General features: G+C 55.5%; 1 protein-coding gene across 1 annotated transcript; it reads right to left on the bottom strand.

Moving 5' to 3' along the window:
- Window positions 1-38,127: 38,127 nt before the first annotated feature.
- Window positions 38,128-69,080, bottom strand: FGF18 (fibroblast growth factor 18). Its single transcript, XM_090289798.1, has 5 exons — window positions 68,543-69,080; window positions 68,346-68,382; window positions 56,028-56,208; window positions 45,141-45,247; window positions 38,128-38,766 (listed from the first exon to the last, which is right to left on the bottom strand). The coding sequence occupies exons 1-5, from the start codon at window positions 68,572-68,574 to the stop codon at window positions 38,500-38,502; spliced, it is 624 nt and encodes a 207-aa protein (XP_090145924.1). The 5' UTR covers window positions 68,575-69,080; the 3' UTR covers window positions 38,128-38,499.
- Window positions 69,081-70,276: the final 1,196 nt, after the last annotated feature.

Genomic DNA, 70,276 nt, shown 5'->3' with positions numbered 1-70,276 from the left:
AGCCTGCCTGGGCTGCTCACCTGCCTCATCTCCGCACCTCACGGCCTCTCTTGTTTACTGAGCCGAGGTGAACTGAGTTCCCTCCCCGCCGGAGGAGAAGCAGAGCTCCTAGAATTCAACCACCCTCCTCCTGCTCTCAGAACTGTAGCCAGAGCTCCCACTTGCCAAGAACGAAAGAAATATGTAAGGGAGCGGTTAAAAGCTTAATCTGGAGGCAGACATTCCTGGTTTGAATGCCAGCATTTCACTTCCCAGCTGAGACCATGCCCGAGCAAGTCATTTATTTCACATCTCAATTTTCTCATCTTTAAAATGGGAGCCAGGAACAGAAGAAAAGTGAGATAATCCTTCCCAGGCACCTAACACAGCAGCAGCTACAAAGCTGACGAGCAACAAGTATGTATTGAGAACCTAGTACGTGCTAGGCCCTGAGCTGGATGCTGGCATACAGATCGAAAAACAGAGCCTGGGCCAGGGAGGAACACTGACCATCGTGGATGTAGGAAAACCAATCCCTACGAGATCTGATTTCTTTGATATCTGAGTTGTGGAGCTGTGGCTAAAACCAGCTTGTGTCTGGGGTGAAAGGGAAGCAGCTTGCTCAGTCGCTCTCACCTCTAGGCCTTTGCACAGGCATCTCTGCTAGGGCTGTCTTTCCCTCATCCTTGTCCAACTGGAAAACTATCAAGCTATAATGCCCAGCTCCAGCTTCACCTCTCCTGTCAGGTTGCCTGGGATTCCTACTAAATCAGTCTTTCTTTTCGCTGGCGGTGCCTAGCACCTTATATACACTCTTACCATCATAACTAATTTATTTACTCACAAATTTAGTAGATAGATAGGTAGTTTGACAGACAGATGATAGATGGATGGATGGATTGGTGGATGGATGGATGGATAGGAAGATAAACATTTGTCGAGAAACTAGGTACCTACTTTGGGCACTCAGGTTACAAATAATAGCTCAATATTAGCAACCATTGCATTCTTATTATGAGCCAGGCAGTTTGAAATGTTTTGCGTACAATGTTTGCAAGAATCCCGTAAGACAGGGGCTATGATTACAGTGATCCCTCACCTACCGCAGGTATTACGTTCTAGACCCTCCACGATAGGTGAGAACCCGCGAAATAGGAACCTTACATTTATTTTAGTATTTACTGTACAGTACCGCAAAATCCCACAATATAGCAAAAATTTTAAGTAATTAAATATAATATTTTTAAAAATCCCGCGATACAGTGAGACCGTAATAAGTGAACCGCTTTATAGAGAGGGACTCCTGTATTCCCATTTTACAGATGGATACACTGAGGCACAGAGCAGTGAAGCTACTTAGCCAGGTCCCAGAGCTAGTGAGTGCTGACGGCAGGGATGGGGCCTGGGCCGTTCCCCCCTCTACCACACCACCTCTCACCGGGCGGGCAGGTCGGTCACTGCCCTTGAGTTTCAGGCACATCCACTGCTTGTTTCTAGGCTGACCCATCCACCTGGTTTGCTCAGGAGTGGGCGCTTTCAGTGCTAAAGTTGGAAGTCCCAGCAAACCAGGGCAGATTGGTCACCCTCGTCTTCCTTCAAAAATGTCGTGGAACCAGATTCATGCCCATATGGGTCAGGCTCCACACCCACCCACCGAAGCAGCCTCCTAAGGAAATAAAGAAGCTGGGTCTTAGTGGGGTCTCATCCAAAGGCAAGGAAGCCCCTCGTGGCTGCTCGTCCTGGCCATCCAGTCCCTGAGGCCTGCAGGTTGGCAGAAATGGGCATGAGGAGAGGCTGTCCCAAAGCCTGCGGGCCAGGGAGGGGACCTGAGAGCAGGTGCTGGGCTCCCCTGCGGGGCACACTTCTTGCCTTGCCCACTCCCCTTGCACGGCCTCCCTCCACGGGGAATAAACTAATGAAGAAATACATGAGTGGTAAGGAAAAGGTGATATACCGTGGACTACAAGAAATAAATGGCTGATACGTGCCACAGCACAGATGAATTCCCCGAAGCATTAACCAGAGGGAAAGGAGTCAGACACAAAAGAGCCCGTACTGTTTGATTCCAGTTACAGGAAATTCTGACAAAAGCAAACTAACCCACTGCGGCTGCCTGCAGACGGAACGGGAGGGAGAGGCGGGTACAAAGGGCACCGCCCTCTCTCGGGGGTGACGAGAGGGCCTTGTGTCTAGACGGTGGTGGTTGCCTCCCCGGTGCACAGCCCTGCGGAAGGGCGTCAAACTGGCCGCTTGAAGCTGATGCAGCTAATGGCACATAAATCACACCTCAGTTACACTGAATTTTAAGAGATATTAGAGAATGAATGAATGAATGAGTGAGTGAGTGAGTGAGTGAATAAGCCCACACGCTCACCACGCTTCCTTCACCAACCGCCCCAGCGCCTCCAAACACGCAGGCGTAACCAAAACCAACGTGCTTTAGGTCTTTCTCCCCCGCCAGACATTTTCCAAGAAGGATAGGAATTGGTGTTTATTGAGTGCCTACTATGTTCCAGGTACTTTGTCTATAATTATTTCAGTTCTTCCTCATAGAAGCCTTGTGAATATGCAATGTTACTTTCATTTTAGGGATGAGGGCACTGCATCCCAGAAAACAAAGCGACACCCCCCAAAATAATACAGCACCGAAATGACAGAGCCAGGATGTGGACCCAGGCTTCTCAGACTGCTAAGCTGCCTCCCAGGCTTCCTCCCACTGAGGGCCCCTATGGAACATGCAAATATTTGTGGAACCTTCCAGGAGGAAGTGTGGCCACCACCAAGGGGACCGAATGTGTTTCTCATCCTCTCTGAGTCCCATGGGAAGATTCAAGGAGAAGCAGTAGCCAGGCCCAGATGTTATCTCTGGTCCATAGAGAATGAAGAACACCACCCCAGCTGGAGCCAGGGGCTCAGCCCGTGGTGGTCCCTTTGGGATGTGAGAGGTTGAGGCGAAGGAGGGGCTGCTCTAAGCCTGAGTGCAGTGCTCAGGGGGCCGAATCATATCAGCCATGTGTTTAGATTAAATCTGGGTGAGGGTTCGGGGGGACACCTCAGTATGACTTTGTCCTGTAAATCATAACCTACCACCACGTGTCAGGAGGAAGAAGGGGGAGAGGCAGAGGAATGCAGAACCCTGACGTGTTTGAGAACTTTAACAACATTCAGGGCTCTGCGCCAGACGCGCGCACATGTATCTCTTGAACCTACAGCACTCGGCCTGGTGGACAGGATTTTATTTCCCCTTTTCTCTGATGAAGAAGCAGAGGCTCAGAGATGTGAAGGAGCTTGTCTAAAGCACATAAATGGTTCATGATATATTCCTTTCCTTCTCCTAACTCTCTCCTTTATAATAAAGACCTTGTTATCTATAGCCTATTCCCAATTGAGCATTTTCCCAAAGAAATCCACTGCCAATACATCTGTCCACACACCCATCCACTCACTGACCCGCCCTTCTTATCTGAATCTAATCTATACACTTAATCCTTCAATTACCCCTCGGTGCACGCAGCCATCCATACAAGCAATGACAGCTGTCCACTAGTGTGTGTATGAGGCCCGTCCAGAAGGTATCCAGCCATGCCCTATGAAAAATAGAGAATTTATTGAAGAAGATACAAGATACAAGAAACATTGTACTCATGACAATGACGCCTCAGTCCCCTTCAAAGCAGGCACCCTGGGACCTCACACAGTTTTCCCAGTCTCTATCATCTGCCCCATCGTATTTTCCTGAATCTCCTCGACGGTCTGAAATCTCTCCCCTTTCAAAGGTGATTTTAGTTTTGGGAAAAGCCAGAAGTCGCAGGACATCAAATCTGGGCTCTCAAGCAGCTGAGTTGCCTGGGTGATTTGATGTTTTGCCAAAAAACTCTGCACGAGACGTGATGCAGGAGTGGGCATGTTGTCTATCACCAGTTGCCCACAGCTGCAGCCTTCTGAATCATCTGAGTAGTTTCCACAGAGAAATGTTCAAGCTTAACGCAAAATTTGGTACAGATTCACTGCTCTACACACTCAGTCATTTTTAATGCCATGGCCACACAGGACACATGCTCCCTCAGCGGCATCTACCGCCCCCATTGACTGGTACAGTGAAGTCGTCATTGTTCACGCATGCGCATTTCAGTCCACTCTCCTTGGCTGCCAGGTTACATCCATGTCACACAAACCATTCTTGTTATATTAACAATGGCTGGACGTTTTCTGGACAGACCTCACATATATGATCCCACCAAACAATATCCCAACCAACCACTCAAAACCCTTATTGGTCCACCGACCCACAAAGTTACCACTCAACTAATCACCACTCACAAATAGATCCATCTGTTTATCTAGTATCCCCTACCTGCTCATTCAAAAAATAAAAAATCATTCCATGATCTATCTACCTATCCGTCCATCCATTCATTCCTGCTTTCATCCAAACACATAACCAGCCACAGACTGCCCACCATCCCGTCCACGTGGCCTGTCACTCGCTCGTGACTCGTGGATTTGTTCAGCCATCCAGTCATCCACATTCCACACATACACAAACACACACAGACTGCAACGGTTAATTTCAGGTGTCAAGCGGGCTAAGCCATGGCACACAGATATCAGGCAGATGTTCCTAGGAAGGAATTGTTTAGATGAGATTAACTTTTACCTCAGTGGACTTTGAGTAAAGCAGATTACCCTCCACAGTGTGGGTGGGCCTCGTCCAATCAGTCAAAGTGCTGAGGTCCCCCAAAGTAGAAGGAAGTCTGAGGTCTATATATTTGGGATGTATTTTTAAAGCAGCTTTGGCAGACCTGGTGACTGAAAAAGAGGATGGCATCGAGGAGGACCCCATGTGTCACCCTGAGAGATAAGTGGAGGTGTCACTGCTGAGAACGAGGAGACAGGAGAGGAAGGGAAGGCAGTGGGCAGCTCAGGTTTGGCCACCTTGGATTGGTAGTCTCTGGGGAACCTCCGGGGGGACATTTAGCAGATGGAGAAAGATGAGCAACTGGAGCTTAAGGAACAGAGAACTGAGGGGAGAGGCTTGAGTCAGAAGGAAGGGGTAGGTGACAATCTTATTTGCGCAGAGGGTCCCTGAGGCCATAAACAGACTTCTCTGGCAGCAAGGGGACCCCAGAAGATCTGCTGCTCCCCTGGGGTGGGAGGTCCTGACCTCCCTTTGCTCTGAGCTCCTGGAAGGAATTTGGTCCCTACCAGGGGGCCCTCCAAGCCGCTCCCTCCTTCTCCGGGGTTCATGGAGGGTTCACGGGAGCAGCCGGACCCTGTGGGGCTCCGGCACACATGGGGCCATCTCGGGCTCCGGCCAAGAGGAGGGCCCCAGAGCTCCAGCTGGAAACCCCATTTGGGAGCTCCCTGGGTGGCTCAGGCCAGTGCAGCCCAGAGACAAACTGTTGTCTCTGCCATAAATCCCCTCGGCCATAAAGTCCTTCCCCCCCCCGGCCCCTCGGTTGGTGTGACAAACTGAGGGCAGGGCAGGGCAGGGTGATGACCTCCTGGCTCCAGGGCCACTGGCCTCCCAGCCCAGCATGTCGGTCCTTTCAAGGCCTCCTGAGCCCACTCGGGGCCCCAACATTGAGGAACCCAGGCCCAGCCTGGGAAGTCAGAAGCCTGAGTTCAAGACCCAGCCGTGCCTTGGTTTCCCCTTAGGGCACTTCCCCCACATCTCAGTTTCTTACCAGCAAATTATCTTTGTGAATCCCCATCTTGCCCCTGCAGGGGTCAAAGAAAAGGGGCAGTTTGGTGTCAGGGGCAGGAAGAACACTAGCATGTCCCACCTGCATTTAACCTCTCTGGGCTTCAGCTTCCTCACCCACAGAATCAAGGCACCTATAAGGGCTCTGGGTTGTGTGGATAAAGAGATACTGAATAAGGTACAACAGGTAAAGTACAGAACCCAATGCTTTCGAGCAGAGCCTTTTGAAAGGAAAGCCTATGCATTTTCCTTTATTAAATGTTTAAAGGATGCTAAAACGCTGACACAGCGCTTTGATGGCTCGGGAACATGTGATTAATACGATGCTGCAAATTGCCTGGGAAACGACATGATATTTTTCAGCTGCGCTTCATCTTCCCAGGGATTTTATTAATTTCTTTTACAAACGTGCATCTGTCTATAAAAATGAACGCACATGGTACAAAACTAAAAATGTGTAAGTCGAAAGCAAGCCCTCTTCACGCTCATCCCTTCCAGCTGCCTCACCCCAGCCATGAGTAAGTTTCTGCGTGTTCCAGAAAACTCTGTGTGCTTGCACACATGCACACATACATGGAGGGGGAGTGGCGGAATGATGCGTCGTTGAGGTCGCTGATTGGCCAACAGGGACCGAGAAGCATGGCCATGGGGGATGGGCAGGGATGCCCAGAGGGCCCGTAGAGATCGCCCCCTGCAGGGCCCAGGCCTTTGTACCCACAGCACGCCCTTCACCTTCTCCCCCTCCCTGGGCCAGCTTTCCTCGCCCCTCAGGGGACACCCCTGCCATGGTATAGGGGTGTAACTCTACAAACTGCCCCCAGGGTGCAATACCGTGGCCACGGTAACAGTCCTGGGAGCAGATGTCCAGTGCCATCAGTACGTTGGAGAAAGGCAGGAAGAAGCTGAGGGTTCTTAGTTACCTGCTACAGGTGAAATGTGCAAGTCACGCGTTCTCCTTGGAAAGAAAGGGGTGATGGCATCTCCCACGGGAGTGCTCGGAGGATCCAGCCCAGAGTTCACTAAGCGTGGACCGTCAGAGAAGGTTGAATCTCTCGCAAGTCTGCTCTGCCAGTCACAGTTCCGTTTGGAAAGAGTGGGACCCTGAGGGCTGATGTGGGGACCTGTGCACTACTTCCCCCTCTGCTCCCCTCTGTGTCCCCTCGGCTGCGCTGTGATTGCTGAGCCATCCATTGCGGCCCGTGCCTGGGCTCCTCTCTCTTTCCTTGGCTTTAATGACATGCGGTCCCACCTCTTGGGTGAGGCAACGGAAAAAACCTTCAGCTCAAACCTGGGTTTTAATCGGTGCTCTGCCATTTATAGCCATTTAATGAGCATCTATTATGTGCCAGGTACTGTTCTATGTGCTTTAGATGTATCACCTCCCCGCAGCCTCCAGGGAGGCACCTGACTATCCCCACCAAGGTCACAGGGCTGTAAGTGACGGGAACCAGGACTCACGCCCTGTCGGCCTGGCTCAGAGCGCAGGACTGTCACCAGCCCCTCTCTTCCTTGGTCACCTCCCATGCAGAGCCCAGCTTCCATGTCATTTGGCACATGGGTCTGAACAGGATTTCCAAGTGTGAGGCGTACAACCTGTAGGCGCCCAGAGTCCCATCAGGGACTGCGTCTCCTTCTGCACGGTGAGAGCTGTGTGAAGCAGTGAACTGTTCTTAGCCGGGGTTCGTTCCACCTGCCCCAGGACTGCTGGGCCCCTGAAAACATTGCTGACAGGAGCGTCCCCAAATCTTCACATGGTTTTTCTCCTGCTCTCTGTAAAGCAGTTTTCTTACCAAAGTCTCCAACATACTTGCTACTTCATTTCATCTGGTCTGACCTGCTGTGATATTTTAGGGAACGTCAGGTTTGCTGGGAAACTGATGGCTCTGGGATTGGAGGTTTGGGTGGTAGATGGGTGGGCAGATGGAGAAAGCAGAGAAAGAACAGTCCTTGGGTGTTGAGGCAGGAGAGGCAACACACAGTCTCTCCAAGTCTGGGGAAGGGAGGCAGGCCTACAGCAGGCAACCGTTGAGTTCTCAGGTGCTGCTGCCTGCCCCACCGCGTCTCCTACGTCCGGTGCGCACACTGACCCTCTCCAAGGAGGGCCACGATTAAACGCAGCTGAACATGGACCGAGCCCCAAGGATGGGAACTCCAGACAGCCTGCACCCCAATGACAGGCAGATGGGGTTGTCGAGCAGAGAGAGGGAGGGCTGCCCAGCATCCGCGCACAGACCTCCCCCCAGGCTGAAGACTTTAATCAAGGGATTAAGCACGTGACTGTTTTTAGCCAGGTGAAATCTGCAGAAAGCAGACGGGGCTGAAATTGCAGCAGAAACCTGCTTTGAATTTACAGAGCAGACCTCCATGGGAGAGGGCGGGGAGGTGAGAGGAGGCTCTGTTTCCTAGAGAAGGTGGAAGAAATTTGAGAAAAGGTGGGGGAGGGCTCGTCCCCACTGGACACCCACCACGGGCCAGGTAGGAAGCTGAGAGGCTTAGAAAAGAGTTCTCAGTGTGGCCCAAACGCCGGTCACCCCTCCCCCACCTCCCCACGCCAGGACTCCCTGTAGTCCACCCCTGCAATGAATGCAAGTTCTGATCAATAGAAATCACAGTGGCAATGGACTGAACGCTGGAGGGGCGGGCAAACTTCCTGTAAAGGGCCAGAGAGTAAACATTTGGGGTTTGCAGGCCATGTATGGCCTCTGCCATGACAGCTCCATTCTGCCACTGTAGTGTGACAAAGGCCATAGACAATGGGCGAACGCATGGGTGTGGCCGTGTTCCAATAAAACTTTATTTGTATAAATAAAAGATATTTTATTTTGAAGTGGATTTGTCTCCCTGGCCACGGGGCACCCAAATGTCAACGTCAGATTACAAAACACGGCAGCCTGTTTTAGATATGGGCAATGAACAAATTAAGGATTTTTAAACCCCCACAAAATGTGAGATGTTCCAAGATAATTTCAGAATTTTTAAAAACTATCAATCCACAGAGCACCACGGACAGGACAGTGTAGTGAGCTGTCTAGTGAAACATGTCTTCTCTGAGTCCCATCAGGGTGCTCTGCAGGGGCGTGTAGGGTGGCCAGATAAAAGATAGGATGCCCAGAAAAATTCAAGTTTCGGATAAATGACAAATAATGTTTTAATATAGGTATATCCATGCTTTAGCATTTGAAGGAACTAGATAGTCTTTGGAACATACTCACACCAAAAAAGTATTTGTTGTGTATCTGAAAACATTTTTATTTGCTAACTACGGCAATCCTAACAAGTATGTATAATGTCATTTGAGGAGACTGTTGAACACTTGTCTATATCGATAGTCCTTTGTGATTGAAAGGCCAAGGGCAGATGGAGCTGGTGTCCCCAAACTCCCACCACCACCCACAAAGGCCCTGGGGCCTAAGTAGAAAGGTCATGTGGAAGCAAGCAGATCTAGGGTCATACGCCGATTGCCCGCCACCGAGTGGGTCCTCTATGAATTGTAGTTGTGGTTTTAATTCATTGGCAGTGTCTTTAAGGGTTTTATTCTCCCTTTGTAAACTCTATCACCAGTTGTGTGGTCTTGGCCAAGCTCCTTAATTTTTCCTGAGCCCTAGTTGCCCCATCTGTCACACAGGGATAAGGAGGCATCTCCTCCTGGGGGCTGTGGTTTGAATTAAGTGACCCAGTGCTCAGCATAGTACCTGGCAACTGATAGACTCTCTAGAGAATTTTTAGTAAAGCACAAAAACTCATTCCAGCTTCACACTGATTCTTCCATTAAATATTCAAAAGAAGCAGACAGGTGGTTCACAGACCAGATAAACAGAGGCTCTGAGAGGTCTACAGCACCCCCAGGAAATAAGCAGCAGAGAGGGGATTTGAACCAGCAGCCCACCCTAACTACCGTCAACTCAACAACAGACAGCGCTAGGCCTGCTCCGCCCAGCCAGACCCTCAAAGGCAGACTAGGTTGCAGTTTGGCCTCCACAACTTCAGACACGGGTCATCCCACCTGCTGAGCAAGCTCCCATCGGCCGGGTAGGTCACCTTGCCTGTAGCACTCACACATTTCTGCCTGGGTCGGGGTGAACCGCTGTAATCAGACCACCCAGGAGACAGGGGAGAACCTCTGTATCCCTCAAATATCCTCTTTCCTCGAGGCCGAGGACCCCTCCCACCGCCCTAGACAGGGGCCCACCCTTATGCCATGGCACACAGGGGCTTCCTGGCCTAATTGTCCCCCACGCAAGTACTTAGCCATTTCTGGCCTTTGTCAGGGCCCCGTCCTTCTCTCTGGCAGCACGGGGCACATTTGAAATCATTCCACCAATTACGTGCAATGATTTACTCGGCTGGTCTTCACCACTGTTCTGTGAGCTCTGTGGGGTGAGACTTCGCCACGGTCCCTGATGGGCTCCCGTCACCCAGCCCCGGGCCTGGCACCAGTAGGAGCCCCTAAACACTTGCAGAATGGCTGACAACGCTAAGGCAATGAACGGTTCTCAGGCACCAGTACGTCCTGAGCACTCGACCTTCATTGCCTCATTGCATCGTCCCATGAGTTCTGTGGGGTTGGAATAGCAGTCCCATTTACAAAGGAGGACACTGAGGTTCAGAACCAGAGTCACAGAAAACAATGTGACATGCAGTTAAGAGGGTGGCCTCTGCCACTTGCCAGCTGAGGCAGTCACAGGCAGATTCCACACCTGGAAGACGGGCACAAAGACCTTACCCGCTTCGAAGGGCTGTTGGGAGGACTCAAGCAGAGGATGGGCCAGTCCCTGGCTTCTGCTCATTAATGCCCCATAACATCAGAGCTGGGACTTTCACTAACACACAGCAGATAAGGGCTGCAGTCCAATTCTACATCAGTTCTGCTACATCAGAGAGAAGCGACACCAGAAAAGGGCGGAGGTAGGAGCTTGGAGGTCACGGGCCTCTCGTAGCCTCAGCCAGGCCTGGTTCAACACTGGACCTTTTCCTAAAAAGAAAGGCCAGGCTTCGCCATTCCTGACTCCACGGAGCCTGCGGGGCTGGCAGGAAACCCCACCTTGTACGGCACGGCTGGATTAGGTCACCACTGGGGCTGGGGCACATGGTGCTGGGGACTGAATGGAATGGGTGAGGAAAGGGACAGTCCAAAATCTGGACTGTTCTGTCCCCAGAATGGCCATTCATCTGTTCTCCCCTAAGCCCGATAGGAAAGCTTGACCTCCCCTGGAAAAGCCACAACTCAGGGTGGACGAGGCCTCCGGAGGGAGCCGCGCACCTGGGCGCACCTCCAGCTCAGCCAGCATCGTGGGAAGGACCCAGGCTCTGGGCCCCAATCACCTGACATCAAACCTCAGCGCCCCTGCCCCCCCCAGGACGTGACCGTGGCCAGGCTGCTTCAGCCTTCGGGCCTCAGTTTTATCCACAAAACGGGCAGAAAAAACACACCTTCCTAGGTTGCCTTGGGGATCAAAGAAAACTAACGTAGAAATGCACTTGGCATGCAGTAGGAGCCCCATCAATGTCAAGTGGAGTTCCCTCCCTCTCTGCTCCCGCCTGTCTCCCAGTCCCTTCTTCTGGGTCTCTCTCTTTTCCCAGCTCATTTCAGGGCAGGAGTTGGAAGGAATTAGGAGACCATCCTGGAGGCAAGCCTTCGGGCCTGCAGAAGGGATCCAGGGCCAAACATAACATCAGATTATTAAAAATGTGGAGGGTAAACACCAGCATAACTGGCCAGAACACAGTGGCCACCAGACCACAGCCTAGCCGCTCCCCCTGCCATGGCCACACCTCCTGCTGCCCCTGGTCTGGGATGGACCCAGCTCCCCAGGCACCGGGCACAGGCTGGTGTGTTTTCCCTGAGCTGAGGCCGGGGGCCCTGGCCAAACCCTGTCCTTGTAGTCTGGAGGTCTGTCCTCAGAGGGGAGAAGGCCTCCCACTCTGTCCCCTGCCCTTGGCCATCGGACAGGCCCTGAGGGGAGACAATGAGAGACCAGGCCCCATGGGGACCCTGTACAGCACACAGACCAGGTGGGGAACTCCAGCACCCCCACTTAACAGCTGTGTGAGCTTGGGCCAGTCACTGAACCTCTCTGAGTCCCATGGTCCTCATCTTTAAAAAATGGGCGTTTTAAAAACCTTTTCCTCCCCAGGGTGTGTGCAGGCTAAATGAAATAATGTGTTAAACAGTGCCTGGCAGAACAGAAGGTGGGACTGGGCTTCAGAACAGCCTCGGTTCAGCCCACGCTGGACAACATTGAGGCTGGAGACCAAGGTCTCATCATAACTGGGTGCTGTGGGGTCATGGGAGTGGCACCCAAAGGTGAGCAGCCTGGGCTTTGGAGCCAAGCAGCTGGGTTTGAGTACAGCCCCGTAATGCCATGGTTGTCCCTGCCCCGGCTGAGCTCCAGGAGCGCCACCTGCAAAGGGGCTGCGACCTAGCTCCCCGGCCTCATGTGCGCATGCAGTTCATTAGCGGAGGGTGGTTGGGTAGTACCTGTGTGCGGCTCCAGAGCGCAGGGAAGGGTAAGGCTGGTTCCTGTCCTCCCTCCGGGCTGGTGTAAAGATCCAAGGAGGAGCTGTATAGACCAGGCCTGCTGGCTGCCCCTTGCCCTCCCTTCCCCTCTTCCTTCCTTCTTTTCTTCCCTCCCTCCTTCTCTCCTTCCCTCCTTCCTTCCTTCCTTCCTTCCCTCCCTCCCTCCCTCCTTCCTTCCTTCCTTCCCTCCCTCCTTCCTTCCTTCCTTCCTTCCTTCCTTCCTTCCTTCCTTCCTTCCCTCCCTCCCTCCCTCCTTCCTTCCTTCCCTCCCTCCCTCCTTCCTTCCTTCTTTCCTTCCTTCCTTCCTTCCTTCCTTCCTTCCCTCCCTCCCTCCATCCTAAGGCATTAATCAGACATTGGCCCCCTGGGGTTAATTATATGGAGAATGGGGGTAGAGCCCAATGCCCCCCTCCCCCTCCCCAAACAGGTGCCAAGACTTTATTGGCAGGTGCAGACTGGCACCTGGAAGCAAGAGCCAGAATCAGTGGCCACGACAGGGAGGCTTTAGAAAAACAGCCCACCCCAGTGACCTGTGTAAGGCCTCCCTCGCGGCCCTGAGGTCCCCTGCCCCTGAGCTCGGAGGACGCAGGGCCAGATGACCCCGCAGCCCTGGCCGCACCTGGTTCCAGTCTAGGTGCCTGGGGGAGCCCCTTCTGGGGAGGAAAAGATGCTGGTCTCACAAGCTGCGACTGGCCCTGGGACTCCCCAAAGTCATGCCAGGGTCACGACCTTGCAGAGAACGGGGCTGCGGGGCCCTCCCGCGCCAAGGCCTCGCTGGCCAGCCTGCCTGTGTCACCACCCAGCCTGGCTGAAACCTGAGCCAGAGAGATAGAGCCCCGGCCAGCCCGCCAGTTATGTCTTAATGTAATTTAGCTGTAATCGCAGTGTGCTTTCCTTTGCTATAATTAGTAAAATGTGCTTGTTTTCTGTGTTCCTGGAAGATGTCTGAACCGGGGCCAGCTCCCCGTAGCGTTTCTGACAAGCTCTCCCAAGCAGGCCCACCAGCAACAACGTGGGTTTACCAACACTTTCTTTTTCTCTCTCTTAGCCTGAGTCCTCCTGATTCCCGAGCTGGGGCCTCTCCCTTCTGGCCCCTGAGGCCAGGCACCCCGGCTCAGCACAGCGTGGGCACGCTGTAGGTGCCCCATAAATGTGGGTGAATGATGGGCGTGCCCCATAAATGTGGGCGAATGATGGAGTCATCAAACCACCACCAACAATGAAAAGGCACGTAAAGAAAGGATTCCTGTTTTACGCATTCCACAAGATCCTTGAAGCAAGTGTGCACGCGTGTGCATGCGTGTGTATGATCAGGTGCACCCAGCTGTGCCCACGTAGGTGTATCCATGATAACAAGCTCAGCCAGCCACCTGTGGGGTCCTACCTGCTTGTGACCCTAAGTCTGTGTGTCCGGCTGACAGTGCTGGTGCCCCTGTGTCCAAGTGTGAGCCCTCTACGCATACCGGACCACCCGGAGGTTACCAGAACCGACCCTGCGCTCTCGGATGACCTTCTGCAGGAGGCTGGGACAGGGCACGGAAGGTGGCGCTCCCAAGTCCAGCTGTCCCGCAACCCACTTCTAAAAGCCATAGAGCGAGCTCCAAGTGACCACTGAATACGTGACAAGATGCTCCACCTCCTGGGTCATCACAGAGCTCTGCATTGAAACAAGAAGAGGACATTGTTTGCCTCTCTCGATAAAGAGTTAAACGGTTGTTATTAGAACTGAGAGAATGAGAAAACACATCCCCTCATAGAGTGTTGACAGGAATGTAAACCGACGCAACATTTTTGGAAGGTAACCGAGCAAGTACACATCGAGAATTTATCTCAAAGCAAAACTTGGGCAAACGCACAAAGCTAGGAACCTTGCTATGGCATCGATCATAAGAAATTGGAAATAATATAAATGATCATCAGGAGAGAATTAACTAAATAAATTATAATAAATATTCATCCATTAAAGAAATAGTCATCTGTTGTTAGTAGTAATAAGGAAAGAGACCTAAAACAAGACAAGGTAAAAAGCGAATTGTAGAAAGGTCTACCATGCGTACAGCATTAATAAATGTATATATAATATCGATAGTACAATATAATGTGTATATAATGTAATATGTTTATAAAACATTACAAAAGGATATGGGTTGCTCTTGGTTCTTTTGTTGGGATGATTTTATGAAATCCATAAACTATGGTTCAAGATAATTTTAGTTTCACAGCCAAATGGAGCAAAAAAATCCAGAGATTTCCTATATACCTCCCTTTCTCCAAATAGGCACAGCCTTTTCCATTTTCAACTTCCCCCACCAGGGTGGGACATCTGTCACATCGACGAACCTGCCCTGACACAGCGTTACCGCCAGTGCCCACAGTAGATGTCAGGGCTCACTCTTGGTGCTGTACGCCCTCCGCGCTTGGACAGATGTGTAATGGCACGAATCCACCATTGTAGAATCGCACAGTCATTTCACTGCCGTAAATGCCCTCTGTGCATTTTCTCAGAATATTTACCGTGTGGCTGTTGTCCTTATAATCGTAAAAAAAAAAAAAAAAAAAAAGATAAAAATGAAATAAAAGCAATAAAATGTGGTTAAGGATATATTCAAATCCTAGGATGCAGTTGCAACGCGTTGCTCCAAAATGTGATATCTGGAAACCCGGTGAGAAACCGTGTCCAACACACGCGTGGAGTAAGAGTTAAGCTCTGAGTGAGCGCCCGGGTGGGGAGGATTTCCGATGCGTAACGAATATGAACTTGATGACTTGTATTTTGGCTGCTCAGAGGTCTTTTGTTCGTGCTCCCATCCAAGCTGTCCTCTGTGTCCAGATACATGAGGTTCCATTTGTAAGGGAAAATGGAGCTAGAAACTGTGGGTGAGGCTTAGTCAGGATCAGGCAGCGGGACCACGGGAAGAGGAGGGGGTCGCAAGCAGGCTGCAGGTACACAGGGGGCAGAGAGCGGGAGAAAGCACGGGAGAGGGAGGACCCCGGGAGGGAGGGGAGGCGGAAGATGCTTCTCAATACATCGGAGCAGAGGGGAAGGCGTGTCACACCTTTTAGAGCTGGTGGAAGGGAGGGTCCCACAGCTGAGGGGTCCGCCGGGGCTACAGTCAGCATTTATCAGAGGGCCTCTCCAAGCTGTCCCTACAAAGGACTCTCCAAAGTTCTCAATTTTCAAAATGTGGCTCTCACCGGGCCTCAACCCCCTCCCTCCTCTTTAAGACTTATACCAACTTCCCATTGCCCTCAGGAGAAAGCCCATCTGTAAAATGGAAGTCACAGTGGAAACATCCCCATTAGACAGTTTCAAATGTTAGGGAGCTCATGGATGGAGAAAGGACACGTGGTGTTGTGCACAGCACGTGGTGAGCGCTTCATGGATGCCACCTACTAGTATAATTATTAAAAGACCCTGCTGAATTTTTTTTCTAAGTTTGCCACCATTTCCCTTGATGGTCCCTAATTAGCTCAGTCCTAGCTTCCCTCTCTAGTGTCCATCCCAGCCATCATCTCGGCCTCAGCAGCCAACTGTGGGAGCCACTGGGCCCTCAGCTCTGGGCCTGAGGTCAGCCCTGATAGGATTTGGATGCTGGTCCCAGCTCTGTCCCTGACAAGCGGGGTGACCTTGGGTCAGTCATTTCACTTCTCTGGGCCTCAGTTTCACCATCTGCTCAGTGGGTATAATGGCACCATCTGCCTCCTGGAGGTGCTGTGGAGATTGGTACAGCACCTGACACGTATACTCCATAAATGGTGGCTTTTATCATAAAGTTCAGTTGGGGTGAGCATTTTGGTTTTGTGTCTTATATCAGGTTTTGGGGGGGGTGGGCGCCCTCTAGTGGTGGAGCCCCACATGGAGGGGTGCCTTGGCCTTCTGCCTGGGGGTAGGAGGGTAGTGCAGGGAGGAAGCTGGGGACGAGATCTTACAGGTGAACCTTCTGAAAACTGGGGATGAGTCTCAACCAAAGGCCGCCACAGCTGGGCCTGGGACCAGTGATCTGTAAGCTAGCTTGGCAGGGAGGACATAGTGGAGGGGTCCACCGTAGACCCCTGGGTAAACTTCTTGTGAAGAAAGAAGGGTGCCCCCCACGAAGGGAGGAGACAGGCACGAGAGGATGCGAAGAGGGCTCCCCACCCCCCTCTACAGCTAGGGGCACCCTCCCACCACACCCTGTTCCACTTTACAGACGGAGAAGCAGGCCCGCAGAGGTGAAGGGTCTTTCCCAAGGTCCCACAAGGCAGAACACAGACCAGAACCTGGACTCCAGGTCCAGTGCTCTCTGCCCAGGCAATGGGGAGCAGAGGACATTTCACTGACTCACAGGGTGAAGTTTCGAAGGAGAAGAAAAAAAAAAAGACGCAGCCGGCAGTGTTCCCAGGGCTGGAGCCCTGCCCAGCCGGTCCCAGGGCTCCGGGAGGGCGGGAATGACGTGGCCTGGGCCCGTGGCGGTCTCAGGAGCACCGTTCACCGGGAATCTGCCTGCGGAGGCAGCCAGGACCGAGCAGGCTCCGGGAAGGACAGCGGGGCCAGCAGCCCAGGTTGCCTCCATGGGGGCTCTGTGCGTGGTGGGGCAGAGCGATGCTCGGGGTCCATCCATCTCAGCCGGAGAGAAGCCCCACCCACGCTCACACACAGAAGCACCCAGGCTGGGCAGAGACTGAGTGCTTGCACGGGCAGCGGAAGCCTCCTCAGCAGGGAAGGGGTCAGCTTGGAGCAGAGAAGTCCCGGAAGACCCATGAGAGGGGGCGGCATGAGCAGGAGTCCAGGCCCAGCTGCCGGCCGAGGCCAAGGTCCGACTGGACACAGCCAGCTCGCTTCCCCCGCTCCGAAGGCCCCCTTCCTGTCTCCAACCTGGGAGGCCTCGCGCGCTATGTATCCTACAAGCTTCCTCGCGCGTTATAGCTCAGCTGAGACTCGGGCTGCCTTTGCAGATCTTCCCAACCTGCAGACAGAAAAGCTAAGGCCCAGGAAGGGGAAGGGACTGCAGGGCTGTGGGGTTTTTTCTACCCTGCGTGGCTGTCCATCATTCCTGGGATTGCTAGAATTTGGCTAATGGGAGAGAGGAGTAGATTCTGTTCAGCCAGAGAAGGCCACCGGCTTCCAGGACCCCAGTGAGATGCCAGCTCCAGCCTGCACCCCAGGGCACGTGGCGCCAGAAGGAAAGCAGGCTTTGGCACCAGCGGGACCTGAGTTCAAATTCTGCTACCACCTGCTGCACCTGTTCTAATCACTGTCGCTGCGTTAATTGATCGAATCCTTCCCATGTCCTCTGAGGTAGTATGATGGCTGGCTCCATGGACAGACGAGGAAACTGGGACACAGCTGGGAATAAGGGATTTGAACTCAGCCCGCCTGTTCCCTTAAATACGAGGTCCATTAAGGACGCATGAAAAGCACATGGCGAACGTGAGATGTTCTGAGGGGCTGGGAACTTGGGGTTGAGTGGAGGTGACAGCACCAGAAGGGACAGACACCTCGAGGAGCAAGGGAGCTCAGAGAACAGCCAATTGGGGAGCGTTCACCTCTGCCAGCATCCTGGGAGACCAAGAGGAAACTGAGTGAGGGGAAGGCTCTGCATGGAGAATTGGGCCCCAACTCACAGCTCCAATCTGGTGCCCTCACCAAAGTTATCTGGATGCAAAGAACAAGGGAGATGAGGAGTCAGTCCCATGGCCCCATCAATGGAGCAGGTCCGGCTGGGTGCCATTATGATGCAGAAGTAGGAACCCAAGGCATCTCCTCCATCCAAGTCCTAGCCAGACCCGACCCTGCTTAGCATCTGAGATCAGATGAGATCAGGCACATTCAGGGTAGTATCGCCTAAGATGACCCAAGGCATCTCTAAGAGGAGCAGCCTCGCTGGCTGTGGGAAGGCACTGAGCTCAGACCCCAGGGCTGAGAGGCTGAGATCGCCCGCAGCCCCTGCCCAGCCCAGCATGTCCCTTTAAAACAGTGGTTCTCAATCTTCCTGATGCCACAACCCTTTAATACAGCTCCTCATGTTGTGGTGACCCCCAACCATAACTAAAGCATAGTGATGAATCACAAAAACAATATGTAATTATATATGTGTTTTCCGATGGTCTTAGGTGACCCCTGTGAAAGGATCCTTCAACCCTCAAAGGGGTTGTGACCCACAGGTTGAGAACCGCTGCTTTAAGAGGTCTGGCCCTTTAAGAAGAGAGCCAAGGGTCAAGGCTACTTCCCACTGTGTGCCACCTCCAACTGCAGCTGCAAGACTCCAGACTTTCACACCCTGGCAGAGTTGGGATAGGGAGGCCCCCTGCTCTTCCCTTGACCTCCATGCCACCCCCCGCCTGCCCCAGCCCCAGGTCCCTGGCCTGGGCCCGGCCCCTCGGCAGCCCCATCCGCTCTTGATGCTGTTCCCTGGCTGGAGCTCCTGGCTGGGGCTGCCGCAGCCCTTCCCTTCCCACTCCGTGCTTGGCAGAGGGGCGAGTGTCTGTTCTCAAGCCGGGGCCCAGGGGGCTGTGCAGGGCCAGCAATGCAAAGGGGGTGGAGGGCAGGGCTGTCTAGAGGGAACCCCCTTTCCCGAGGAGCTGGCTCCACCCACCATGGGGCCGTGGGGTTAGGACAGGCAGGAGGGAGACCAGCCCACTCTTGAGGCTGGAAAGTATCTATCGCCGTGGAAAACCAAAGCAAGTGGCCAGGCTTCTAGAGAAACTGATTAAGCAAGGGGAGCCCCCCTCCTGCAGTATCAGAAGCCCCATCTTCCCCTGCGGGCTTCGCATCCATCATGCGAGGGCACGAGACCAGGAGCCCGGGCGAGCCCTTTCCTTAGCCTGACCCTTTAAGGCCTGACGCCCGCCCGTACCTGCCCCCTTCCAACCTCAAACGCCCCCAAGTGTGAGAGCGTGAGAGTTGGACTCTGGGCTTTGGAGTCTGACAAACGCTGGTTCATACGCTGGCTCACAGCCATCCACCCGAGTGACCTTCAACAAGTCATGTCCCCTGTCTGCGCCTCATCTTCCTCATGTGTAAGACGATGAGAGGGGGCTGTTATATGACAGCCCAGCGTGTAGAGCACACTCAGTCATGTGTGTCCCCCTGTGTGGCTGCCTGCCCTGCACACCCGTCCAAGTCCCCATGGCCCCGGTGGAGCCCCGGGCGGGGGGTCAGGACCCACATAGCAGTCGGCTCTGCCATCCCGCCCCTGTACAGGGATGCTCAGCAGGGATGAACAAGCCCTATGGTAGCTTCTTGCAGAAGAAACCTTCACGCCCAGGCCACTTAGCACCCAGCCCAGGGCCTCCCCACGCTGTGACCCCTGGAAGCCAAGTGAGGTAGAGAGGGACCACTAACAACAGGGGACAGTTCTCCTCAAATCAGAGTCAGACGACCCAGGGCCACCTGTCTGCCTGTCACTCTTCAAAGAATGACCTTGGCCCTTCTGCGCCTCGCTTTCCCATCTGTGGAGTGGAGCGCACGGCAGGGTCCCCAGAGACTTTAGCGTGGAGGTGGTTTGCGAGCTCGGCTGAGCAAAGCCAAGGGCTGCAGATTCGGGCCTCAAGGCTGCCCTTGTCTTTGTTTGCTTTATTGAGTAAAAGAAAATACTTTGAACATTTTATGGGGACTTGGGGAGGGGAGGAGGGGTCAGAGAGAGGCTTCATCCAAGAGAAACAGCCTCCAAGGAGGATCCTGCCAAGAAAACCCAAGGGCGGGGGCCAGGAGGGCTCTCCTCCGATCATGGCCAAGGATGGAGCCTGAGAAGACACAGGAGCCAGGAGGGAAGCCAGAGCACTGTGCATGGCAGAAGGGACCCATTGGCCCATGGGGTCCCCCCAGATAATGAGCCGGCAGCCCCTTGCCCCATCCCCACACAGCCTCCTCTCCTGCTGCCTCTGCTCCAGGGTCCACCCCAAACACCCAGCTCACCCATTCGCTTCCACGGAGCAAGTTCATTCATTCCTGCAAGCACTCCTGGACTCCTCCATTCGTCAGCGCAGGCAGCCACTTTCCCATTCCTTCGTCCACTCGGTCATTCGTGCATTCTCTCACTGGTTTGTGCATTCATTCGCCGATGCAGGCACTCAAAGGGGAACCCGCACACACCTGCCCTCAAGGCATTCCCAGGTTAGGATGGGAGACGGTCCCTACAGACACCCTCTGAGGGACAGCCCACCCTTGGCTGTAAGGTCATGGACCAGCTGCGAGGCCTCACATGCGGACAAGGCAGCTTCTGGAAAGGTGAGTGCAGGGTGCCAGGTGGTGGGGCGGAGGAAGGGCGGTCCCAGAAAATGGCAGAGAAGTGGGCAGTGGTACGGTGTGTTGCAGAAGGGGGAGAGGAGACCAGAAAAGGGGCTGAGTTCATCACCCGCAGAGCAGAACACTTCACAGGGTCCCCAGGACTGCTGGGGTCTTCACCACTGAGCCAAGCTAGGACTCCCTGGAATTCCCCAGCATTCCATGTGGCCCTTCTCTCTCCAGCTGGGACCAGCCACTTGCTTCCCATCAGACTGAGGTCAGCCTCCAGCTGGGGCCCCTGCCCTGCAGCCTGGGGAAACCCTGGAGTATCCTAGCTCCCCCAGCCCTCAGGAAACCCCAACGCTTCCTGCCGTCTGGGTGTCTCCATCTCAGACCTAAAAATCTTCCTCTGGGCTCCCATCCTCAGAGGCCTCAGGTCTTGAAATTCAAGCTCAAAGGCTGCCAAAGCAGCTTGAAATCTGCTGAGTATTTTTGTGAAGGAGGAGGAGGAGAGATAGAAGTTGGGAAGAAAGGAGAGCCTGGAAAATGGGCGAAGCTGGCTGCATGTTCCTTTGCCACTTACATAAGCACACGTCTGTCCCCCATCACAAGGGGTGCCCCACGGTGCAGCCCGGCTCCTCCAAGGTGGGCGTCCTTGTTCCAAGCTATGTCTCCACCCTGAGGGGTCTTTCAACCAAGTACAAGATTCTCCCTGGGAAGTCACTCAGGCCCTTTGCTTCAACTTAGTGCTGGAAGGTGTTAAAAACTCCAAGGTCACCCCTCCTGCTGGGGATCCTGGCTGTCACCCAGAGCTCCAGCGGAAAACCCAAGATGGCAGACAACCTCTCTGCTTACTCCTTAAAGCGTAACAGAAGGAGGGAGATCTGGATGCAAGAGCCTTCTCTGCCCCTTACTGAGCGATCTTGAGTAGTCAAGCAAACTCCCTGAATTTCAGGATCAGGGTGGATGATAATACCTATGACAATAATAAGAGTTATACTTATTGTTACAGGTCAGGAAACTAAACTCAAAGAGGTTAAGTAAGTTGCCCAGGGTGATCCAAGCAGCATCAACAGGAAAAAAAGAAAAAGAAAAAAAAAGCAAGGATTTCAACCCAATTACTCCAGTTCTGAAGCCTGTGGACTTGACCATTAGGCTGCATCTCACAGTGATTTCATGCCTCCATTGAGCAAGCGAAGATGGGACATCTTGTACTGGGCACCGAATGTAGATAAATCTTGTATCTGCTGTCAAGGAGCTAGCTCCTTGCGTGAGACCGGTAAGTAACCAATTATAATGCAATGTGGTGGTCGTTATGATAGATGGATTATAAGGCACCGGGTGTACTAGTCAGGCTGTTCCATGCAAGCTGCTTCAACAAATAACCCCAGCATCTCAGTGGCTTCACAAGACGTTGCATGGTCACTGTCCTGGCAAGGGCTTCTGCTCCGTGGATCATTAAGAGATCCAGGCTTCTGGAGTCCTCTACAGCCCACAAGCGAGAGAGTGGCACCATGAGTGACTGCACGGGACATTTTCTAGCCTAGGCCCTCACTTGTCCACGTCCCATTGGCTGGAACCAGTCACACTGCCCCGCTCAACCACACGGGAGGCCGGGCATTGAGGAGCCTGGCTGATGAGTATCTAGCAGGTCTCTGTCCCAGGGAGCACAGCAAAGGAGAAAGTGGCTCACCCCACCTGGTTGAGCCCAGAAGCTTCCCAGGAAATGGGAATGGAACTGGGTCCAGCAGTGAAGGGGGCGTGGGAGGGCACCCCGGGCAGACAGAGCTGTATGCGCAAAGAGCTGCGTGAGGCCATCCATCCAAGCCTGCTGTGCGACAAACTCTATCAATCTGTTGTTATGACTGAGCAATTTCCCAAGAAATAGAGAGAAAGAAGAAGGTATGTGAGGTCAGACTGCCCAGAGCCGACTCGGCCGAGTGTTTAGGGGCAAGCAGTTTACTGAGGACCTGCCTTGTGTGAGAGTGGGAGAGATAAACAAGAGGGAGGGGAAGAAAACCAAGCGGGGGCCTGGCCTCAGCCTGAACCCGCAGGGATACTCCAGGCCGACGTGCCCCCGGAGCTGGTGCAGCCGGAGACATGGGCACTGGGCTTTCAGGCACCAGCCCAGCCAGTCCCTGGCCAGGGGAGCTCTGGTGCAGAACGTAAGTTCTCAGGCACGACCGTTTCTAGGCATCTGGGTGAAGCATCTGCGTTGCTGGGCAGCCTTGTGAAGATGGTGCAGGCCAAGTGATGGGCACAGAGAACACAGAAGCCGAGGGAGGGGTTCAGGAGGACAGGACAAGGGAATGGGGTGGTCTGAGTAGAGCCACAACAGTGTGATAATGTTGGGGACAGAGACAGAGGGGAACCCCAAAGGGAGGGGGACCTGGGGTGGAGCTGGGGTTTGGCGAATCCCCCAGGACCTCTGCAGCTGGAGGCAGGTGGAACTGGGGAGAAAGGCATGGATGCAGAGTCTGCGCTCTTATCCTGATCCTGCCACTAGGGGAGCATGTGGGGCCCCTGGTCTGAACGTGAGAATCAGAATGAGGACTTGAATGGCTGTGCTGCAGAGTAGAGGTGGGGCAGCCGTACACAGCAGGCGCTGATAGACGGTGACCATCCTGACCGTTGGCCTGTGTCCCAGCACATGGCCTGATTCCCACCCGCTTCCCGGCCCTGAAGGTCCCAGGAGGAGGGGGAGGGAGGCACTCCATCTAGAGCGTGACAGCCTGCCCCACGAGGTGTCCCTCACACCCTCTCTTCCTCCCTCACCCGCAGTGACTCTAGATCTTCCATTCCTGCTGGAACCAGGACGCACCCTATGGCTCATTTGGGCCATACTTAACAGATGGGGAAACTGAGGCCCAGGGGAAGGAAGGAATTTCCCTAAGGCCCCCCTAGTCCCAAATATGTTTCACCTCACGTGCCCACTCTGGTCCGTCAGTTGTGGCTGCCTATAGGACTATAACAAGATTTCTGAGGTTTGTTTTGGGCTCAGTGGGAAAGAATTCCAGGATTAATTGGTCATGTCTGCCATGGGTGTCATCTAGAGAATAGAGCGTATGTATTTACATTACTGCAAAAGAAAATAAAAAAAATTTTAAATGCATCAGCCTTCCTCACCAGCCTCTACTTACCCTCTAAAAGGTTTAGCAACATTTTTGTTCTTACAAGATGGTTCCAAAATAAGCCGAAAGGGCCCAAGGGAACAAAAACCTAACGTCTAAAACTGCGAAATTACTAACGGCAGCTAGAGTGTAGCCTCTCTGTGGACCATCACCCGAGGTTCCAGTCCGCGGCCCGAGTGTGCTTAATTATAGCAGACATTTGGTGTTCCCATTTCCCTGTCCTGACGGTGCCCCAGTTTCCTGGTGAATGGCCTGTCCCCTGGCGCACAGTCTCCTGCATCTGTTCTAGCCTGCCTCCCATCCCACCCAAGCCTGGAATTTGATTCAGATGCCGGGAGATGCAGAGTCGGGAAGTGGTGGAGGCTCGTCCCCCCCAGGGGTGGCCTGCCGGCCCGCTGCTCAAGCTCAGAATGAAGAGGTGCCCTCGTCACAGATCACTGCCATGGTCTGTGTCTCCTGCTCGTCAGTCCGCTCCTTAAGGACAGGGACTCTGCCTCATTTCCCGATGTCTTTCCCAAGTCTAGAAAGATCTCTGTATCTGATTGGCATTCAATCGTTTCTGCTGTTTTTGAATATGTTAAGGAATATGTTAATTAAACAAAAGAAAACGTACAAGTTCTGAAGCAGAGGACCGAATTGAACACTAGCCTTGTGACCTTGGGCAAGCCTGTTACCTCTCTGAACCTAAGTTTTATCATCTGTAAAATAGGTACAATTACACACACACCCCAGGATTGTTGATAGGTCTCAATGAGATCATGCATATGAGAGTGCTTTATAAACTGTAAAGGATATGCAGAGGGTAATTGCTGTTGTCGCCAAGGTAAATAGAAAGAGGCTGGTGATAGGCCTGGACAACACAAATAAAAAGCCCAGCATTGTCTTAGTTTGTGACTCATCATCCATATCAACCTGAAAGTCACAGAAAAGGTAATGCCAACATGCAAAGAACCTGTTGGCTCAAGACACTGGAATTTGGCTTTTTTGCACTAGCTTCAGGTAAGGTTAGATCAAGTTGCTTCAGTGATGTCACTGAGGATCTAGTTTCTAAGCACCAAAGCCCTAGCAGCCAAACGCCAATCAGAGGCCCACTTATTGAACACGTGGTAAGAACATAGGGCATTTTTGTTGAGAAATAGAAACAAAATTGCCCTTAGTCTGACATACAGAACAAATACAATCTTTGATGATTCGGGAGCCGGGTCTTTGGTTGCTTACAACAGAAACTGACTTGGGCAAAAGCAACTTATTGGAAGACCTGCTAGGGAGCCTGGCGAGTGAGGCCTGGAGACCTGGAGACGGACAGGAGTCAATGGTGGGCGGGGCCTGGCCTGGAAGGGCCTGTGAGCTATCGCGGAGGATCCCATGGCCAATGGGACAGCACGAAGGATTTGCGACAGCAGAGGGACACGTTCTGTTTGCGTTTTAGAAACATCCCCTGGGAGGATGGACTTGGAGCTGCAGTGCAGGACCTGGGAAATAAATGGTAACGAAGGGAAGGTGACTGCACATGGCGGAAGAGTCAAGAATTACCCGTAGCTGGGGGGGTGGGGGCAATGGCATCATTCACTGAAATGGGGGACATGGAGAGAGGAAAGCTCCACCCCACGGGCTCTTGAGTGGGGTGGGATAGTCGGCGCCATTTGTCCTGCAGAAGGCCTAGGCCAGGCAGCCTGCCCAGGGAGCTGGCCAGAGAGGGAGGGGCCAGAGCAGGATGCCCAGTTTGGTATTGGACGTCAGGGTAATTCCAAACTCTTTTGGGTACAGAGATGGGCGTCCGGAGCCAAGTTCTGGGATGCTCGCTGCCTCTGGCGTCCCGCCATGGGCATCATCTTCAGAGAATATTCAAAGATGTAAACATGATGATTTCATCAAGGTCCGCGTGTCTGGGGACACATGTGCAGGCGATGGCAGCCCATCAAACCGTGGAAATTCTGACCCGGGAGGTTCAGACACAACAATGTGGAGGCCCCCCTCCCCCGCGCCCCCTCTGGCCTGCGCCCAGTGCTCAAACGTGGTTAATTAATGTAATGAATTATAACAAACGTGTATGGCGCCTCTGATTTGCTGACAGCTGATACAAACAGAGGCAATGGCCAAGAATCCCAATGCGTACATTACACACACACGCGCACACACCCCACAACTCCACCAAAAATAGCAATAGCTCGCAACGGGGTTTGTAATTCAGTGACTTTTCCATCTGGACTGGAACATGGCAAGAAATTATTGCTGCTGCTGCTAAGGGCAAAGGGAAGAGTTGAGAATATGTTGTTCCCTCTTTTTTTTTTTTTACAAAGCCCTCCTTCTCTTCGCCACGGCCTTTCCCTGTGCCCTACAGTCCTTGGTTACCTTTAGCCAACCCTGCATTCCATGAAGCAAGGAAGGGACCCACATTCACTGAGAACCTACTGTGTACCAAAGGCTTTATATCGAGTGAGTCAAAACTCATTTGGTTGCAAGGAACAGAACTCCCATGGAATCAGCTTAGGGTAAAACAAAAGGATGTAGGAGGTAGAAATGACCTTGAAATAGGTCATCTAATTTTTAAAAAATTGACTACTCAAACCACAGAAAAGGGCAGGGAAGCAGCTAGAGCCCGTGATGGGAACGCCACCAGAGCTGAGCCGCTGTTCGCTGTCTCTCTCTGGTCTGTATACAGCTGATTCTCATTTTTTATGGATTCTGTATCCGTGAATTTTCCAACTTGTTCAAATTTATGTGCAGCCCCAGATCAATATGTGTGGAATTCTCACGCACGGAGTGGTGAAAATTTGGAGGCACGTGTTCCTGGCGGAGGTCAAATGAGGCAGCGTTTTGTTACTACCGGGAGGCAAACAAGTGTCCTTTTCGCAGTTTATTTAGTGCCACGTTTTTCCCATTTTAATGTTTTTATTGCTGGTTTTCCTGTGGAAATGGTCCCCAAGGATAGTGCTGAAGTGCTGTCTCTTGTTCCTAAGCTCAGGAGGGCTGTGATGTGCCCTGTGGCGAAAATCGGTTTGTCGGATGAGCTTCATTCAGGCCTGGGTTATAGTGCTGCTGGCCGTGAGGGTCGTGTTAACAATCAGCGACACATTAAAGGGAAGTGTCTTTAAACAGAAACACAGATAACCCAAGAATATGTGTTGCTCAGATGCTGAAAATGTTGTGACCAGGGGCTCCCAGGACCCCAATCCTGTATTTTCCCTAAGAACAGAGCTTCAGTGGTCCCTGATTAGTCTGTGGCCACTTTGTAGACCATAACTGCCATCAACAAGGAGCATCGACTGTATCTCCTGTTTCTCCTTCTCTCTGCCTGCCTCCCTCACTTCCGGTCAGTGTCCTTGGGGCAGGAAGGAACCACGAGACAATGGCTCCCAAGCCTCGTGCCTCATAGCACCTGCTGCTAGACAGGGGTTATTTGTGGTCTGAAAAGTCCCGAGGGAAAACCCTAGACTTATTGAATATGGCGGGAGTAGGGCAAATCCTATGTGGTGTCTCCCAGTGAAACCACAGAAAATGCAGAAACAGTAGTTCCTGTAAGAAGTCTGTTCTCAGATGAGCGCACGCACATATCAAACGCACGCACATATCAATCACACGCACGCATGCACCAAGGATGTACTCCACAGGGTCACCGTACCTACATAGCACCCATCACATTACCGACTAGTTTTCCTTCAATTAACTCTTTTCTTCTCTGCTTAAATAAATTAAAAAGAAATTTTTATATCTCTGCCATATGTAGAGATTGAACATAAAATAAACTCCTAGGTGTTAAAATAAAAAATAAATGTTCGCTCGTGAATCATCTAAAACCATCCCCCCTGAGACTGATCGCATGTTGAGAAACATAGGTTTCTGTTTCTGTCTCTGTCCCTGGATTGGGAGCTGTGTTCAGAGAGGACCATATTTTGTTTGTTTCAGCCCAGCACCAGGCCTGGCAGAGAGTAAGTACTCAATAAACATTTCGTGTCTAGACTGAGATTGTAAGAAGCTCCACAAGGGAACAGGGACAGAAGGAGGCAGACAGAGAGGGGGAAAGCGGGTGTTCCCTAACCTGGCTGACCCCTGTGTGACCTCACCTCCCAGGACTGGACCGTCCATGCACAGCTGCCCTCCCCGCCCCATGCACATGTCCTGCATCTCAGCTCCCTCGTCTGGGCTGTATCTCTTCTCTTCATGGCTCACTCTCTAATTTCTACCTCCTCTTCTGTACCAGTTGGGAAGCTTTCAGCAACGGATAACACAACATGCCACAGAAAGAGATGAAAATACAAGAAAATTCTGTTATTTCAGACCACGAGACGTCTCAAGTCAAGAAGGCCCCCAAAGAGCTCAATTCGGCAGCTGAATGGTGGCATCCAGGACCCAGGTCTCTGCTCTTTCTCGTCTGCCGTCCGCAGTGCAGTGCATTCTCCTCATGGTTGCAGGAGGGCTACGACAGCTCCTGCCATCACATCCTCACCAAATTCCGAACTCAGAAAAGGCGTCATGACTTTCTTGTGTCTGTTTTTAAGAGTTAAGAAACGTCCTTAGAAACATGCCCACCAATCCTCAGAACCCGCAGACTTCCCAGGATAACTCATTGGCCAGAGCATAGTCACGTGCCCCTTCTCAAGCCAAGCACTGGCGAGGGGAATGTAGTTAGCACGATAGGTTTTGAAGAATCAAGACTCACCATCGCAGGATGTGCGTGGCATAAGGCTTCTCTGAAGTCCATGCCCCCCAATTAAATCTGTGTTCTGTAGTGACAAGTCTGTCACATTCTTTGAAATAACTACCCTTCAGGCCACGTGGATAAAACTCCTCTTTGGTGCATGGAAGCCTCATGTCTGATGGTTCAAGTGTCTCTAGTCTTGTCTCCCCTTCTAGACTCTTCCACACAAAGATCACTTCACGCCATCTGTCTCCTTTGTCTAGACTTGTTTAATTACTTTGGCCTTATCATATCACGGTATAATCTATAATTTATCTTCTTACAAGTCCGTCTTTGTCACTAGGCTGTGAGAGCCTTCTGGGATGGGCCACAATGTACTGGGATTGAAGGACCTGGCTGCCTAAGGGGGGGGGTGCCTTGTGAGGGCCAATTACACTGAATCTACTGAAATGAATTCTGAGGGCAAATGTTGGGGGGGAGAGGGGGGGATGAGACAGAAGCCAGGAGGAAAGAGAGATGAAGACAAAGAAGTCAATAAAACACAGGCTTTGGTTGCAGACAAAACAGGGGATGCCTGGAAGAGCCAATTCACTAACTGGGTTGAGGTCCTATTGTGGGAAGTAATCATCTGTTAGCTTAAATAACCCCTTTTACCTCAATTACCTGTAACAGAATACAAAGGTATTGACTGAGCCTGGGGAGGAAGGCAGAAGTTCAAACCCACCACCACTGCACGAACAGGCACTAATTGCCCCAAGGCTTGGGTCAAAGGTGACTGAAGGATTAAAGTGGACAATGAAAACAAGAGCAAGGCCTTGACTTCCGAATTAACTAATTGCTCCTCTGCGGTGGGTTTAACCTGGCCTCTTTCTAATGGACTAGTGCTCTCTTGCCTGGCAGGTCTTTCTGCCCAACAAAGCCACTATATGCAGCCCTCCCCCGGCCAGCCTGAACCCTCGTTCACCCAGGCCCCACCCCAGAGCATCTGGAGGTACAGACAGCAGGTGTCAGAATGCCCAGGAGGCTGGGAAAGCAACTTAGAGGAGTTCCTGTCTGTCTGCAAAATCATGGCAGCATTTGCCTCATGAGCACTTACTATGTCCTAGGCAGCACACTAGGCGCTTTATTGGAATCATCTCTTTTAATCCTCAGTCAGTCCTGACAGTCTTCACTGACATGAACCGGGCTCTGGGGCAAAGAGCTGGTGCCAGGTTGGCAGGGGGGTGGTGTGGGGGGACAGGTAAAAGATGGAGTGGGACATCTTGTCACACCAGAAAGCAAAGAAATCAGACTTCTGGCCGAGATAGAGGCCTAGACAGACACGCTGCGTCTCCCTCCACAACTAAGAAGGAATACAACTACCTCAAAACTGGAGACAACGAGAAGTTCCAGAAAATCAAGCTGTATGAAAGTCCAGCAAACAAAGATATAAAGAAGAAATACTCATCCAGAGAGGTAGGAGGGGTGGAGCCAGGGCAGAGAGGACGCAGTGTGGTGGCGGCGGCAGCAGCAGCAGCAGCAGCAGCAGCAGTGGCAGCAGCAAGCCAGCAGAAAGCGCAGTCACATGTTCTAAAAAGTCAGCAGGGACACCTGGGGAGCGCTCCCAGCTCCTCACTGGACCTCGCAGCCCATGGTCCCAGCAACAGGGAAAATCAAGCTTCATTGCCTCTGACTGTGCAAACTAGTGGGGGTTGGGGTGGAGGCAGAAACTGCCTATCTCTCAGCAGAGTCCACTTGTTTAAGGGGCCCCCACGGTCCTAGAATGTCCACAGATCCACCCACTCTGGGAACAACGGCCAGGGCAACAGCTAAAGGGGTACCAGTCCCACACAGATGTGGGAGAAGTGCCCAGAAAAGGGGCGAGTGCTGAGCAAGCGGCATTGTTCCCTCTCAGACCCCTCCCCCACATACAGCACCTCAAGGTGGTGAAACGAGTCGCCCTGTACTGACGAATCCCTAAGGCTCCGCCCCTTACAACATAACAGGTGCCACAGTTCTACCTATGATGCAGAGGCAAACAAGTACAGGAGCCTGTCAAAATGAGGAGACAGAAAAGTATGGCCCAAAAGAGGGAACGGGTCAAGGTTCCAGTGGGAGAACTAAGCCATGAGGAGATAGTTAACCTAACAGATGCAGAGTTCAAAACACTGGTGATAAAGATGCTCACAGGCTTGACAGATATGCTTAAGTACAGCAAACACATAAGGGAAGAGGTGAAGGGTATGCTAAATGAAACTAACATAATAAAATATACTTTAAAAAATAAAATTAAAATTAAAAAAAAAAAAGAAAGCAAAGAAATCATCAGAATACTGGGATGATGACAAGAGCCACCAGAAGGAGGCCTCACTGGCTAAAGATAAAAGGACCTGACCTTCAAAAAAGATCATTCCTGCCATGGATTGAAAGACATTAAATAAGTTTTGAGAAATCCCCATCATTATGATAAAAAAAAAAAGTATTGGTCTTTGGTGGATGCAAGTTAGTTAATTATTCTGAAAATGGGTAAATGAAGAATCAGGCACTTCTGTTTTTTGTATGAATCCTGTATGAAGTGTGTCCAGAGGTAAGTGAACAGTTGATGGGGGGGAAGTCCTTGTTTGTAGAAGAATTTTAGTCAATAAATGCAGTAGAAATGATAGAGTTAGAAAATCACCATTTTGCCATCCTACTAAAAGACTGGATTTAGGACGAGGTTTTTTACCTTCAGCACAGCTAACATTTGGGACCAGGTAAGATTTGGTGTGTGGGGCGGGTGTGTGTGGTGTGTGTCCTGTACCTAGTCTGGTGGCATCCGAGGACTCTACCCACTAGAACCATAGCAGTACCCCAATGCGACAACCTGAAGTGCCTCCACTCATTGCCAAGTGTCCCTAGAGGACAAAGTCACCCTGGTTGGGAGCCACAGGGGCATGCTATGATCTTCAGTGACTGCTGAAACCAGGAGGTGGGAGCTGAGCAGGAATGGAACCATGCCAAACTCACTGGACTTGAAAGCAGCCCCAGCCTCTGTAACAAAATGGAAACCCCTAGCGACGTCACCTGCCCCATTTTTGCCAAGAAAGTTGCCCCTCCTCTCCTGAAATCAGGAAGCATCCCCAGGCCTGTGTTTTTCTGGAGGATATGCACTCTCTTGGCCAGGTCTTTGCCTCTACTGGGCCTTCTACCTACAATGCTCTACCCCTCCCACCTCTTTCTGTTCCTGTTTCCTCATGCTCTCAGGTCTCAGCTTCCATAACTCTTCCTCCAGGAAGCCTCTCTGACTTCCCCTTTGTACTACCCTTGCCCATGGTGCCCCTTATCACAGTATTATTGTTAACTGTCTGTCACCTCAATAAGACTCACAGGCGCAGAGACTGCCAGGTTCCTTGTTTTATCCCCAAGGAAACCAGTATGAAGGAGACAATCAGAAAATGTGGCAAGCAGGAAGGAAGGAGGGCAGAGGGGAGGCATGACTGTGTGCTATCACGGTGCTAGCGTGCGCACTCGAGTGAGTGCTGGAGTGTGACTATCACGCCTGTGCAGGGCAGGGTACTCGTGAACATGGCTGCATGCTCACAGTGCAGGAGTGCTGTGCAACAATGGGGGACCATGAAGGCCACAGCCCTGACTACCTCACCCCTGTCCCCTCCCAGCTTCCTCTCCTGCCACTGCACTTCCAGCTTCCCAGCTCCAGCCATGCCATATGTCTGTGACCATTTGACTCTTCTTATTCCTCTCGGCCTTTGCACTTGCTGTTCCTCCTGTCTACTCTGCCCTTCCCTGCTCTCCCCATTCAGCCTTCCAGAGCCTCCTGTCCCCTCGCCCCTCTCCCAGTGAATCCCCTCGTCATCTGTGCATCCAAAGCGTTTGAGCTTCTGTCTACCTACTCTTCCGTGGTTCACAGCACTCGACTGCAAGCTCCCCAAGGACTACCTCTTGGGGTCTCAAGAGCCCTACTGAAGAAGGCAGGCCAGCAGCCAGGGATCAGGGGAGTGTTTGTGAATTGAGACTGGACGTCTGTGTGGGCGTAGAGTGTACAAATGCATGGATTGGACTAGATTGGGGTCATCACACTTATTTTTCTTGTGAACCCCCTAAAAATCTTTTTTAATTTTACCTTTCCAGCAGAATCTATGTCATAGGCAATTTAGATTTACTCCCAAGTGAAAAGGAGGGTTATAGTAGCCACTAATCTTTACGCAAAAGTGAAAATAGTTCCCCTACAAATCTGAATAAATATTTAAGAAACATAAAACACGAACTTCCCTCTGATACACGATGTTTCACTCAAAGATGGCCTGGAGGGAGGAAGTTTGGGACATTCCGCCTCCCCCCCCGCGGAGCTGGATACATACCCCGTGGAGACCTGCGCCGAGAGGATGGAGTGAACTGCCCTGGCTCCTTCTCGTCACCGTGCATGGCGACAGCGCGGCAGAACCACTTCACCCAGCCGGGCATTTCCCAGAATGCTCTCTCCAAACCTTGAATCTTGTCATCCTAATAAATTTCCATCTTGGCTTATGTCACTTCTCATGTGTTTCTGTCCCTTGGAGCCAAAAGAACCCAGCATAACACTGTGACGGAAGCAGAGGGTCAGGAGGAGCAGGGAGGTAAGATTCTAGAACCCAACAGACCTGGTTTCAAATCCTGGCTCCACTGTGAGCGTGTCACTTTGCCTCTCCGACCCTCTGTCCTTGTGTAAAACAGGGGTGACACCAGCTCCCTGGGTGGGGGGCTGCTTTGAGGTGTAAGAGTCACATGCAGGATTTGGGGAGTCAGACAGATGAACTTGATCGAGCCAGTGACCTCCCTTCTCTGAGCCTCAGTTTCCTCTCTGGTCGGTAGCACAGATAAAAATCACTCTCTCAGGGGATGAGGGTGAGAATTATATGAGAATTGGGTAAAGTGTACACACAAAGCCTGCGCTCAACAGATAACAATCGGTCCCACGTGGGGCGGGCAAGTGAGACTTAAGTCTGTGACACTCGCAAAAACTCAGCCAGCACCTCTGAGGGGCCCCAGAGGGTGTCCCAGCCCCTGCAGCTGCACAGTGGCCGGCCAGGGAGGCTGGGACATGGGCAGCGGTGCCCCCTCCGCCAGCAGAGGAGCCGGGCAGAAATTCTAGCAGGTGCTAATTAGGTCCGAGGCTTCCCCAGGGAAGGGAGGAATGTCTGATTAATTACTCGCCCGCTCTGCAGGGGGCCACACACCGGGCCTACCTGCCGCCTCCCCTCCTGGCCCGAGCTGGAAACCTCAGCCAGGAAGCCAGGCAGTGCGGGCCTGGCCGGCTAGGGTGAGCCTTGCCGCCATCTGGTCCCCAACTCCCCGCCTAATGTTTGTAACAGACCCGCTACCTAATTGCATGTTTGGGGAGCAGCCTTCACATCTTTAACACCTAATTCACTATTGTTTCTTTGGAAGCCCAGTCCAGCAGCCCGATGCGGAGGGAGGGCTCTGCCTCTTTTACGGGGCTTTCCAGCCCCGGGCATCCCAGGCAGGCCTTGTTAGGCTCCAGCTGGGCCGGCAGACGAGGGCACCGCCCGGGCTTCCTGCATGCAGCCTGGGCTTTCGGTCCCCCTCTCCCCACAGCTCACCTGGTTGGGAGGAACACCCCAGACTCAGCCTCTCCTAGTTGTCCTGTCCTCCGCACCCACCCCAAACCCAAGGCTCTCCCTGATGGAGGCGCCCAGCGGCCCCCCATTCTTGCCTGCTGGCCCCTTGAAATTCTAGGGCAAGAACCTGTCTTTGCTCATTTCTGCCACGTGCTCATGTGGCGTCACCGTGGGGGTGGGGGCAGAGGGTGAGACTCTGAGACCAAGAGACCTCAGCGCTTTCCTCCCTGACCTCTGCTTTTGGAGTTAGAGAAGCAAATTGGGGAAGGGTGCTAAGAAGGACCTGGCTGTCCACTGAAGGGGCTCCCTGACCCCTGAACTCCCTGGAAGGGCCCTGATTCACTTCCTTTTGCCACATTGCCACCTCCGCGCTGAGCCCTGGTCATTATCGCTATCATCACTAGTCACTGGTCATCTAACGGCTCTGTAATTAAGTCTGGGTCTCTGTTGCTACCTCTCTTGTCTAAAGGGACAGGGGTGAAGGGGGTGGGGGGAGAAGGCTGAGACGATATAACAGTCTGTGGGCTCCTTCCAGCTCTCTGTGCAGGAATCACCCCGTTACCCGCTCCGCTGTCTCTCTTGACCAGTACATTGGCCCCGCAGGGGAAGAACAATTGGATTGATGAGAAATGCCAGCCACAGAAAGGATGGGCTATGCCCAAGGTCACACAGCTGGCAAAATGGCCAAGCCGAAAACAAACTCAGATGCCTCTGGTTCCAGATCCCTGTACCCTCTGTGACATTGACATCCTGGGGACGGTCCCAAGGGAGACGGGCCTGTCATAAGGCCCCTGGGAATGGGGCATCCCCGCCTCCTCCCTTGGGTGGGCTGGGAGATGATGGTCACTGAGGCAGGAACAGAGGGGAAAGAAGAAAACCCTGGACAGGTGCCACGAGCTCCCAGCATCCTGGCTTAGGTCAAGCCACAGCTCTAGGGACAGACAGACTTGGGTTCAAATCCCAGCTCCTCTATTTACTGTCTATGTGACCTCAGGCAAGCAACTCCATGGCTCTGAGCCTGCTCTCTAAGGTGCAGCTAAAAATGCCCACCCCAAAGGCTGGTTGGGAAGATTTGATAAGACGGTGCTTGGTGCATAGCAGGTGCTGCAGAAGCGGTGGCTGTTGGTACTGAGGTCCCCGCCTCAGCTGGACCATGGAAACTCTCCCTTGGCAACTCCCTCAAGCAGGTGTCCTCAGAAGACATCACCTGTGGCTGCCAGTCCACTGTGCTTACCACTGACATGTTCTTCATAGCTCAGGAAATGTCCAGAAAGCTCGGTCTAAAATGAAAAGCTCCCAGAGTCAGAGAGTCTCTAGAGGGGCAGGAATGGGACATCATCACTGGCCCCTGGACCCTGGGTGCAGCCAAAGCAAGGTGCTGGGGATAGGAGGTGCCAGCAGCCTGTGGGTAGAGAATGGAGGCCCAAGGATGTGCAGGGGGAGGGGCAGGCAACAGGGTTGTGGTGGGAGCCCAGGTAGGGCCTCGCATCAGGCAGCACCAGGCTGGAATCTGCCTGCCCTTCTCCACACAGCAGCCAGAGCCATCCCTTTAAGGCGTCAGGTGCATCACATGTGGCACTTGAATGAAAGCTCCACCTAACTGACATGGCTCAGTGGACGGAGCACCAGCCTGCGAACCAAAGGGTCGCCGGTTCGATTCCCAGTCAGGGCACACTCCTGGGTTGCGGGCCAGGTCCCCAGTTGGGGGCTCACAGAGGCAACCACACACTGATGTTTCTCTTCCTCTCTTTGTCCCTTCCTGCCCCTCTCTCTAAAAATAAATAAATAAAATCTTTAAAAGAAAGCAAGCAAGCTCCAGTCATTCTCTGGCCTCCTGCAAAACTCTGCCCCTCACCCCATTCAGTGGTCCCCCCTCCTCATTCCATGACAGGCCACCAGGCCTTAGCACTCCCGAGTCCTTCTGCCTAGAATGCTCTTCCCCCAGTGACTGCACAGATCCCCCCTGTGGATGCCTTGCCTGACCACCCTCTCTAAAACAAAAGCCCCATTACCCTCTGGTCCTTCAGCCTATTTTATTTTTCCTTATAAGTGACCACTATTTGACATCATATCTTATAACTATTTGGTTTATTATCACTCTCCCCCAAGGGAATGTACGTCCATGAGGGCGGGGCCTCTGCTCAGGTCACTGCTGTGGCTTCAGCCCCTGGAACGGGATCTGGCACAGAGTGAACTCAGCACGTGTCTATTGGATGAGTGGATGAACAATGGCTGGGATTCTGGATCCACAGTTTCCTCACTTGAATTGTTTGGGGCAGGTCATTTCACTTCTCTGAAACTTTCAGTGCCAAATGGAGCACCCACCCATCTCATAGAGCTATTGTTTAAATTAAATAAAATAAAGAATGTGAACGGAACTAATGCATAAGAAGCAACCACCACCATCATTATTAGTATCACCAATGGTCTCAGGCTCAGTCACCTGCTCACTGAGGCCTCAGGCACTTCAAAGATCTCTCTGCGCCTGACTTTCACGATGTGGAAGTTAGGAGTCCGTGTCCCACATAGGGATGTTTGGTCGATGCCCAGGTCATGTGTACAAAGCACCTAGCAGGTAGCTGACAAACAGTAGGTACTGACCGAGCGGCAGCTGCTAGAATCCTGGAGAGTCTAGCATCCGAATACCGGGCCCATCACCAGCTTATTCTGTGATCTTGCGAAAGCAACTTCACATTTCTGAGTTTCAGTCCCATCTATGCAGTCAGGATAATGATAATACCTTCCTCACAGATTGCCCTGTGGTCACATGAGAGTGTGCACCTGAAGCCGTGAGGTGCTGTGCTGTGACAGGCAGGAGAGGGAGCCTCAGACGCCTGGCACGGGGCCCGAGGACGAAGAGAGAAACTCTCAGCGCAGAGTCAGGATGGAACCAACAGCCGGGCTTGGCCTGTACTTGGAGGTGGGCTGCAGAGGGGGCACACACTCAATCCCTCTCCTTAGCCAGGAACCCTCTCCAGAGAAGGCAGTCCTGCCCCCTGCCCTGTCCCCTCCTCTCTCCATAGGACCTCATGGGACCTCTCCTGGCCAGTCTTGGCAGGGGAAGTTTTCAAGGGAGGCAGGTAACAACAGTAGGACCCCAGAGGGGGCTTCTTCCACCCCAGTCAGCCTCCTGCCCAACCTGCTCCCCTGCCTCTGGCCTCTCCCTGACACCCCGGAGCAGCCCTTGGAAAGAAGACCTAGAAGAAAAAGCTCTGGGACTCAGCGAGGCCAGATAGACACCTCATACTCCAGCCTGTGAGAGTCTGAGCAGAGCAATGCCAGGTCCCCACCTGATCAGGTTTCTATCACCAGACGGACAAGAGCGGTGACCATCAGCCTGCGCCTGGCAAAAGCCAGCGGGGATGCGACCCAGGACACAATCAGTGACCTCTAGACTGCAACTCCCATGAAGCAGGATTGCTTTTTTGTCTGTTGGGGTCGGTGATGAATTCCCAGTACCTAAGAGTGCCTGGCACTTAGTAAGGGCTCACTAAATAGATACTGAATAAGTGAATTCATAAATCAACGAATGGAGCAATGAAGCCAGGAACCGGTGTGAGTGAAGTTCCTTGTGGGCTGGGGTGTTTTTTTCTCGTATTGTTTGATAAATCTCCAGTGCCTCAAAGAGAGCCGTGGCACCTAAGAGGTGCCGAGTACACGCGTGTGGGAGGAGTACAGGTATGTGGCCATACAACTGAATCAATTGTCAAATCAACGACTCATTGGAATGGAATCTCTCTGAAGGCCAGCACCGCCATCTGACATGTTTAAAGCTGCATCTGCAGGCTCTGGAGCACAGCAGGTGTTGGAGGAATGAATGAGTGACTGAATGAATGAGCAAGGTCCCAGCTCTCAGCGCAAAGGCCACGAACAACACACACAGAGGCCGCCCTGCCCCCCCTCCGCCACCACTCAATGCCTCGTGGTTTTTTAAATTAATTTGTCGATTGTTTTTAATGGTTGAGGCAGTAATACTTGGTTCATGAAACTGCAATATACAGAGAGGTGAAATAAATAGCTTATATATATAATATATATAATATAGCTGGTTTTAAAATATTCCCTTATCATTGGTGTGCTAGGTCACGTGAGTCACGGAAGGTCGATAGCAGCATCCTGCAGGCTGCGAGCAAGGCAGGGTCACCGTCCTTGGACGAGGCCGTCTGTCGTCGGAGGCCGAGGCGCCGAGAATTCCGAGGGGCACGCCTTCCCTGCCCGGTGTCTCGGGACAGCTTGCAGCGGACAATAAATAAATGACTGCAAACCAGAGAGCGATTTTTGTTGGAGTTTGGGGCAGGGACAGGAGACTGGGAAAGAGGGGGAGTTCCTCGAGGGAGGGGGTACTACTTTTTTCAGCTTTTTTTTTTTTTTTTTTTTTTTACTTTTTTTCTTTTGCTTTCAGAACCTTTGGGAAAAAGGACTTTGGTTTCTCAGAGTGTCGTTTTCCTCATTCAAGTCCTCTGGGGACGAGTTAGAGTTGTCTGTTCTGAGAGAGAGAGAGACAAGCACCTGTGCGTTGACAACAGTCCCTTTCGCGTGAGTCTTTGTCATCGGGGGTTTCAAGTCAACAATAAAATCCTTATCGCTCCCCCTCCCCCAAGAGTTTTGGTTCAGTTTTTGTCTTCTTTGAAACACAATGTACAAAAATAGAGCTTCTTCCTTATTTTTCATGTAAAAATATTCCTCTGATGCAGTTCTCTGTGAGCGCGCGTGTGCGCCGGGCGGCCACCTAGCCGGGGTGCGTGGGGCGGATCCGCCGGGACCGCTTGGTCACCGTGGTGTACTTGAAGGGCTTCTGCAGCTCTGTCTGCCCCTTGGGGTAGCGCTTCATGAAGTGCACGTCCTGCTGGTTCTCCCGGGTCTTGGGGCCCTTCCTCGGCCGTCCCTTCTTGGTGAAGCCCACATACCAGCCGGAGTACTTGGCTGACATCAGAGCTGTGTAGTTGTTCTCCAAGACCTTCTCGATGAACACACACTCCTTACTGGTGCCGTCAGGCTGCAAGAGGAGAGAGGAGAAGGAGGTGAGGCGGGGCAGGGGCTGCGAGGGGCTCGGGGCTGCGGGCGGCCAAGGCTTGGGGCAGCACAGCAGAGGAGGCCTCACCCAAGCTTTGGCCTCAGCGCTGTCGCTCCCTGGATCTGCGCGGGGAGCTTGTATTGGCCCCTGTATCCTTCCCTACCCATCAATCCGGTAACAGACTCCTGTGATCATTCAGGAATCCACGCCTTCCCCACCCTCCAGCCCGCAGCCAGGAGCTCCCACCTCCATCTATTAGAGCAGGAGACCCAGAGGTAGCTCATCAAAACACGGCTTCCTGGGATTGGTGCAGGGCTGGCCATGTGACCTGCGCCATCCAATCAGTGTTCCTGGAGGCCCGTGTCTAAGCAACGCCTAAAAACATAGGGAGACTTGAACTTGGGGACCATGGAAGGCTGAGGCGAAGCCGTTGTACCACCAAGAGGGGAAATCCTGTTTGACAACAAAACCAGCATGGAGGGCGCAAAGCCAAGAGGAAAAGAGTAAGAGCATCCGAGCCCTGGTTGCATCCTTTAGCTTCTGGACCGAGCTGCCTCTGGAGCTCCAGTTACTCCTTTGTCACACGGGCCAATACTCTGTCGTGTCCTTTGAACCTGCGGAGGTTGCGTTCTGCCATTCGCGACAGAAAGGAGTCCCCACAGCTGTGCACAAAACCTGACATGAAGTCCGCTAGCTACTCAACTGCCGCTCCGGCTCCACTGTTACATAGTTCGATATGAACTGCATTTAATGTGGGATGTGGTGCATTTCAGTGTTTGGTGCAAAGAAGGTGGGGAGGGGGAGCCTCTCAAAATAAGAGTTGTAGCATGGCCGAAACCCCGAAGCCCAGGCCCTCGCTTCGGAGACTTCAGGCTCCCAAGCAGACGCATGAACGCCCCAGGAGGCTACGCTGGGCAAGGAGCACTAACTACATTCGAACTCAGGAGCTGAGTCAGTTCTAAGGCTTCCGTGTGTGACCTCAGGTTAGTTCATTCCACTCTCTAAACCGCGGATGCTCTGCCTTACCAAACAGGGACGATGACCCGTGTCATAGAAGGATGCTCAGAAATGAGCCCGGCGCACAGTAGGCACCTGCTGAATTAATGCTGAAGACCAGGTGGTCGGAAGGTCTGGCTCCCCTCCTTGGGCCTGAGCTGGACCAAAGGTGCTGGGCGGCAGGCTTTGAGCCTCCTGCCCGATCCAGCCGAATTGCTCGATGTGGAAGAGAGGGAAACACACAAAGCTGGAAGGCCTGAATTAGCAGCACTGGAGTTTCCAGCTAACATCTCCAAATTTAGGCCGGGCCCACTCCTCGTTACGGACAGATGCCCAGCCAAGTTGGAAGCCCAGCGGTCTGGCTGTGTGTGGAGACTGAGGTGTGAGTTCCAGCCTTTTGTTTGAAGTGGAAAACGGGCTGGAGCTTCCAGGAACGTTCACCTTTGAGCGGAGGGCAAGCTTGGGCTCTGCAAAGTGCTGAACTTTGCAGAAAGGGACAGGCAGGGCAAGAAAACATTGTCTGGAGGACGAGATCTTTCGAGGAGGCGGCAGAGCAGGCAAGGGGCGGGTCTGGGAGACACATGCAGGACCCAGGGGACAGAATGGGCGGGATGAGCAGTGAAAGAAGCCAGAGCATATGTGCAAGGGGGTAGAGGGGAGTGGGCTGTGGGCTCTGGGCACCCCATGGATAATTCTGGAAGCTGCCTATCCAACCTGAGTCCAGGTCCCTTGGCCTGTCTCGATGGAATAGTCAGAGCAAATGGAACAAAGTTCACACCATGATGTTTCCCCACCCTGAAATAACTGCCTGGAAAACTGCTTTCATCCTTAAGGCTCAGTTCAACAACTGCCTCCTCTGGGAAGCCTTCCCTGACTGCTGTCTATCTCCCTGGGTATTTATTCCTCTTCCTTCAATATTCCATTCAAGCATCAAGCTTTACTGGATTCACATACTCAATCTTCTAGACCCCATTGGCACCCATTTATCCTCCCACCCCACCACCAACAGAGCAGTTCCATATCCACCCGCCTCCTCAACAGTCCAGGAGCATCCGGAGGGCAGCACTGCTCAGTTGTTCTCATAGCTCAGCATGTGCCTTAACCCAAGATGGGGGTGCCCAGAGCTTTTGTGATTGAATGGATGTGAGTTCTGATGGGACAGAAATCGTTGGGAGCAACACAGGAAACATAATACTCTGCATCCTCTTGCACCCCTTACTAATGTCCCCCAGACAGTCATGAGCTAGGTAGGACAGGCCCCTCCTGGGGATGTGCTGAGAAGGTGACAGAGCCAGCAGAGGGCTAGCACTCCAGGCGTTGCCCACCTGGTCTCCCTACTCATCCATTCAGCCATTGCCAGCCATAGCTAGCATTTGCACATCTGTTATTTCATTCAATCCTCTTAACTCACCAAGGTAGACCCTACCTGGTAGAAGAAAACAGTTCAAAGAGGCAGCAGGGCTTATCCAAAGTTATGGAACTTATAAAGGCAGAGCCAGGATTTGAACCTGCACCTGCCACTGCAGCTTGTGTCTCCTCTGCCCAGTTCCAGACACATCCATAAGGAGAAAGGGTATGGATGGCAGCTTGGGCACCGCCCACCCAAACACCTCCCCTCCCCAGGCCCACATGCCCACACCGGCATGAAGCAAGCTCTCAAATGTGCAAGGGTGAGCCCCATGCCGGGCACCCGGGTTCACACACGCCTGGGTTTCCTTAGAGGGCTGGGGAGCTGGGCTTCAGGCTGAAATTCTCAACACCCCAGAGTGCAGGAGCCTCTGCGCGGAGCCATGAGGCCTGTCAATGGTGATCACAGATTCCCACCAGGAACTCAGAGGGTAAAACGCCAGCATGGCCTGCACCTGGGCATGACCCTCGCCCCTGCTCCTGATGCCCCCTGTGACCCTGCGGTGGCCTGCTGAGATTTAAAACACCTGTGGCTGGCGCTCGCCCCCAGCAGTGCTGACCCAGTTGGTTCAGACAAGGCAGATGAGCAGAATTAGGGAGTGACTACTTCCTCCCAGAACCTCAGAGGTTTGGAATTTGATCAATCTATCCTATTACCAGCTCCCACCTCCGTCTACCCAAACTGGAGTCCTAGTCCTTCCATGTGACGTGATGACTGAATCCTGATGGCATCCTTTGGGCCCCTAGAGCCGGTCTTACCTGACATTAGAACGACCCTCTGGACATCATTTTTCGTCACATAGGCAAATTTTCCCTTTTTGGCTTAAGGCATTTTGAGTTGGGCTTCAGTCACTTACAACCAAAGTAGTCTTCACAAAGATGTGGTGGGGGGCAGCCCCTCCTCATGCCGCCCCAAAGAGGACCTCACCAGTGATCAGCACAGGAGGAGACAGATGAGAAAAAAACCCATCTGGGCTGCGTCTCCAGAAAAGCGGGGGTGGGGGGTGGGGTAATGTCTAGTACATAGTGCACCACACTCAGCAACTATTCATGGAATGAAAGGAAACAGAACCTCCTGGGCCAGATGGATGTGGGGTCCGGAGAGGAGGAGAGGGGCTCAGGGAGGGGCCTTGGCACTTGGCTGGCACAAGGCAGCAGCGGGGGTAGCTACAGCCAAGGGCCAGGGTACCTGAAAAGGCTCTGTCGGGGGGTCAGTGATATGTCCATCTGTAGCCAGGGTCAAGAGCGCCCAAGAAGGCTGTACCAGTGAGCCATTCCAAAGGCGCCAGAGCCTACGCTGAGGCCAAGGGTGCCCCCAGGTGAAGGAGTGACTCAGGGATCTGCTTTCAAAGGCGAAGGGAACTAACATTTAACAAGTGCGTGCCTCTAAGTGCCAACATTATCGTTCCCATTTTACAGGTGCAGACGCTGAGGCTCAGCGACGTCAGGGCACTTTGACCCCCCCACCCCCTGCCGGATGTGGGTGATTCTGGCTATAGGCTAAGAGCCAATCCTCAGAAAACAATAACCATATTTCCATTTCTTGGTGCCCTTGCAGACTTTGGGGCAGGTAAATGCAACACAGAGAGGAGGATCCAGAGTCAGTCCTTGATGTGCTCTCTGTCTAGTGGGGAACGTAGGTCTAAAAACAGACAGTGAGCAGACCTGGAGCAGTGGGCTAGGTGAGGGGCTGTGGGGTCCCAGGTGGGGGGGGCGGCTGAGGGGACAGAGAAGCAAGAGGGTGCAGAAGGATGAGCCAGGGCACGGCACAGAGGAACGCAGAGGAAGGAGGGAAGGGCAGGCCCCAGCAGAGGGTACAGCCAAGCCTGCAAGGGGGCGGAGGCTGGCCGTGCCATGTGTCTGTAGTGTGTGTCTGAGGCCAGGGAGCCCGTGACAGCAAAGGAGCAAAACAACAGCATCCCGAGGGCCCACGGCTTCGCGCTGGGTTGGGCAGAGGCCAACAGGGGGACCGGCTCCTGGCGCAGTCAGTACAGGTGGGTTGGGGGGGCGCCTTTGGAATCGCCCATGTCTGCCCAGAAGACAGAAGCCTGGAGGGGGGATGCTGGGGGAGCTGCAGCGAGGGGCGGTCCTCCCTGGACTGCGGGGCTGAGCCTCACCTCGCCTCCAGCTGAACCGTCCCCAATATTAATGACGGGAGAGAGGGCGAGGGGGCAGGAAATCGGAGCCGGCTCCTGTGGAAGCGGTGACTCAGCGGCCAGCCGGCGGGCGGGCGGCGGGCGGCGGGGAAGGGCCCGAGGGATCGGGGCTGCTCTTTTGACCCCACGACGGCCCTCCCTGGGGTCAAGATGCCGGGAACCGCGCAGACGGGAGGGAGGGAGGGGTGCGCGGGCACTGGGCACGGCACGCTGCCACGCACCCCTCCTTCCAACAGGGGGAAAAAAAAAGGATCCCGAGCATACAACTGCGAGCAGGTTGGGCCTGGGAGACAGCCCGGGCCGGGCAGGAGAACAAAGCACCCGACGCGGGGCCGCAGGGCGGCTACACGGCACAGGAAACTCCGGGCCAGGCCAGGGGACCCGCGCCCACCCGCCCCGCCCCTGCCCCAGACCCAGACCCCGCGCCGGCCTCCGGCCCCCGAACGCACAGAGTGAATCACTAATTGAAACCACTCGTCATCCCCAAGCCGCGCGACGCGATTACTATTATTTTGTTTGCTCTTTGAGAAGCTGTAGTTGGTGTGGGCAGCGCAGCTGGAATCTTTGCCTTCCAAGCTGGGTTTTGCATCCCGCCCAGCTCTAGTGTGGGACCTGGGACAACTGCCTGGGACCGGCCGCGCCTCAGCTTTCGCATCTGTGAAATGGGGACGGCAGTGGCAACAAGCTCCTGGGATTATTCGGGAGCTTCTGGCAGAAAGGAGGTGCTCAATTAACGGAGCCCGGGGGTCCCATTACTATAAACAATAAGCGGTGATACCCACGCTCGAGTCTCTGGCCTGTTGCACTGTCCCCAGCCACTCGGGTGTGGCAGATCATGGAAAGAGGGATGAGTGGGGAGATGCAGGAAATCAAAAACATGGCTTAAACAAGAGCGGGGTAACCCCCCGCCCCCAGCAACAAGGTGTAATAAATGTAAATAATCAGCCAGGGCCTCGCCCCCAAAGCAGAAGACGCCAGCCTCCTTGGCATCTGGGTCTACTCTCCACCCCACACCCACTCCCCTGTCCAGCAAGCAGAAGCCCCCCCATTATCCAAGTTGGATATGGGGGTGAGGAGGGTCCCCCGAGGAAGAAGGGGACGCAGGCACGATTCAACGCAGAGGGACTGCCAGCAGCACCCTCCACTGGAACACCCCACGGAAGCAAGTGTGCGAGCTTCACAGAGAAGCACACCCAGGAAAAAAGGGGGAGCACTGAGACTCCGCCTCGATGGAGGCTCAGAGCCCCTGGCACAGGGGTCCACCCAGCCGCACCCCCACCCCTGCCCTAATTTGTTACATGCAGCTCTCTTGCCCGTTCCAAAGTAATAAAATCTTCCTGAAATGCTAGAACCGTGAGGCCCTGCGCTGACGAGGCGGCTGGGTTCCGGAGCCTGGCGATTGTTAAAACAACCCTGCAGCTCAGCCCTCAGCCGGCTGCTTCCCTGTCCCCAGACATCAGGTACACGCAGGCGGCAGGGAGCCCCAGAAACCCCCAGTGAGGGGGCCACCCCTCCCAAGCCAGCTAGAGTTCCACCTCCACCGGGAGAGATCAGGGCCCTGCGTTCTCCCCAAAGTCACAGCCAGGGATAGCACGGATAACTCGGCCTGGCAGGCTGCAGGCACGGGGCAGGGAAGCAGGCGGCAAGAGGAGGGATTACAGTGGGGAGTCCCACACACACGTCCCCCGGGCTGGTTTCCATCTAGAGCCGCCATGGCCCTGGGTTCACTGTCCCAGCTACCCAGAGCTGCCAGGGGGGACCCGCCCAAGTTCCCCAGAACCCCAGACCATCACTCACCTTGCCCACGAGCTTGCCTTTCCGGTTCATACACAGGTAGAATTCCGTCTCCTTGCCCTTGATCCGGACTTGACTACCGAAGGTGTCTGTCTCCACTAGGAGCTGGGCTTCGAAAGGCAGAAGCAGAAAAAGACATGCTTTTTTACCATGTCCCTGGACGGCACCCCACACCCACACACACTGTCCCTGAATCAGGCATGGGAGAGGACTCTGCCTGGTCCCATTAGAGCACCCTGCCTCTCAGGCAGGGAGTGGGAGGCTGGCTCCACCTGTTCCCTCCCCATCTCCCTGCCCCAGCCTCTCTTGACTTCCCTTGGGACCCAAATGGCTCCAAGTTCTGCCCTTGTGGCTAAATACCAGGGTGTCTTCTCCTCTCTTCATCACCCACCTCCCCCAGCCCCTCAACTCCATTCCCCAGAGCAGGGCAGAGCCATACAGATAATCTCAGAGAAGGAGCCATCTCCGGAATAAAGGCACTGGCAAATGCACATGTGTTCTCATGGGCACAAACACGCACATGCATGCACATACACACACCTTGCCTTGGGGGACGTCAGAGGCCCCATCCCTTCCTGCCTCCGCACCTTTGTCACTTGAAGGTCCAGGAGGGGAGGCTATTTTCAGAACTTCACTTTCCTTAATCAAGGTCACCAGGCTGAAAAGTAACTGACTCCCTGGAGCCTAGAAATCCCAACCAGGGCCCACTGTCCCCTCGTTCTGCGTAGGAGACCTCCCACTAAATCATCCATGCTCCTCAGAATGGGGGTGTCCAGAGCCGATTTCCCAAAGCCCTCACTGAACAAGGACACCAAATGGTCAAAGAGTGACTGTCCTTTGATTAGGCAGGCTGTGTCCAGACCCCGTGCCATCCCTCTGCCAGTCCACACTGTTCCCCCATTAGTTACTGTGTGACCAAGCTCACTCTCTGAGCAACCCCTCCTCTCGGGCCTGAATCCCCGCACCTGGTTCCCCGCCCCTGCACCCCCTCCCTTGCCTTCTCTGCGTATGACCCTCCCATTTTCACCCTCCCATCCCCAACCGTTTGCTTCCTAGCACCTGCCCCTCCCTCACCCGCAAAATTTTAATTTCAGTGACAAGGGACTTGCTTCTCCATAACAAAAATCATAGCCCTCAATACAGCATCCTTGGAGCCACAAAGAGCGGACCTCAGTGCCCCTAAAATACATGAGGTATGATTTTAATTAAAAAAAATTAAAAATATATACCCTGGTGCCCTGCTGTGAAAATTAAAACCACCTGGAATGCAGAATTTCCAATAATTAATCTAGCCCTCCTTTGACACCACTACTAATTAAAATATGATACCCCACCTTTCCACGGAAAAAAAAGAAGAATTTACATAAAATTTAAAGATCTAACAAGAATTTAGTAATTCTAGAAACAAGGGGGAGGGCACGTTCATCCCCTCACCTTCCCCCATCCCTAGTAAACACTAAGTTGAGAACATGAACCAATGCTGAGATAGGGGTACAGGCCCTCCACCCGCCCTGCTCCCCTTAATTCAAATGCCCTATAACTCCGTGGTAGCTCGGCCCCTGGGAACCCAGGGACAAACGTCCCAGCAGCTGGGAGACTTGCTCCCTGCTGCCCCTCACAGCTCAGGCCCCCTGGGGACGCGATTACAGGCTCAGGAGGGTCTGTAAGCCCCGAGTTTAAGAAGGAGGCAGCACGTCAGGAAAGGAGAGAGCTTCGGCATGCACAGACCTGAGGCTGAATCCCTGGCCCAACTGCATTGCCTCGGGCCTCAGTTCCCTCACCAGTAAAAAGGGGGGGAGGGGGTCATCCATGGTCTTCAAGTTATTACGAGGATTACACAGAACGACCCTGGAAAGGGCCTAGTGCCTGTTCTCAGGGGCGGGGCGGGGGAAACTCGGTACCTGTTGTTCAAGTTTCCAAACTGCAAAACAAAACTGTTTTCCCAAAAGAAAAAAGAATACATGATGGAAAAAACCAGACGTGTGTAAAAGGACAGAGGTGGAGCAGAAGTGGCCTCCTAGGCCTGGGTGTCCTCTGACCGGAACTTCTGCCGCGCACTTGGGCTTGCAGGCACCCCATATGTCAGGAAAGAACCTGGGCTGGGACAGAGGGGATCTGCCTCCGTTTCTGGTGTTGGCCATCTTGGGCTGTGTGACCTCTACCCACCCACTGTGAGCCTCAGTTTCCTTACCTGTGCAAGCGGGGCCTCAACCCTATTCTGATTCTCTCTGAGACTGGGGGCGGGGTCTAGGACAGGGGTCAGGATGAGACACTGTAAGAGGGAGATGAGTCCACAGGGCTGTGGCCCAGGCAACCCCAAGTGACTTCCAGGAGGAGGCAGCCCCTGCTATGTGCCCGCTCTGGCTCCCCGTGAGCCCACTGAAGTCACACATCCCCACAAGCTGGAGTATCTGTCCCCATTTTACGTTGTAGGAAACTGGGGTTCAGAGAAGTAAGCCAGCAGGAAGAGCTGACATCAGGTCTGCCTGCCTTTCTGCTGCGGCCTGAGCTCCGGGGGAGGACCCTCAGCTCGGGGCGACGTGGCTCAGAGCACAACCCTGCACCGCCCATCAGCCACAGCCCCCCACAAGGAGCATCTGGGGGGCGGGGCGGGACGGCACCTCCACCCCCACCAGCCTTGCCGCCCCCACCCCAGTATGGGAAGGGTCTGCGCCGGCCGCCGTGCCAGGGGAGCCAGAAGTCTGTTCTCCCCCGACCGCAGCAAGCCATGGAGTGGCCTAGTCTCCACTCAGCGCATGACGTAATGAGGAGGGAGCTGGGCCAGAATTATGTCAAGTCTTTGGGGAGTAATAGCAGCAACAGTTCTCAGAAAGAGAGTGAGAGAGAGAGAGAAAGAGGCCAACCACACCCACCCAGGCCAGGTTCTCCCCCAGAGCCTGCCTGGTCCTCAGCATCACACTGCCCCCTCCCCGCCATGATCCAAAACCCAAGCTCCCAAGATGCAGCTGGGCCCAGGCACCTCACCTCTGCCCACTTCCGCTCTCAGGCCTGCACCGGGCCAGGCGGGAGGAGGCGATGACATTAGCTCACGCCGCTCCTCATCAGACCTCCTCACCGCCCTGGCGGCCCCTCCACTTTTCACAGTTCAACAGCCCCCTCCCCTGCCACTCTTGCCCCTCACCAGTCTGCCCTACACGTCAGCCAGGGAGATCCTTGCTGAAAGCCTCCTAGGGTCTCCGACCCACTGAAAACGCAGCCGCTTCACAGGGCCCTGGAAGGGGCGCCTCCTGCCCTCGCCCACAGCCCTCCAGACAACCAGCCTCCTGGCTGTTCCTCTCTGACACACCCAGCACACGCGCACCTCAGGGCCTTTGCACTTGCTGTTCCCTCTCGCAGGAGATTGCTTTGCCCAGAGCTTCCCCTAGTGGCTTCTTATCTCTTGGGTTGTCACCCAAATGTCACCTTCTTAGAGAGGCTCTCCCTAGCCACGCCATGCAATGTCATACCAGCCTCTCCGATCCAGCATGACCCAGCCCCTACTCCGTTGTCCTCAGAGCTCTTCTCCAAATTGTCTTATTTGCTACTTTTTGTATTGCCTGTCTCTATTCACTGGAAGGTTAGCCCCACGTGGGCAGGGTCCAACCGTCCCGTTCACCACTGTGATTCCCAGCACTAGTCCACCCCCAGCTCACAGTAAATGACTAAATGCATAAGTGACCTCGTGAGGGATATATGATGAGCACGAAAGGAAATGAGGTGCAGAGAGGTGATGAGACTTGCCCAGTCGCACAACTGGTTGGCACAGGGCAGCGGCCTGACCCCAGCGTCTGACTCCACAGTCCTTGCCCTCAGCCACTCCGCTCCCCGCTGGTGCAGTGCCTCCTGGCACCCCAACCTCTGAGCTCCCACCGCCCACCCGGAGCCTCAGGGTACAACCCCATATTCTGACTTGCTGTGTAACGGAGGGAAAGACGCTGTCCCTCTCTGGGCTGGAACTAGGTGACCTGCAAGGCCTCATGCAGTTTGGCTCCTCTAGGAAGTCTCAGTGACTTGCACATATGTAGAGCGTATGACGTGCTGGGCACAGTTCTAACTGCCTTGCGTGCTCACCTCACTCGATGCTAATGACAATGCATGAGGTTCGGAGTATTATTATCATCCCGATTTTACAGGTTGGAAAACGGAGTCCCAAAGTCACCCAACGATGGAGCGCAAACCCAGAAGTCTTGGTCTCAGCCTGTCTAGTCCACCCCAGCCTCCCTTCTCCCCTCTGCCCGGCCCTTTCCTGGGGGAGTGAGTGAGTGAGTGAGTGCCAAAGGCAGGCAGGGAAGGTCTTCGCTTCGGCCTCACTCTCTTAGGACAGAGGTCTGTGGCCACTGCAGCTCACAGAACCAAAGCGTGGGCCCACCCCTCCCAGCTCCACTAGCAAATGCCCTTGAGGGAGGAGGGGTCCCCCTAGGGTCACTGGAAAATGGGGAACCCTTAGGAGCACCCACAGCCAGAGAGGCAGAAGTGGCTTCAGATCTGGTCAAGGGAAGAAAAAGTTCCATGAACCGGAGGGGAAGTGAGTACAGGATTGGGGGGCCCACAACCCAGGCCCCTGAGAGGAAAGCCCACAAAGCCTGTCCCACCGGCTCAGCATGGAGCAGGAGCCCAGCACCGCCAATGGCTGGGGGCCAGGAGCCCGAAGGACCCCGCCCCTTCTGCAGCACCCAGAGAGGAAAGCAGGAAAGGGAAAGGGGAAAAGACAGTGGAAGAAAGAGGAACTGGCAAGAAAGCCCTTTCTACAAAAAACACATGCTCCCCCTCACCCCGCCCATTTCTCTTAAACAGATGGAATAACAATGATAATTTTAAAAATAACCACTAACACTTATTTGCGCACTCGCCCTCTGCCAGGCACTGCACTTGGAGTCTGAACGTGCAGCGTCTCACCACCTCCTCGCAACAAGCCTGTGAGGTCGGCACTGCGCTGCTGTGCCCATTTCACAGATGGAAAAAACTGAGGCACTGAGCAGTTAAATTACTTGCTAGAGTCACGCAGGATGGCCAGGATTAGGATTCAGACAGAGTAAGTCCAGAGATAGCCTGAGACAGAGAGTCCGTGGCAGGCAGAGCAGGACAGACGTTTGGCCGGCCTGAGATGGCACAGACAGAGAAGTGACATTGATTAACTGATTGACTGAACAATTGACTGGCTGGCTGGCTGCAGGGATTCCCTAGCAGGGCCTCGCAGGGGGCGGATCTAGGGCCTCACTTTGAAGGCTTTGGTTTGAAGGGTAGGAAACAGCAGAGAAAGACACAGAGAAGCCGCTGGAGAACCAGATGGATATGTACAAAGAGGGACACAGGAGACAGGACCCAGAGAGAAGGAGCAGAGAACACCAAGCTGGACAATAACTTTCTTCCTGCCCCCACCCGCCAAGCCTCAGGGCAAAACCCCCGAGACCCGCGAGCACACCAGGGGAGCTAGGAGCCAGTGAGAGGCTGGGCAGAGCCCCCCGCCTATGGCCCAGCACGGGGCGGCCTGCAGCCGTGGCCACTGCCATTCCATGCTGACAGCGCTGCTGGCCGCTGTCCAGGCAGAGTCCTCCAGCGAGGAAACGTCCTTGCCACAAAGACAGGGGAGGTCACACCGGATCAGTACCCCCCCTTCCTTCACAGGTGGACCAGGTCCAGAGGAAGGGAGAGCGATGGGGGTGGGGAAGAAGGAATCCTTCTGGAGGTGTTTCAGCATCACTGACTACGCGCACAGGCTGTGGCCTTTCTCCAGAGGTGTCCACGGTTCTCCTTCTCCTAACGTCCCCGAGGAGGTTAGCAGCCACGTGGGCTTGCCAGAAAGGAAGAGGGAAAGAAAAAATCGATAGGATTGATCCGGAGCTATATTTAATCCTCACTGTAGCTCCGTGTGGCCATTTCAGCTGTGCAGTCAGCGAGGTGTGGGTGGCCACTGCTCTGGGGACAGAATTTGTGGGACATAAGCTCAGAGGGGCGGGGGTTAGCTGGGAGAGACCCTGAGGGATGCTGAGTCTGTGGCACAGCAAGAGGATGAGTGACCAGGAGGGTGAAGGGAGGACCTACTGTGTGCTGGTCCTTGGCCCCAGGAGGAGGATGCCCTCAGCACCTGCAGAGGCACACACAGGCCATCCGGGCTCTCACTGGCCCAAGCAGACATCAGCACCTGTTTATGGCTGGGCCCGACCCAGCCGTGAACAAAACAGACAAAAGCCGAACCCTCAAGGAGTCTGCATTATAATAAGAGACAGAGGGTGAATAACTAAACATATAACAGAACATCAGGCAGCAGTAAGTGCTAGGAAGAGAAATACATGTGTGGGGACAGGGGTGGGACCTCTCTGATAAGGGGACAGCTGAACAGAAGCCCTGAAGATATCTTGGAGGAGAGCATCCCCAGGTCAAGGGGACAGTTGCCGCAAAGGGCCTTAGCCAGGAGCACGCATGGCCGAGAGCCCGGGGCTGGAGCGGCCGTCGGGAGCCAGGCCACCCGGACTTGGATTTCACTTGGGAGCAGTGACAGTCTCGCATCTGGACTGCTGTGTCAAGAATGGACTCTGGGGGTCAGGCTCCGAGAGTAGGGGTCCCTGCTGCCTCAGTCACACCAGCCAGCCCAAAGGGCCTTGCTCATTGCTCAAACTTCTCCAGCAGGTACCAGGAGGGGGTGGGGTGGGGACTGGGGCACCCCCTGCCACCCTCATCACCAGCTCAGCAAAAGCCCGGGCACCCTTCACACATCTTCCTGCAGAGCCACAGAAGCCAGCCCCTGGTTATGCTTTCAGCTGCCCCATAGTTATTTTAATCATTCATCCAACAGCCCTTAAGGGGGCCAGGTCTGGGTACTGGACATGGGGACATGCACAGGGGCCACTGCTTTCAAGGAAAGCAGGCGGAGGGGCAGGCGGAGCGGGGGGCTCAGGGACGCTGCCCATTGGGGCAGGCTGACTCCACATGACCTTGAGTAGCGGACACATAGCTGGACTCACTAACTACCACATGATGAACTCCAGGAAGCCAGAGTACTAACCGCATAGCCAGTACCCTGCACCCCACACCCACTAATGGTGAAGAAATCAGGCCCAGACAGAGAATGGGAAGGGCCCAGGGTCACACCAGAACTTAGGGACTGAGCCTTCTCCTACTGAGTCAGCCCTGAGGAAGGAACCAGGCGCTCTGGCCCCGGAGCTCCTTGGGAGCTGGGACCAGGTGTGGGGATACTCAGCACCATATCCCCAACACTCAGTAGCTGTGCCGAGTAAGTGGGGGATCCCAGGGTGAGCTGGGAGGAGACCAGACCACACCCAACAACAGGGTCCAAAGTCCCTTCCTCATCTGGTCCGGGACAGGAGCCAGAGCGTAGCCAGCCCAACCCTGCTGCTTGGGATCATGAAGAAGCATCTTCTACCTGAGGCTGGCATGCCCGGGCCCACTTAGGGGACAGGGGCAGCGTCCCTTCTGGAAGCCCCAAGAGCCAGCTCCTGAGCGGGGGACCTCAGCCTGGGTCCATGACAGCACCCCTCAGCCCCAAACGACAGTGGTGAGTTCAGGTGGTGGGTATTAATATTCTTGTTTTCCTAATGACAGAATCTTCAGTCTTCAGATATTCTCTCATTTCACACTTTACAGAAGAGCAAACGCCTCAGATGGCCAACTCAGATCCACAGTCTCCAGCCTGGCTCTCCGGGCTGAGCCTCCATGCGCGGACCCTTAAAAGGCCACCTCCTGGCTAACGCAGGCCTCTGGCGCCCTGCCTGGGGGCTGCCTGAGCACTGCCAGTCCTGGGGAGCTGGCCGATTGCAAAACATGGGGTTTTAAAGAAAACGTTGTATCAAGTAGAAAATCCCTTTTTTAAATGAGGTCAGGTGGGAATACCCAACCAGGAGACTTATAAAGCGGAGTTGCCCTGCCCCTCCGCACCGCCCCCCCACAACCCTGCCCAGGGCACAGGCTCCGCTGGCATCAGGCTCTGCTCCTCTGAGACTCAAGTCCCGTCCCCTGCAGCCTGCGTCTTGCAGCCAGGGAGGGCTGCCACCTCCACGTCCTGGGCCTAAGTGCATGCACCTTGGAGGCAGGTGCAGTGGGGCCTTCTCGTCCTTGCTGGGCCCATGAGGACACAGAGCCCAGAGCCAGACGTGCTGGCCCCAAGAGCCATGGGCTGCTCAGTGGCAGAGCAGTAACTGGAAGCCAGGTGCCTTGCCTCCTGGTCCCTGGCTGTTTCTTTGAGGTGGCAACTGCCTGCACGACAGAGATGACCAGGAACAAGGACCAGAAGAGGAGGGGCTGATACAATGGTCCCAGGTGGGCCCGCCACCTAAGCCCCCAGCCCCCTGGGCCAGCATACATCTCCTTCCTGGGTCCTGGAGCAGCCCACATTCAGGGTCCTCAGAGTGCTCCAGGGAAGTTTAGGGACCTCAGGGAGACCCCCGGGCAGCACAACATGGTGCGGAAGCCACTGTTCAGTGCCCTGCACCTCATGCCTGCCCACAGAGTCTGGCGCCTCAAGAGACTGTGGAATCTGAGAGCCTGAGTGTCGGTGGGGATTCCAGATTCCAGGCGTTCATGGGGATTCTGTCCATACTTGGTGTTTGCTGAAATTCCCAGACTGCACCCCAACTGTGTATGAGTGCAGGTCTCAGGAGGCATCACTCGCTCCACTGGGCAGAGCCCTGAGAGGGAGGGAGCACGTTCTTGGACCATCCCAGGGTCCCTAACCAAAGACTGCTGCCTGCCCCTCCCCCAGAGGCCGGGCAGGCCCCTCCCGCAGCCCCGACCACATAAATCACCCTCCCAATATTTGTATCGATTATCTAGATTGGAAGCTTCAGTTGGCTCCATTGTCTCACTTCCTCTCCCAGGGTTCACAGATGGGGTCCGTCCCCACATCTGCGTTTCTAATGCGACATTTAAATGGAGCAGCCTCCTTGCCAGCAAGGCCTGGGTGCTGGGGGGTTGGAGGAATGAAAACACCTATTCTTTGAGAGAGAATGATTAAATCTAGAGTTTGCAGAGCTGGAGGAGAAGCCGGGGTGGGTATCCCTGGATACTCAATGTGCAGAGACCCTCAGCACTACTGGAGAGAAATGCAGAGCTCAGGCCCTGCCCGGGCCCACTGCGTCGACGTCAGCATTTCACTGAGAGCCCCCCTTGATTTCCACGCAGGCCGATGTATAAGAAGCGCTGCTCTGGCCCAGCTGAGGCCCAGAGAAGGCAAAGGCTTGCCTGAGGACACACAGCAGGTGAGAGTCCCCAAATCTCCAGTTCAGGCAGAGGAAAAAGAGGGCAAGTGGCTTCTGGAGTCCAGAGCGCGCCATTTGCCGGGCGCCTCTCCCTCCGGAGTTCCTGCCTCCTGTCTCAGTGCGTGGACAGATGGTTCCGACCAGAGTCTGACCCCCCTGTACTCTCGCAGCCTGGAGGGGCCAGCAAGAGCTCCGGGGACTCCCCAGGAGGGCACCTCCTCCCGCCTGGGCCAGCCAGCTGCCCCTTCCCTGGCAGCAACTGGACAGCAGATCCCAGGGAAAAGCACCACCTGGGTCTGCCCAGCACAGCCAGACATCCGGGGGGGGGGGGGGCGGCAGAGCCATGGGGGCCCCAGAGGGGCGGCCAGCAGAGGGCCCGGGAGAGGTGGGGACAAGGGCCCAGAGCTGTGGTCCAGGGAAGGAGGCAGAAAGGAGAGATGCTGGGGAGCGGGAGACAGAGAGAGGACCAGAAATAAAGAGGGGGAGAGATGAGAACCAGGAAGGAGGGAGAAGCACTCAGAGAGAGAGGCCGGTGAGAGGAGAAGCAGCCAGACTGAGCGGAAGAGGGAGGCCGGGGCAGGAAGGCAGAAGAGCGGCATGGGCAGGGAGAAGGCAGGGAGAAGGCAGGGAGGCAGCTGGCCTGGGGGAGCGGAGCCCGGGTGGCCCAGCCCTGCCCAGCCCGGCCGGGCCCAGCCCCCAGTGATGGTGCAGCTGCCACACTAGGGCCCTACCATGAGGTCAGTCCTGCCCTGGGGCTCAGGGAAAATAAATGGTGTCCAAGATAAAAGGTCCAAGAAATTATTTGTCTTGTTGTCACGTCTTGACTGCAATGGGCAGGGGCCGGCGGGGCATCGTCCCAGAAAACCACTGGGGCTCGCAGGCCCCCAACGCACACACGGGGCCCAGCCCCAGCCCCCCCAGCTCTCAGAACCTGGCCTGGGAAGGCAGGAATGGCAGAGCATGGGCAGTATTTGCTCAGCATCTACCCCCAAAGCCCCTCTAAGCTCTGGGAAGGCGGAGTCCTATCCGGTTCGCTCACGGCTGAGGGTCTCTGTGGGCTGGGGGCTGGGGCAGACAAGGGGGTCGGGGTGTCTTACTCCTTCCAGCCCCTTTGCAGAGGCAGGTGATGGTTCCCAAATACACAATTCCAGGGTCAAGGCCAGGTCAAGAGGACAGTAACCCAAGGCATGATCCTCGCCACATGGTACACAAGCTCAAGCTCACACATGCACACGCGCGCACACACTGAACACATACATAAACACACTCACACACCAGGCCGATTCGCACCATGACCAGCAACATCCACAGAGCGTTGCCTTGAGGCTCCCACCCCTCCAAGCCTCTGAACCTGGGGCTGGTGAACCAGTGCCATGGGGCACAGCCACCTGCTTTAGGCCATCCCCAAGCAAGCCACTGATAGCCAGAAAACTGCCATTTACGGGGCATTTACCAGTAAAAACACCTTTTATTCCTCTCATGGTTAGTACTTCCAACAAGGCTCTTCCAGGATGCCCCACTGTATGCCCATTTCACAGATGAGGAAACTGAGGCCCAGAAAGGCTCAGTGTCAGGTGAAAGACCACACAGCCAGGACCTGGAAGAGCTGAGACTTGAACCTGAGGTCTCTCGGGCTGGGAAGTGTGTGCGCGGCGGGGAAGCGGGGGTTGGCACCTACCATACTTGTCCCCATCCTCGCCACGGGCACTGATCCTGCGGCCCAACACCTGGATGTGCTTCCCGCTGGTCCGGCTGTAGAGCTGGTACAGCCGCAGCTGCTTACGGCTCACATCGTCCCGAGCACGCGTCTGGTTCTCCACGTGGATTCGGAAGTCCACGTTCTCCTCGGCCACCAGCACCTGGGGAGGGGAAGGAGCAATGGTGAGCCCCCCCGGAAGTCCTGGGTCCCCCTGCGTGCCAGGGCCTCTTCTGTGCCAGCTCTGGGCCAGGCCTCAGCACACACTCGTTAAGTGTCCCATTCCTACCCCCATTTCACAGAGGAGGCAACTGAGGCTCGCTCAGAGAGGTGAGGCAACTTGCCCGAGGTGGCCCAGCCAGGAAGTGGCAAAGGTAGGAATCAGGACTGGGCTATTTGAAACAAAGCTTACTATTTTCCTACCACAGCCCTGTGTCAGAGCAAGGAGTGTGGAGCAGAGGTTTCTCTTGTGACCTGGGGCACAAGATTGGTTCTGTCTCCAATTCCTTCCCCATAAAGTGGCAGAGCAGAGCCCTTGCCCTGGCTGCACCCCACGGGGGCTGTGAGGTTAAAGTGAGCACGTGGGCAGGAAAGTCCCCAAACTGATGTGGAGACGGGGAGGGCAGGAAGCATGGAACCGCTGTTTGGGTCCTTGGCAGGGAGGAGGGGGGCCTGGCAAGTCTCTTCCTGGGAAAGAATGGGTCAGAGTTCACTGTCATTTCTCCCGTAGCCCTGATGCTCAGGGGGTCCCGGTGCCCTCCCACGGCCCGAGGGTCCTCGTGCTCATCCAGACCACCAAGCATCCGCCCATATGCCGTCTCTGGCCGGGGAAGCCTTCCCTCTGCACCCCCATCTGAACACCCTGTATTCCTACAGCTTTAGCCCACGTCCGACCACACCCCAGGAAGCTGCCTCTGACCACACCAGCAGCTCCCCGTCTAGCCTCCCTTCTCCGAGCACTGCCTCTCACCTGCCACTCTTCCCTTGGTTGTCTCTCCAGCAAACCCTACCACCTCTGCTCTCCTACCTCCAGTCTCCAGGGCTTCCCATCACATTGAGATAAAGTCCCCACCAGGGCCCCAGGCCCTGCAGGGTGAGGCCCCACCTGCTTTCCCCATCATCGCCTGCCACCGCCTCACGAGCCTCTGAGCACTCCAAACACAGAATGCACACCTGCCTCAGGGCCTTTGCACGTGCTCCACCTGCCGCTTAGGCTCTCTCCCAGCTTCTTACATTCTGGCTCCACTGTGTCATCTGGGACTCTGCTCAAATGTCACATCTGGACACCGGCCTTCCCTTCTTTGCTGAGGCAGGCCCCACCTCCCTCACTGTAAGCACTCAACCACACATTGTTTTTCTTTCTAACGCTTCAACCAGACATAACACCTATTACCAGTTTTTGTCTGCCTTCCCCCGACTAGCCTGGCAGCGCCATGAACGCCAGAGCCGTCTCTCTGTCATTGGCTGCCGTATCCCCAGCACGTAGCACAGTCGAAACTCATTATTTGTCCGATGAGTGAATAAAGGAGTGAACAAATGAACATTGAAAATATCTGGAGTCCTGTCCCTCCACTGAACATTAAATTAGGTTTTTCTATGGCCTGCTAATTATATGCCTGTCCCAACTCATCTTAACCACCACGCTGAACGGTTCTTCAAGCCCAGACGGACAGCGTTCTAGGTTTATTCCGTGTGCTCACAGGTCACGCACACAGGGCCTTAGTCCCACGAAAGCACAGCCTACTCAGCCCCAGCAGAGCTCCTGGGATCTGGGCTGCACCTGTCTCGCCCCTCAGCTGTCAGCTGCCAAGGTGTCATGGCCATGCCCGCGTCCCACCCAGGGTCTCTGTCCCCAGCTGAACCTGTACATAATCCTCCCACTACAGGCTGGACCCGACAGGCACCTCGGCGGGGCCACTTCATTTAACCTTCACTGCCATTCTCAGGGTGGGAGCATTGGCCCACCTTACAGAAGAGGAAACTGAGGCTTCAAGGCTGAACTGACAAGGTCACAGAGCAGGCAATGGCAGCCCGGACTTCGTGGCCCCAAAGCCCCGCTTTCAGCCCCGCCTGCCCCACCAGGGCCATCCGGAACAGGTTCAAAACCCAGGGCGTGCCACTCCCTAGCGAAGAGACCCTCAGCAGCACACCAACCTCTCTGGACCTCAGTTTCCTCACCTCTGAACCAGGGGTGAGGATAACAGCACCCACCCCTTGAGCTGGAGTTAAACGTGGGAGGTCCTGGGTCAGTGCTGGGTGCAGAGCAAGAGCTCAGCAGGGGAACTGTGGGGGGAATGCCAGGCAGCCCCGTAAGAGGCTCTCAGGGAAGCCCTGTGCAGAAGCCTCTTGGGGACACAAGCAAATCACTGGCCCTGTCCCGACAGACATGGCACTCCTGGGGCAGAGATTACCATTTAGGAAGATGTCATTGCTTTTGATTGTCTGGACAACGCTGTGACATCGGGACGCGTCTCAGATCCATTTAACGGATGTAGAGACTGGGGCTCAGGAGAGACGAGTCAGTTGCTTTGAGTCACACAGTCCGGTGGCCGCTGCCCCACCGAGCATGCGCAGCCATTGCACCCACCACCCTCATGGCCAGACCCCCATCACCATTCACAGCCAGGACCCTGACACTCAGAGGGGGAAGAACTCCAAGGCCCCTCGAGGCCCACCGCTGCAAGGCAAGTGTCCTGAAGACCTCCCACCCATGGCCCTCAACCTCCCTGGAATGACTTCCTGGGGTGGCCTGGCCCTGTCCCCTCCCCCAGGGGCAGGTCTCCGTCCTCCAACTTTCCTCCTGCTCACAGGAGACCTTATCGACCAGAGGTCAAACCAATCTCCTCACCCCAGGTCCCTGCGGGGAGCTGCCCTGCCCCAGAAGCCAGCCTCCCATTAACAATTTTCTCCCTGGCGCCCCGGACAGAGGCGGCTCGGTGACCCAGGGTCAGCAGGGGCTATCCGGTGGCCCTTCCCCAGGATGTGGGAGGAACCATCCATCTTGCCCAGCTTCCACCATTTAAGCCACACTCTGTCACATCAATCCCAAGGGAGGTGGCAGGGCTGGCCTCTGACACGGAAGCAGAGTCCGATCCCCTGACAAGGCAGGAGGCCCCCAGGCTTCTTGGGGAAGACTGTGGGGGTGGGTGGGGGAGGGGGCGGTTCCGGCCTTTGCACAGTCCTGGTGCTCTGCCCAGGGCACCCTGCCCCTTCTGCCCACCTGACACCTGTCCTCAGGTGCCGCGTCTGGAAGCCTTTACTGCCCTGCCCCACCCCAGATTGGCTTAGGGCCTCTGGACACGGTGGCTTATTGTCCCAGCGTCCAGCATTGTCTGGTTCACTCTGGATCTCTGGCTCTGCCCCCAAGAGGCACCCCACAAACGTTTGCTCAATGACTGTGGCTGGGACAAGGGAAACCTGGAGGCCAAAATCAGCCCCACTGCTTACGACCCAGACAAGCAGGGTGGCCAGCACAGGGATGATCAGGGGGCATATTTTAAAGCTATTATTTGCTGTTCCTGGCCCTCTGCTAAGAAGCCCTCAGATATGGCACCTCATCTAATTCCCTCAGCTCGGACCTCCGAGGCAGCGCTCAAGCCCACAGCGCTCCCAGGTCTGCCGACAGGGCCCACTCGGGACCCTTCGTGCTCCTCCTGTCCTGCCCAGGGACAGCGTCCAGCTGTCAGCCCAGGTACCCCTCCCCCCACGCAACGGCTACTGTGCCTCCCCCAGAGATTTCAGCCTCCTGCACCCTCTCGCGGCCCTGAAGGCATGTTTGGGGGCTTCTTGTTTCTTCCCGGGCCACAGACCTACGGCCCACAGGCACCTGCCACATCACACGCCACCTGCGTACACACACCACACAAACACCCCAAGAGCCAGCACCACCTCAAGTGCTACCTGCCCTGCCCCCCCAGCAAATCATCAACTTCTGTGATGTCTGTGACCTTCGGTTCTCTCACGGGCCTAATGGGAATCGTTTATAATCTTGTGTTTGAAAAAGGTGGTCCTGGTAGCAATAGTCATGACCTTTTACCTTTTGTTTGGTTTTCTAAACAGCCACTACTTCACTGCTTATTGATCCTATCGCCTGGGCTAAGAACCATATCAGGTGAATGATCCTGCGTAATCCCCAGAGTGGCCCTACAAATTGTCATTGTCCCCATTTTACAGATGATGTACCTGAGGCTCGGGGAGGTTACATCACTTGTCCCAAGTCAGAGCTGGTACAAAAAGGATTCACAACTCCAATTCAGCTCCCCCTCTGTCTAGTCTAGAAACCCAGCCCCGACCCCCCGCCCCACGTCGCCCTCACCGGCTTCCATCTCCTCTCCTCCCTTCAACGGTCCCTGCCCCCCACATCCTGCTCCTTCCCCTTATTCAGGGCAGCAACTGGTTCTGGCCACAAGCCATCACCAGGGCAGGAACTGGCTCACTCCCTGACCCACGAGAGGAAGGCGGGTCAGACTGCCCCCTCCCACTCAGGTGCCCATCCTTGAGGCCTCACACAGGCCGTGCCCAGAAAGGGAGGGTCTCCCTGGCCCCAGGAGGGGCAGCCCACAGACTTCCGGCCACATTCCACCACTGCCAGCCTGCTCTGGTGGCAGCGGCATCAGCCAGCGGGCCCAGGCCTTCTCTGGATTCTGGATTCGAACCTGAGACCGGCACCCCATGCTCCAGGAGTGGTCCCTGATAGAGCCAGCCCCGCTCTCCACCCCGAAACGCGGCTCCCCAAACTCTTCCTCGAGAGCGAGCGGCCTGGACGCAGGCCTGGTGTGGCTGCCAGCCCCCGGGGCCCCACGGCTTATTATCATCGTCGAGGGCAAGACTGCTGCTGGCTCCCACTTAGTGGGCGCGCGCTCGGTGCCAGGCCCGAGCTAAGCACTTTCCAGGCACCAGCTCCTTCCTCCTCCCATGACCTGGGCAGGTCTGACGGTTACCATCCCTGGGACAAAGGGAGACAGAGAGACAGTGACAGGGCCAAGGTCGGAACCCGTCGCTGGCTCTCGGGCCCACGGATTTCCCCCAGCTGGCGCCCTTGGACAGAAGGAAGAGGAGGCAGGCCAGGCCCATCCCTGAATCTGAGCTTGGCTCAGACTGATGCCCCCACCCACTGCTCAGCCCCAGGCTTCTCCCTTCTCACCCCACGCCCAACCCAGCCAGGACCTGCCCCACCCCCAGCCTCTCCATTAAGCTCCCAGGGCTATCAATGTATTGATTGGCAGGGCTGAGCCATCAGCATGGGGGTGGGGGCTGCTGCCACCCAAGGCGCTGACCAGAGCTCCCTCTGCCCATACATCAGCCTTCTCAGTACAGGTCATCGATATGGGTGCCTCTGGCAGTCAGCTCTGGAGCCAGCCTCCGGGAGGGAGCAGGACCCCTAAGACCCACGTTCCCTCCTTTCTTCCCTTCCCCTACCCCTGCTTTTCAGTTCCCTCTTCCTTAAAGCCCTTGGGGGAGGAGTCATGCCTGCCGACAAGGTAATAAACAAACCCCTTATTTCGGAACTCAATTGCCACTCCAGCTTTTCGTCACCCCCATTCCTGAACCTGACACTCCAGACACCCCAGCTGGCTTGGAGCGCCCTGGGTACATCAGGATGTTCCCTGCTCTGTGGACAGAGGTCCTGTGTGCCTGCAATTGCTGTCTCTCACACACATGCTCACACTCACACACGCATGCTCACATTCACACACATGTGTGTGCGCTCACAGAAGCCTCCATTTCAAGAATCAAATGGTTTCAGGGCCCTTTATCAGAGTACACACGGCACCCTCGAGCTCCTGTCCGACACCCTGCACACATCCTTCAGATTACTCTCAAGTCCCCAGGGCCAGGGACAGGTCCTGAACCCCCTGTGCCACACACCTGGCACCCAGGGAGTGGGGTTGTTGCTCAGTCCAGGTGCCCAGCCCCCAGAGAAGCTGCTGCCCACCCCTCCAGCCCAGACTCGACCTTCCTCCTGCATGCCAGGTCTGGGCCAGGTGCCGCAGGGCCTGAGGACGCGGCTGGCCTCCCCTGACTTCCAGGAACTGGGAGCTGGTGGACGAGCAGGCCTCCGGAAACCTCCCAGTCCCACGCGTGACGGCAGCGCACATTTACTCACCACGGATAATGAGCTGCACCCCACCAAAACACCCCCCCGCCCCCGTGACCACAACCTGCCTCACAGCAACCCCAAGAGGGAGTTTCTCTCTGGATGCTCACGGGAAAGATGAGCCACACAGAGCCCAAGCCGTCTGCTCTGTACACAGCTGCCAAGTGCTGTGGGGGCAGCCAGGGGCTGGCCCCGGGGCCTCAGCTCCTATGCATCCCCGGGAGCCCCGCAGAGAACGCCCCTGGACACAGGACAGTGACCAAGTGCTCAGGAGTTCCAAGGTGGAGGTGGGATGCGAGGGGGGTGAGGGAGGGGACGAATGAAGCTGCCCAATGTGTGGGCCATCCCTCCCCACGGAATGCTTTCAGGACAAAGCAGAGGCCTTGGGAGTCTTCCTCATCCGCCCTCGCAGCCCAGCCCAGGGCCAGCCCCGCGGCCGGTGTCCCGCCAATGTTTGCTGGACGCTACTGTGGAGAAGCACCGTAACCGAGTGCCTCCTACAGAGGTCGGAGACACGACTTCAGGGACTCCACCCAATAGGGAGGAGAGGGGTGGCATTGCCCCCATTTCCCACGGGATGAGGAGACAGAAACTCAGAGAGGTTAAGGAGCTTGCCCGAGGCCACACAGTCTTCGAGTGGTGTACTGAGGATTAAATCCAAGCCAAAGTCCAAAGCCTCCGCCAGGAGGCCTGATGTTCCCAGAGCCCTGCAGGTTGTCACAGACCTGACACAGAACCGACTGGGCCGTCCTCGTTCCTCAGTCATTCACTGAGTGTCGGCCCGGCGCTAGCAACTCTGTGGGACTTATCCCACTCAGCTCTCACAAGAGCCCATAAACGTAGGCGCCTCCCATTACCCCAATGTACAGATGGGGAAAACCGAGGCACAGGGGGCTGAAGGCTACGCTATTTTGCTGTCTAGCTGCTCAGCAACACAGACACAGTTCAAACCAAGGCCTCTCCTGTGCCAACGCCACGCATTCTAGCCCCACAGAAGCCTCTTCGCTCACCTCACTAACACCCAGTGGGTAAACTGAGGCACAGAGAGGGAGTCATCCAGGGAGCCACAGTCCCAGGGATCCTGAGAGTTTTTCTGCTCTGGGACCCCCGAGAGGCTTGTCCTCAGCACAGAAGCATGTTACATGGGCCTGAGGCCTTAGGCCATTTCGATGTCAGAGCAAATGATAACCAAACATCCCCAGCCCCTCCCAGCAAGCTTGACTGAAGTCAGAGGGGCCCCTCTCCCTGTCCTCAGGAGGTGACAGTGCCCTGGGCAAGGGGAGCTTACCACACTGACAGGGGGGGCTGGTGGCAGAGAGTCCTCCCAGAACAAGAGGCACAGGGCTAAGTCTGAAATGCAGATGCACCGGCCCCTCATCTGCACCCTTAGGAAGTAGGGACTGTTTCATCAGTTATGTTCTTCCCATCTTACATGTGCAGAAGCTGTGACCCAGAGAGGTTAAGTAACTCGTCCAAGGTCACACAGCAAAGACAAAGCACAACAGTCATTTGAACCAGGCTGGCAGATGCCAGAGCCCTTGTACTGCATGCAATTTAAGATGCTGAGGTCCTAGCCCTGGCTTGTTCAGTGGATTGAGCACCTGCCTACGAACCAAAGGGTTGCCAGTTCGATTCCCAGTCAGGGCACATGCCTGGGTTGCAGGAAGGTCCCGAGTTGGGGGGTGCACAAGAGTCAACCACACATTGATGTTTCTTTCTCTCCCTCTCCTTCTCCCTCCATTACCCTCTCTCAAAAAATAAATAAAATCTTCAAGAAGTAGAAGCGGTGGGATTCTAGAGCCACACGACTCAGAGTTGGAGCCAGCTCCGCCTCTTCCTCTGGCTGTCCCATCTGAGGCAGGTTGTTGTATGCTTCTGCGCCTTGCGGTCATCATCTGTAGAAGTAATTCCCTAACTCCAGCTGGTTGGGAGGGGCATCCTAGAAGCCATGAGAGAGCACCTGGCTGTCACACAGTGAGCACACAATACCTGGTGGCGGCCACCAGTATCACTGTTAGCCTGACGTGCCTGCGCTCTGATTCCCACACCCATGACGTTCCTGCCAGAGGGCAAGGTCAGAACCAAAAGGTCCTGCTGAGGACAGGAAGTACCCCCCCTCACCCCCACCCTCTCCATCTTCCTCTGGGGGCCCCACCTGCCCAAGGCAGGGTGGAGGCAGCAGCGGAGGCCCTGACACCCGGCCCCAAGCCTGCTGACACTGGCTGTGCCAAACACAAGAAATTTTAAAAATCCACCTTATCTCAGAGCAGGTGACATGGCAGGAATGTTGGTAGAGCGCCCCTCCCCCATCCATGCTGGGAAAGAAGCTGGGGGGATTGCTGAATTCCCCAGCCCCCCCTCAATAGGCCTGCCCCAGGATCTGAGACCCTTTCAGACCAGAACATTCCAGGAACGTCAAAGCCTGCAGACTCCAAGTCAGGTGCCCTCCCCCGCAGAGACACCTGCCTGGGCTCTGATGGTCTTCCTACCATGCAGATCCTGGGGAGCCCTCACTGGGGACCCCAAGCATGTCTCCTGGGACCCCTGCCCCACACCAGGATTCTTTCTGAAGAATTTCTTTATTCTTTCTGAAAACATCTGCCTGGCATGGTGAGGGAAAACAAACAAACAAGAAAAAACAGGATCTTGCATCCAGAGTCTTAGTCTGCCATGGCCCTGAACAAATCCCTTCCCTGCTCTGTGCCCCAGTCTCTCCATCTGTGAAGTAGAAACGTCACCCGCTCTTACTGCAGCAGGAAGAATCAAACAAGCTTCTGATGCAGGAGCCACTGTGAAACCCTCACACGCGTGCTCTTTGACCTGAGGCAGGCGGCAGCATTAGACAGTGAGTGGCACACGCCTGCCCGGGAGGGAGGGCCACCATCCAAGGAGCCCCGGTTTACTGGGTGCTCTGCCCTTCTAGACGGGCGGCCCTGGAGGTCAGCAATGGACCCGTCCTGCTTGCAGGGCCAGCAGGAAGCAAGCTCCCAGCAAGTGTTTGTTGAATGAACATCTGACTGGCTGGACAGGAGAGGATGTTGCCACTTTAAGAAGTTAGAAGTGCTGTCCAACAGGGCAGCTTCCCATCCTCCTCCTGTCCCAGAGGAGGGTCACCAGGCACAGGGGTGGGGGCTGCTGGGGCCAGGGGCATGGAAGGAAACTTCCAAACTTGAACACACGGTGCAGTGAGGGAGGAAGCAGCGCTGCGGGTGGGTCAGGGCAGCAGCCGAGGCCCCCCTGCCCCAGCCCGCCTCTGCCTGGCGTGCCTCGGGAAGGCCAGGAACAATGTCGGGCAGGTGCCAGCGGAGCTGCGTGAAAGGCCCGGCCCGGTGTCATTGTCAGCGCTCAGCCAAGTGCAGAAAAGCAATTTTACTGGTCACGCCGCTTGCTCCCCTTGGAAATTTTTAAAATTCTTCCAATTTGAGCTATCCTCGGTGTCCCGGGTCGTGTGGAGAAGGGATTTTATTAAATTCCCAGCTTCCCGCTTCCCGGGGTGGCCGGCGGTGAGGGCGGGCCTCACCACATGGGGGAGGGGGAGGGCAGTGTCTGGCATTGACTGTGCTCAGGGAAATGTGGCTGGGGGCAGCGGGCCCATTCTGGGCCTGGTGGCTGATGGATGGGAAGAGAGGAGGAGCCCAGACTGAACCAGTCTCCCAAAACATGGGGGTGGGGGAGGGAAGGGCCTAGGTGGACCCCAGCTCCCAGCAGAACAATGTACCTTCCTGGGTGGAGGAGGATTTGCAAAACTTCTTGCACACCTATCAGGGATCACATCAGCCTCGGGGCCACTCATTTCACAAATGAAGCTGAGACCCACAGGGGTCTACAGACAGGGAAAGATGGCATAGGGGCTCAGCCCAGTCCCCCAGATTGCACAGCCCCGAGCCCCTCCACAAGGGGCGGGGAGGCCTGGCGGCCCTGCTCCCTAAGGAACCTCTCACGGCCGCCCTGGAAACTCACCCTGCCCAGGAAGTAGCTGCTCATCAGTGTCTGGCAGACCCCAGACTCCTCCTCGCTACCTCCCATGGACACTTCACCTCTGTCCCCAGAGCAGTAACAGGGGGCGCGGGGGGGCATGAGCCTGCCTGCCTTGCCCCAACACTCCATGGTGGTGTTCCTTTATCTTAGGAATCCTGGGTGCCTTTGAAGATCTGTGAGGAGCTGGGAACCCTCTTCCAGACACAAGCACCATTTGGGTGACGTGTTTCAGAGACCCTCCCCCCATCCTTAGACGCTCTAAGGGTGTATGGGTTAGAAACAGCAGTCTGAATGGGGGGAAGCTGCAAAGGAAGGGGAGGTAGGAGAGGGGGCTCCCTCACCTGCTTGAAGTCCTAACCCAGATGGACATAACCCAGACAGACCACCCAGCTCTTTCCCGAGGGGCTGGCTCTCGCTCTGGCCAAGGAGGTGGAGGTGGGGTGCAGAAGCCAGGTTCCCTCCCTCACACTCCCCCAGAGAACACGGAGACCACACAGCAACCCCTCCTGGGCCTCACTTCAAGGACCAAGCGTCAGCAAGCATCAGGGAGCTTGGGCAGCAAAGCCTGCTGCCACCTCTCCACCTGCACGCCCATTGCATGGCCCCCCGCCCCCAGGCTCAGCCCTTGGGAGGAGAGTGCTTGCCCAGGTCAGAGGGACAGATCCTCCACAGTGACCCTCGGGACTCAGCTGCACTCGAGGCAGGCTGTGCCTGGCACTGGCCCCTCTCTCCCACACCAGCCATCCCCCCCACCCCCACCCCCACACAGGGTCACATCTGCTTTGGCAAACAGCCAGTCTTAAGTTACTGACTCCAGTTGTATTGATTCAAGGAGTCACTGGGGACCCCAGGCTGGCCAACAGGAGGGAAGAGCCCATCAGTCTGTCCATCCATCCATCTATCTATCTATCCATCCATCTTTCCTTCCTTCCTTCCAGCCCCCAGCCCCAACTAGCTGTCCCAACTCAAAGCCCATCCTGAGGGTAACAATCCTCTCCCAGAAGTGGGAGGGGAGAGAAGCAGACCCACCACCACCAGACACTGTGCAAGAGGCCGCTGAGTGTCAACGGCACTCAGCACGCAGCTCAGCCCGCCTCGTGCTGCTGGAAAACTGGGAGAGCATCGTCTTCCTTGCTCAAGGCCCCACTGGGCGTCTCTGGAACCCAGAAGTCTAGAGCCTCAGCATCCTCTCTAACCTTGTGAGGGCACCTGCCTTCAACCCAGAGGGGAACAGGGCACATAATCTCTTTTGGCCCCAGTCCAGCTCCTCCGAGCCCCCCCCCTTGCAGCTCTAGGTGGGTGGGGGCTCGGGCAGCTGGCACTTCCTATTCCCTTTCCCTTTGCACCCCCCCCCCCCACTACCACCACCATGCTGAGGCAGCCCTGGTCTGGTTCTAATCGGGGCTGAAGTCGGCTCCCTCTTTCCCTCTTCTCTCTACCGCCCCCCCCCTTTCCTTCATTTCCATGGCTTTGGAAGCTGGAGTGTTCCAACTGTCTGCGTGCCAAGACCTTCCCGAGTCTGAAAGCTGCTGAAGTAACAGATCAGATTTTAGCAAGTGCTTTCCAGGCTGAGCGCCAAGCCCTCTTCTGATTCACGGAGAGCGAGCGAGCGAGCGGGGAGCGAGGCGGGGAACCAGCTGAGGGCTGCACCACCTTGGCCGAGGGTGTGCGGAGCGCCGCCGGCTCGGGAGCGGCCTCGCGGGGAACAGCCCCTCGGCCAGGACTCTGCTTCCTCTCAGCCCAGTCTCCTCTAGTCCCGCGTCTCTGTCTGCCTCTCTCAACGCTGAAAACGCCTTTGAAACCACAGAGTAATTTACAACTGAAGCTAGTTCTCCCTGGACTCAAAATCCATTCGGCTGAAAGGAGCCTTTTTGTTTGGAAGAGCGATCGGGGATGTTAAGGGACGGTTGGCAGAGAAAATCCCTAGGTCCCAACTCCTCCACGGCTGCGCGCAGGGAGCTTGGAGACGGCGCGTCGCCGTGGCTGAGCCCGCCGGCCCCGGGGACCTCCTCCCGGCAGAGGCCGACGGAGGCCGAGCCCCGCCGCAGAGCCCCTCGCCCTTGGCCGGCCCCCAGCCGGCGCAGGGCGCGCGCGGAGCCGCCCTCCCGCGCCCTGGGAACAGGTGCACTAGGCTCGGCGCCCGGGAGGGGTGGGGCACAGGGAGGGGGCGCGGCGTGCACCGCGAGGCAGGGGCGGGGGGAGGTCAGAGTCGGGAGCCCACGTACCTGTACCTGGAAGCACAGCAGCAGGAAGTGTAAACACCTGCGGGAGAAAGATGGAGAGGTGGTCAGGGGGACGCCAAAGCGGGGGGCGCGCGGACAGACATGCACTCAGTCGCAAAGTCAGACGGGCGGGCAGACAGAGCCACCGGACAAGGACAGACGGCCAGGCAGGGTGGGCAGCCCCGAGCGCGAGCGCTTACAGGCAAGTGCAGGCGGAGGGCGCTGAATACATCGCTGGGCGGGGAGGAGGCGGCGGCTCCTAGCCCAGCCTGCACATGTCCGCTCCGCGCGGCCGGGACCGGGCGCCTCCGCCGCCGCCGCCGCCGCCGCCGCCGCTGCTGCTGCTCCCTCCTCGCCGGCTGCTGCTGCTGCTGCTGCAGACTCTGCTGCTCCGGGGCGCTCCGCGGCGCGCCCTGCGGCATCAGCGCCCCGCGCGGCTCCTCCCGAGCGCTGCGCCCTCCGGGCTGTGCAGGAGGATGGTGCGGGGAAGCTCGCTCACTGCCGGCCGGCCGGCCGTCCGGGCGTCCGCGGGAGGCTGGCTGCCCGGCTCACTCCAGGGGCAGCATGCGTAGCGGGACGGGGATAGGGCGCGCTCTCCGGCCGGGACGCGGGGCTGCGCGGGGCCAGGGGTCAGCGCTCTGGGGCCGGAGGAGCGCGCGGCTGCAGCACGAAAGCGTCACGGCCGCTCCGTCTGGGCGCCCGCCGGCTCATGTCTCCTCCGCGTCTCTCCGGCCGTGCGCATCGCCGCCTCCCACCACTGGCGGCGGCCGGGGCGTTTTCTACGCGCGGGCGGCGAGGGGGCGGGGGGCCGGGGGCGGGCCCGGGCCCGAGCCGGCACAATGAGGATGCGGGGCCCGGGGGCTCCCCCCTCGGGGCGCGGCCGGACGGGCGCTCAGCTCGCCTGGGTGCGCCTCGCCCACATCAAAGGCGGCCCTGCCTGCCTGCCTGCCTGCCGCGGCCTCTCCACCACCTCCTCCTCCTTCTGCTGGCGGCTCCGGTAGAGGGAGGTGCTCAGACTCTCGGCGACGGGACCGGCAGCTCCGAAGGGCCAGAGCCCGCGAGATTGGAGCTGGTGAGGGCTGGAAGCCGTCGGAGCTCTGCGCCAGGGAGTCGAGACCGGCGCCGCGGCGCACACGCTGCCCGAATTGGGCAGGCGGTGGTCCCCAAGAACGCAGTTAGGTGCGGAACGTCCTCGCTCGCCCACACTCGCTAGTCACACTCACTCACACCCACCAGCGCTAGAGTGGGGGAGCGAGGAGGAGGCGGGTCAGGCCCAGCCCCCGGGGCGGCTCCACTTAAGTGGGGGGGTCGTTTATACCCGCCCTGTGAGTCCACGCAGGATCGTGGCGTGTCCCAGCTGCCTTCTAGGATAGCTGGGCCGCACTAAGGGATTCCCTTCCAATCTCGCCTTCCCTGCATTGGATACAAGTGCAGAAAACCTTGAGAGGGGGAGGGGAGGGGTCTCCAGGGTGTCTCTGACTACCCCTCCAGGGCTCACGGCTGGGTACAAGGGATTCCAGCTGGGCTCTCCTCCGAGCGAGCCAGCTTTGGAAACGCACGGCTGCCACCTAGCGTCCCCGAGGCTCCACTGCAGCCCAAGCCTGGGCGGGCCACTGACCCAGAGGGGCCAGCAGGACTCTGGTCAGCGACCCCTCGAGGCCCGGCTGCGGCCTCCTGGCCGAGATTGGCTTCCCTCTGCGTGCTACGCAGTTTGACTCCCTTCACCAGGACTCCGCCCCCGGCCCCCCAGCCCGGGGCCGCTCTTCCCACTGCCTCTGCCCCTTCAGAGGTATCCCTCCTCTCCTTCCCACCAGCCTCAGAATGTTCGTGTCACACGGAGCTGCCCCCCGACAGCCAGGCTCTGCATTTTTGGTCTGACGCCAAGGGGAAAGGTCATAGTAGGAAAAAAACGGGAGAACAAGCTCAAAAAGCGA

The sequence above is a fragment of the Furipterus horrens genome, unplaced genomic scaffold (genome assembly GCF_987537825.1).
Source record: "Furipterus horrens unplaced genomic scaffold, mFurHor1.1.pri manual_scaffold_10, whole genome shotgun sequence".
NCBI lineage: Eukaryota > Metazoa > Chordata > Mammalia > Chiroptera > Furipteridae > Furipterus > Furipterus horrens.
This window is presented reverse-complemented; position numbering and strand designations above follow the sequence as displayed.

What these genes read in the sequence shown, in the direction of transcription:
- FGF18 (XM_090289798.1), bottom strand. Translation starts at nt 68,574, where the DNA reads ATGTATTCAGCGCCCTCCGCCTGCACTTGCCT. An exon ending in CGAGGATGGGGACAAGTATG is followed by an intron (nt 45,248 to 56,027) that starts GTAGGTGCCAAC and finishes TGCCTTTCGAAG; the next exon opens with CCCAGCTCCTAGTGGAGACA. An exon ending in AAGGCAAGCTCGTGGGCAAG is followed by an intron (nt 38,767 to 45,140) that starts GTGAGTGATGGT and finishes CTCCTCTTGCAG; the next exon opens with CCTGACGGCACCAGTAAGGA.